The sequence below is a fragment of the Macrotis lagotis genome, chromosome 1, assembly GCF_037893015.1.
Source record: "Macrotis lagotis isolate mMagLag1 chromosome 1, bilby.v1.9.chrom.fasta, whole genome shotgun sequence".
Lineage (NCBI taxonomy): Eukaryota > Metazoa > Chordata > Mammalia > Peramelemorphia > Peramelidae > Macrotis > Macrotis lagotis.
Genome location: NC_133658.1, coordinates 464,616,979 through 464,689,067, shown reverse-complemented (window position 1 = coordinate 464,689,067; position 72,089 = coordinate 464,616,979). Strand labels below are relative to the sequence as shown.

The following is a 72,089-nucleotide window of genomic DNA, read 5'->3' as shown; positions in this document are numbered from 1 at the left end:
TTACCAAAACAATGAACATGAACATATGCAAAAAAAATGGCAGATGGTGGTGGAAGCAGAGGGCTATGGGATCTTGCTTTACTGATTGATTGAGGTTGTGGTACAGATACCTAAATAGGGCAATAGGCTCTACCCAAGAGGCAAGTTAAGGAAGCAAGAGAAATAATGATGAGACTCAATTGTACTTGGGGACATGACTGATGCCATAAGACTGGGCTTTGTAAGAGTATGCTCTGATCAATTCTATTACTTCTCCATGATGGGTGTCCTTACCATTCCACTTCTTTCAGATTGTTTTCCTCCTACTTGCCTAAAGCATTACTAAGTCACAGGTGCTTCAAAAATATTGGATAAATTTAATTGAATTAAGCTTAATGAGAGCTAAGCCTTATTAAAATTATGTAATTATGGCCCACACAAATTTCTACTACAGGAAAGTAGTACAATGGAGAGAGCCCTGGGCAGAATGATCTGAATTTATTTCTAGCCTCAGATACTTACCATTTGTATTATCCTGAACAAGTCATTGAGCCTCTGTTTAGCATAAATTCCAAAGGTTGTATCAAATGGCATATTTGTAATATTTTTAATATAATGTCTAGCATATAGTAGGTACTAAAGAAATGTTTTCTTCCCTTCTTGACAAAATGCTGCTGCTATTCACCATATCCATGGCTCATTTTATCTAGTCTTTCTTTTACTTTATCACATGTAAAGTAGTTTTTGCTGTTATTTTAATTTTAAGCAGATTTTTTATTCTATAATTTGTAAATTGTACATAGGGCATAAAAATTAGGGTGCTACCAAAAAATCTGACTCATATTTCTTAAGCCTCCACATTCTTGAGGGGTTCTTAACCTAGTGGCCATGAATTTACATTTGAAAAATATTTTGTTAACTATATTTCGACCGAACGGGTTTCTTAAAATGCATTCTATTTTATGCATTTAAAATATTATTCTGAGAAGTGGTCTTTAGGCTTCATCAGGCTTGCAAAAGAGTTCATGATCCTGGAAAGGTTAAGAACCCTGGCCCTAGTCTAGCTAGTTTCTACAAGATCCTCTCAATTAGTTAGCCTGTCTTCATGGAATCAACTGTTTTCTCCCAGTCCTTTGAAGGCTATTTATCTGCTCTCACAGAATGTTTTGTTTTGTTTTGTTTTCCTTTCTAGCATATGTGTTGGCTTTGGTTCTGCCCTAATTTTAAATTATTGATTTTAGCCTAATATTTTGTTTAGACAAATAAAGCATGGGTACTGCAGTGAAATGGAAAGGAGACTGAATTTAGGGACAAAAAACCTGAGTTTGAATATTCATTCTGCTATCTACTGCTCAAGTGACTTTAGGCAAACCACTGGTATTCAGTTTTGTCATTCTCAAAGTTTTCTAGATCCTGAGATCATCAATTAGACATACAGATATGTCACACACAAACTTTTAATCCCAGACTTTGTTATTATGTCAACATTCTCTTCAGTATAAAGGGACATGATAGAACAAATAGAAATCAAGATGATAAAAATGGTAAATTGTTGAAACTTTCTTAAAATATTAAAATAAATTTGAGTGGCAGCTAGGTGGTGCAGTGGATAGAGCACCGGCCCTGGAGTCAGGAATACCTGAGTTCAAATTTGGCCTCAGACATTTAATATTACTTAGCTCTGTGGCATTGGGCAAGTCACTTAACCCCATTTGCCTTGCAAGAACCTAAAAAAAAAGTAAAAATAAGGTATAGTTCTCACAATTCTACTTAGTTAATAAGCATTTATTAGGTCCTTATTATGTACCAAGCACTATGCAAAGACTTAAACATATATAGAAAAGCAGAATAACAACAAAACAAAACCAATACCAATACCAAAAATCAGAACAAAAGATGAAAAAAAGTAGCACTCTAATGAGTACACATTTTTTTTAATAGGGGAGACAACATGTGAATAACTAAATGCATAATATATAAATAGGTGTGTGTGAATAGCATGTGTATATGTGTACATATACATGTGTATCTATATATAGACATAGTCACACATATATATCTACATATATATTTATAGATAGAAATTCTGAGTCAAAATATCTTGTGCTTTGCTGGTCATCTTTATATAGTGTTTCACTTCCTGACATAGAGGGAGAAGAAATGTTTCCATTTCAGTGTCAAATTTTATATTCTTGGGTTTGAAGATCATTGAAGATGGTGATTGCAGCAATGAAATTAAAAACCACTTGCTCCTTGGAAGGAAAACTGTGACAAATCTGGAGATCATACTAAAAAGCAAAGCTATCCCCTTATCAGCAGAGCCCCATATAGTGAAAGTTATGGTTTTCCCCAGTAGAAATCTATATAAAAGTTGGACTATAAGGGAAGCTGAAAGTTGTAGGATTGATGCTTTTGAATTGTGATGCTGGAAAAGACTTTTGGGAGTCCCTTGGACAGTAAGGAGATTGAATCAGTCAATACTTAAAAGAAATTAATTCAGGCTATACACTGGTGTTCAAATACTAAAACCTTAGAAGATGGATTCATTGAAAAACACCCTGATTTTGGGAAAGATTAAAGACAAAAGAAAAGGGGATGGCACAGGATGAGTTGTGATGGATAGTATCATGAAAAGAATGAACATGAACTTGGAAATACTTCAAGAATAGGAGGGCCTAGTTTATAATGGTCCATGGGGTCACCAGAGAGTCAGATACAACTGAATGACAATACCAAAAATATATAATAAGCCAATTAATAGTTGACTTATTTACTCATTTCACAGGAGTAGTTATAATGTTATTCAATTAATTTCTTTTATTTCCACTTAATTTCCTAGGAAGTTTTGGGGTAGTAGAAATTTTAGTAAAATCACTAATAAAAATTAAAATAAAAATTATTTTATAAAAAAGGAAAGATAAAGATGTAGAAATTCTGTAGATTCAGTTTCTTGACTACTAAAGTCATACTATGATACTATACATACTATACATACTATGATATGTGTTGTCTAAGTAGATAAATAGTTCATTTATTAAGTACTTACCAAATGTGAGACACTGTGATAAGTATTGGACATAAAGATTCAAGATAGTAAAGCCAGTGCTTATATTCACATAAATTTCAATCTAGTTGGAAATAAACCACCACATACAGGGATCTAAAAAGCTAAAGGAAGCGAGGTGAATGGAAAGCAAAGGTACCCATGAAGATATGATGGGTTAAGTCTAGAAAGTAAGAGGCAAGGCAGGAGAAGAGTGAAAGTGTAAACATGGACATTTCCTCAAATGGAAGAAAAGTCACCCCTCTTTAGACAGGCTCATATTTGTTGATGTAGCTCTGAAAATTAAGTGTGTAAAAAGGAATTCCACATGTGGTGTCATCACTACAAAGTACTATTAGGAAAAGGGAGACTGTCATATGGATATGAGGATAAGAAACAAAATAGCTCAGATTGGAGAATATCTAGGTAATTTCCATTGTGAAGTAGTTGAAAAAACTGTCACATGGAAACTGAATTAAATCTTTAGGATGTGGTCTGATTGCATTGTTTGTAAGTTTCAGAAAGTCAGATTTTTTTTAATATAAAGGGGGGAAAACACTTTACAACTAGATTTGTCCAAAAGTGAAATGAGTTCTTCAGAACAGCAGGAGGTCTCCCTTACCAGAGATCTTCAAGTGGAAGTCAGAAAATAATATGTTGTAGAGGATATTACTGTTCAGACATGGGATTGTGATGACTTCTGAGGACTGTTCCAAACCAAAGATTCTGTGATACTATGAAATTGGACTTCTTGCTTACCTTCCTTGATTCTCATATTATATAACTCTATAATTTCAAACTAAAATTGCACTAATAGAGTCCAAGTCATGTTTTTAGTTCATATCTAATTTGAGGTCAGTAAGCCTCAAAGATATTTTTTCATATGAATTAATGGAAAAACCAGTTCTCCCCATTCTGTATTTATCTAATTTATTATTCTACCAAAGTGTAAACTTTAAATACTGAATGTCATTTTCTTGACTTTGTCACACCATTTCCACATATTAAGTTCTTTGAAAATCCAGAATCTGTCTTTGAGCACATTAGTTGTTCTTCCTGGCTTAATGTCACTTGAAAATTCAATAAACATAACTTCTATGTCTTCATTTGAGACACTGATGATTACATTGAATAGAAGAGGGCCAACATCAGTCCTTTGGTATGGCATTAGAAATCTCTTTCCATTTTGACAGCAATCCATTAATCAAAACTCTTTTGGTATAGTTGTTGAACAAGCTATGACTAAATGCACTATCATTCCCACTGCATTTTTTAATCTTGTCTACCAAGATGTCATAAGGGACTTTGTCAAATACTTTTCTGAAACCAAGAGATAATGTATTCAAGGCAAGACTCTTATGTATCAATCAAGCAGAAGTGTTTTACTTATATCTTTGTGCACCTAACACTTCATGCAGGGCCTTGCACAGGTGCATAAAAATTAAAACAAAATAGAAAGGAGAAAAGAAATGAATGCAAAATAAAAAGAAATGTTTATTTCCTTAATTAGAATCTAGACAATTTAGAGTGTAATATTCTTTCATTCTTTGCATTTGTATCACCAGGGTTCTGGCAAAGGCACAAAGTAGATCTTAACAAATGCCTGTTAATTGATTACATAAAGCAACTGTAGGAAATAATTATCTTTTCTGCCCCATTATTTCAGAATACTAATATTTTTACAAATGTTGATGCCGATCATTTAATGTTGTAAAAGGTGCAAGAAATGAGTCCCTAACCAAGAAACCCAGCAGATATCTATAAGAGAGTTTAATAAAAGTATTGGTCAAGATTATATAACTATGTCTTTAGTAAGAACAGATTCACAATGGAAGGAAATAAGCATGAGAGTGAAATGGAAAAGGGAAGTGTTAAATATGTACTGTAATTAAGTATTTTATACATTATATTGGTTTTTTTGAATATAGAGTACTCATTAAAATTCAGTATTATTATTTTCTAGCACTCCCCCCCAACAATATTCTATTGATATTCATGGATTATTCAGGAAGAGAAAGATAATGGCTATCTATTTTGGAGTACTTGTCTTCATTCTAAACATTCCATCTGTCTAACTATATTTACGCTGTGTAAGACACCTGTTTTTATTTCCATGGGACCAATCCAGCTCAAAAGTCACAGCTGGTGGCAGTCTGAATGGATACTGGATACTAGTTCTTTAGCAAGGACAGATGGCCTTCTAAAACACCTTCCTAGTTTTCTTTAGCATTTCCTTCAAAGAGTTTGGATGGGCATATATTACTGACATTTAGATACAAAAGCAACTTGTTATATGAATTAAGATAGACTTTTGAGAGTTGGTGTTTGAGATGAATGGGTTAAAAATATAAACTCAGAGGTAGGTCTGGTGGTAGTTATAGCTGTAATGCAATGAGATTTGGACTTGAATACCTAATCTCAAATTTGTTTGGATATTTACTAGCTGTGTTAAGTGAAAAGTCACTTTCATGTCTAAATAAAAATTCCTATTATCCTGAGACATTATATCTGAAGGGCTTGCAGCAAGTTTTCATTCAATTCAATTCAACAAAGAGTAAGTGCTTATTATGAGCAAAATGTACAAAGCATTCTTCTTCTTAGAAATATTGTCTTTCCCCAGAATATAAGCTCCTTGAAAGCAAGGTCTTTACACAATAATGTCTGGGTTAAAGTAGATGTTTAACAAAGATTGAGTGATTGATTCATACCTCTATTCCTAATGAGTATCTTCTTTTTTTAATGCTCTTCACTCCATTGACCCTATACTATATTCCCCTATGCCATCAACCCTTTTCCAATCTCAATTATATCTCTACCCAGATTGGACTCAACAGTTAATTATTTTACTGATACTGTCAATCTCCCATAATATCACTTCAAAGAAATGTTTTTTTTCTTTTAAATATATGTACTTGTTATGTATTCTCTACTTCTTGGCAGATATGGAAGTTTTCTATAGATTTTGAAATCTAAAGAATCTATAAAAAAGATTATTTAAAAAATTTTATCCAATAGGTATTTTAATATTCATTGTATGTAAAAGTGGGATACTGGCAAGCCAATTAATTCTACATATTCATTCTCTCTCTCCTCTCTCTCTCTCTCTCTCTCTCTCTCTCTCTCTCTCTCTCTCTCTCTTTCAAATAACTTTGGGAGGAGGAAAAATATAGGATAATTTAACAAGGTCCTGAAGCAGTAGGGAAAATAATTTAACTATTAACACTCTATACCTTTTGCAACCATTTAAAAATAGCCTTGTATCAGGTTTTTTTCCTGAGAAATTGGGGAGCTGATGGAAGTGATCTTGCTTACCTACCTCTATTTCCTGTTCCCCTTACTTCAAGTCTTTCAGGATATGAGCTTTTACAAACCAAACCAAATGCTTCTGAGTTCTGAGGTTCAATTGTTTGTTGTTATTACCCCCAAATAGCTTTACAACTATACTACTTAGACCTTCAAAACAAATGTGCCCAAAACTGAAATCAACATCTTTGCCCGATTAAAACCCAATGTTCTGATTCTGCTCACTTCTTTTCATACCAGTTCATGTAAGTCTTTCCAGGTTTTTCTGAAATCATCCTAATCATTTTTATAATAGTTTTATCATCATAATTGTATGCTATTACTTGTTCAAATATTCAATCATATGACACTTTAACTTAATGGATGGACATTTCTTTGCCATTACAAAAAAGAGCTGCTATAAATATTTTTGCAATTATAGGTCCTTTTCCTTTTCTTTCTTTGGTGTACAAATCTAATGATTCCTAAAGAGTATGTACAGCTTTATATTTCTTTAAGGAAAGTTCCAGATTTTGAAGGACATAATATTAGAATCAGAAGCTATCTATGATTATGTGAAGAAACTGTAAATTAGAGGCTATCAGATGTTATTGAAGATTTCTGAGATCTATCAGAATAACAAATCGGGGAATTAAAATTATATTATCTAATGTTCATAAGATCTGGTCACTTTGACTAGGTAATAAAACATCACATACTGACTCAAATTCTCCATAATTTTGCAACTTCATCAAACTTTTTTGTTTCTTTTGATGGCATTATCTTTCCAGTTACCTGGGCTAGAAATCACTCCCTTTAAATTTTTCCTAGTTGTTAATTCCTGGCAATTCTCTTTCCAATTTGTCTCTTAAACATTTTCCTTTCCATTTATGGCCACCTCCCTAGTTCAGACCCTCCTTACTTCCCTCTTTGGTGATTAACAACCTTTGAACTGGTCTCTCTACCTCTATTTTCTTCTATTGCTAAGCCATTCTTCAAATAGCTGCCAAAATAAATTTTCTAATGCATAGATCTAACCATGTAATTCTCCTATTAAAATGCTCCATGAGTTTCCTACTGCCAAGGATAAAAAATGCAAACTCCTTATTCTAACATTTAAAGTTCACCTGCAATCTACCTTTTCTGTCTTATTCCACATGCTTTCCCTTTATATACTATATATTCCTGCCAAACTGGACTACTAGCTGTTCCCCAATCTCATGCTGCCCTCTCCTGCCTCCATGCATTTACACAGGCTGGTTTCCATGCTTTAGAATCCTTTCTTTTTACAACTGTGCCATTTGCAATCCTTCTCTTCTTTCAAGGTCAAGTAACCACTGCCTCCTCAAAGCCTTCCCTGATGAACTCATTTTCTAATAATTCTGTATTTGTATTTTTCCTTTGCCCTTATCATACTGCACTTTATAAAATTTGTCTATTTCTTATTAGGCTATAATTTTTCTTCAGGAAGGGAGAATGTCACTTTTCATCTTTGCCTCTTCAACACCAAGCATAGTTACCTTGCAGACTTCAATATTTTCAAATAAGTTATGACACTTCACTGATGGGTTTATTCCCCTGATCACCACGGATGACAATCTCTGAGTGATTTTGTAACCTGTTCAAATCTTGTCCATGTTTCCCCAACAGATTGTCCATAGAAAATCCATTTTAAAGGTTAAAGGTATTTTTTTGAGGTACCAGAGTAAAAATTTAGGCCATTGCCATTTGGTTTCTTAAATATAAACTCATTGGTTTAAAGAATTAGTACCCTAAGTATGAACATCTGATGGACCCATAAATAAGTATTCTCTTAGACTTTTAAGTACCGAAATCAGACTCTTTACTTCACTGATTTAAACCATTAATGTTGATGATGATTACTAAATGTATAATTTCACTGGATCCTTCTCAGGTAAATTAGAATAAATGAACTCTGAAGTTTATTTTGAGTTTAGCATTCTACATTATGAGTATAATAATGACATAACTGGTAAACATTTTTGGGGATTATTTGATTTAAAAAAATATTTGTGAGGACTTATTAGCCTGGAGTAGTAAACCTGTTAAAGCAGCTTCTGACCAAAAAGAGGGGAAGGAATTTGCTTTTATTTCATCTTAGGGTTGCCTTCAGCCTATCTCCAGAGTAGAAGTGACAAACTTGGTGCAGGGCAAAAAACTCCGCAGTCCAGTTCAACTTTAGTAAAATATAATGGGAAATGATTACCAAAATAAATATATGTTAGTCTGTAGTTTTCTAGGTATCAATACTGATGCAGAGCTGTTTCTGTTGAGTGTGATATCACTGATAGGGTACTATGTATTTATAGATCTTTTAAATATATATCTACAAATTATATTTAGGATCTCATCCTACATTGGATTTATAAAATGCGCTTTTTGGAAATCTTTTTCAGTACTTCAGAATTGTTCCCTTGTTTTGTACAATTTAACTATGCATTTTAGTCATGTTATATTTATAAAACTAATCAATAATATTCTATTTAATAGATTTTTTTTGGAAGGATGAGACTTTGAACAGTCATTTCATTCACTCTTAGGTCTTAACTAGCTTATTGCTATTCATAGGGGAAAAGAAACCAAAATAACTCTTGCTGCAGGACCTTCAAAGCCTAACCTAGATGGAGAGAAAGTCTAATATACTTCTCTCTTTTTTTTCAAATTTATATGTATATAATAAAAAAAAGAAATTCATTAAAATTCTTCCCCTTATCAACTGCAAATCGAACTGCTGTGGAAGATTCCTATACTATAAAATTCAAAGCAGTTGGTTCTTTATTCAGAAACAAAAAGAAAATACACAGGGGCCTACATGAAATTGCTATGCAAATAAGACTCATTGCTTTCAAAGACAGTGGGTCAGAAGGAGTCTTACTTGCCTATGTAAACCCTTTATCATGTTTTCTTATTGTTTGTTTTCAAGAAGAGTTCTGAATAAACTAGCAAGATTTCGAGGAAACTTCTATTTGTAGGATTATCACAACAGATAACCCATGCTTCAGTCTATACTATAAATTTGCAAAAATCTATTTTATGTATATAGAGCATGCATTATTTCTCAGAGGAATGGGACAATAGAAAAAAATAATTCAGTTAAATTAATTCTGAGAACAGAATGGAAATTATATTCACAAAACTACTACAGGTTATAAATTTGAGCATTCATTATTCCATGATCTACCAGATGCAAAGATTAATACAAAAGGACTTTGATGATCCAAACTCACATCATCCTGGTATATTGTGCAGCATGGAAGAGATCATCTAGAATATGGTGTGCTAAAAAATCATTATAAGCAGATGGTTATAACATCTCATTAAGATAATCACATTTTATTCATAACAATGATTTAAAATGAAAGTTCCAGATTCCAGATACAATACTTGTAAACCATGTTCTTCATTTTAGGTTCTACATATTTAAGAACTGACAGGTCTTGAAGAGCAATTTTCCTGGTCTTCATCCAGTTTGTAAGTCTAAAAGAGACAACTAAGATAGATACTACCATAGTACTTATTCCCTTGAGATCCCTTAACAGTACAGTCAAGGATGGAATTCTTGCTTATGAATAGCAGCAAAACAAAACCAAACAAAACAACAAAAATAAATCAATTTGAAGTGAGTAACTTTAATGAGGCACTAAACTTTTAATTTAAGAATAAGGGGCTACATATTGATCTTCTATAACTAAGGTTATAGAATTAATTCTTACTATGTGCAAGGTCCCAGATATAGAAAGTCAAGAACAAAGATACTTCTTCAATGAACTTATGAAGTGTTGAGATCCAGAAGGTAAGCTTAGAGGGGAAATGCACTGTTTTTCCTCTCTTTTTTTAAAATTTTTTTCAAGGCAATGGGGTTAAGTGGCTTCCCCAAGGCCACATGGCTAGGTAATTATTAAGTGTCTGAGGTTGGATTTGAACTCAGGTACTCCTGACTCCCAGGCTGGTGCTCTATTCACTGCACCACCTAGCCACCCATGTTTCTCTCTTTAATCACCAAAGCTCAGAATGATGTTTCAAATAATAGGCTTTTAATATTTATTGAATTGAGTTGAAACTTGTTTACAAGCAAAGAAACAATTTAAGAAATCACTGTAACTATGAAAAGGCATTAAATTTGAAGCTAGAGGATTTGGGTTCAAATCTCAGCTGTGTCGCTTAATACCTACAGGACTCTGAAGTGCATACTACTTCATTTTCAAATATTATTTGTCACATCTAGTTTTAAAGCACAGCATGTATTTTTAAGTGTGAAAAAATGTGTAAAGTTTATATAGAGTAAATATTTCCATTCATTAGACATGTTTAAATGAGACTGAATGCATAAATATTTAAATAAGGATTTTGTTACATTATGGGAAGTTCTATCATTCTGAATTATATATAATAAATAATAAAATATATAAATGCAATTTTTATATATGTATTTTATTTCTTTTATATTTTAATATTTATTTATTCTTTTTGTACATATATTTTAAATAAAACTTTTAATATGAAATGGTTTTAAGTTTACAAATGGTAATTGAAATATTTGAATATAAAGGCAAAAGTGGTTGTTAGAAAATTTTGAAAGCTGTAAATAATTGATAGTATGAAGAATCATGACATCACTTCTATAGAGTGGAAAAATATTTCTGAAAAGTAAATAATTTGTTAAGAAAAAACTTCTCTCCCATAGAAATTTTTCTACATTTCATTTTATTGCCATAGTCAAAGATTTTCAGGCTAGTTTCTCATTTCAAACAATGGAAAATTCCCCCCTGCCATTATTATTCCAGCTTCAGGTAAGAATTTGCCATTTCCTCTTTTGTAACTTTAAATCATGATCTGTGCATGTGTATCTTTCCAGATGCAATCTCTTCAGCATTTGAAATTCCCTTGGCTTAATTGTGCTAATCTCCATTTTCCTACTATCCTGGCAATAGCCCAAAATTAAACATTCTATGGATTATTCAATTTTACACCATTCAGATTAAAATATTTTAAGTTCAAAAATACCTCATCCATAATACTAGGTTCATTTCTCCAGGCAAGATCTTTGTCACAGACATAAATATTTTCCATAGACACAGAATTCAGGAAATGTCAGATGGAAGAGGAATCATACCATTATTATCTTTATCTGTAGAGTCAGTAATTTTGGTGCAAATTTAAATTACTCATGAAATGAATATTTTTTAATCCATTAGAAAGTAAAGAGGTTTGGAATCGACTGATGAATTGTATATCAATAAAAATAAAATAAAGGGTGGTGACCCAGTTTTTATGATCCCATATCTAATTTACAAATCCTTAACCAATACATGAAATGGGCAGCCAGATTTTATTTTAGAAAACAATGATGCTGTTGATAGTCATGACTTCTGCTATTCTTTATAGAAAAATGGAGATAACAATGCATTGATTTATTATTGGTACTTGCTTAACATTAGAGTCTATAAAGATTTCTCATGCCTGAGGTGCACTCACTGGTCATATCAGTGTTCAGAGACCAGTCAGACACATTTGAATTAATAATTTAGTTTGAATACCACCATTTGACTCCTTACTTTTGCCTTGGAAATTTTGCAGAGTTTTTGGGTCTCCCTAAATCCCCAGGTGTGTTGGGAGGATGCTGTAAAATGTTTTAAAAAGGCACTCTGAAGAAGCCCTGAGATGTTATGCCAGAGGTTTATCCTGCCTTCCTTCTGCCTCTCATCTATGAATTTTATTGGGGAATAGTTTTGAATGAATTAAGAAATGTAAAGGTTAAATAATCATTACACAATTCTTTGATCATATACCCCCCCCCATTTAAACACCAAACAAACAAAAAAAAAGAAAACAGTCCCTGAATTCAACTTTGGGAACTTTTGTCTCATTTTGTAGCATGGTGATTGCATCCTATGGCTGCTTTTGTAAAAAAAAAAAATAAAGTATGCATTACATAAAATAATGAAGTATGCAATTTCATACTTTTCCTATGAAAATACAAAAAAAAAAAGATTTTAGTTAACTTCACTAGGTCTCTTCTTGATAAATTGAAGTATTTGGTTTAGATAACAAAGATCCCTTTCAGCCCCATATCTTTGATCCTATGAACTAGGATCAGAGAGAGGCTCATGGGAGTAATGGCGCCAGGGCCAATTCATGAAAGAAAATAAAGATTCAAAAAAGTATAGGTAAGAAAGGAGTACTTTTTGAATATATATAAGACTGACTATATAAACACCATGAGGCTGAAAATGGAATACTGAATGTAAGGGTCAGTCAGTAAACCATTTTGACAAATATATGAAAGATGTAATATGAATAAATATGTGAAGGAAGATTGTGGCCAGATTGTAGAAGGTCTTAAAAAGTCAGGGTTTTTGTTTAACCAAAGCAAAAGATAAAAATTTTTATGTAACTTGGAAGCTTTTTGATCAGAGGAGGGGCATTATTGTAAACAAGTTCAAAGTATTTCTCAGGTCTGTTTAAAATTTCCACCAGTAACAGAGAGATGATAATGAATGTTCAGTATAGTGGTAAAAGTCTTTTTTTTTTTTTAGGTTTTTTTTCTTTCTTTGTTTTTTGCAAGGCAAATGGGGTTAAGTGGCTTGCCCAAGGCCACACAGCTAGGTAATTATTAAGTGTCTGAGACCTGATTTGAACCCAGGTACTCCTGACTCCAGGGCCAGTGCTTTATCCACTACGCCACCTAGCTGCCCTAGTGGTAAAAGTCTTACAAATGTTTTATTAAAAATATCAGTAACCCAAAATATTCACCTTAGACCTGGCCTATTTTTTAATAGGTGCAGAAATTGCTTACTATAATGAAGAAAAATAGTTTTTTTTAATTTTCTAATTTTTTTATTCTCATTTCATACAAATGTTTTTTTACATTAATAAAATATACTTGTTTACAAGTAAACAAAATACCCCTCCCCCATGAATATAGATAGACTTGCTTAGGAGAAAAAGTAAAGGGGAGAGAAAAAAATTAAAATTAAAAAAAATAACAGTAATAATTGTAGGTATGGCCAGGTGGCACAATGAACGAAGCACCAGCCCCTGGAGCCACGAGCACCCAAGTCCACATCCAGCCTCGTAAACCCAATAATCACCCAGCCATGTGACATGCAAGCCACCCGATCCCCACTGCCCTGCAAAAACCAAAAAGAAAGAAAGAAAAAAAAGACCCAAAATAAAATAAAATAGTAATAATAGTAAGGGTGGCTGGGTGGCAGACAGAGCATTGGCCCTTGAGCCAGGTGCACCTGGGTCCGAATCTGGCCTCAGACACTCAAAGATCATTCTGCTATGAGGCTCCAGGCAGGCCACCCAGTCCCACTTGCCCTGCAGCCCTCCCCCAAATAATAATAACAAAAAAAATGTGCTTCAGTCTTTGTTCCAACACCATCAACTCTGTCATGAGTGGATCACATTCTTTATGATAAGTCCATCACAAAAGTTAATTCCATATTTTTCCAACGTTGCCATTGCTGATCGCAACTCCCTCCTTTCTTATTTCTCCACTACCACGTACTATATTTTTTCTCTCTCCTTTCACTCTGAATCTGCTATAGGGTCGCTGAGTGGCGCAGCAGACAGATCCCTGGTCCTGGGGCCAAGAAGCCCTGAGCCCCCATACCACCCCTTAGGCCCAGAACCCACCTGGCCCTATGGTCCTGGGCAGGCCATCCAATCCCAGCCCCTTGCAAGAAGTAAAAAAGGAAATGTGTTATATCTGAACACTGTCCCCCCATGGCCCATCCTCTCCTCCTTTATTCACATTCCCACCCCTTGCCCCTGCTCCCTCCTCCTTCTTACTCCATATGTCTATACCCCATTGAGTATATTTGCTGTTTCCTCTCCTAGCCATCTCCGATGAGAGCAAAGGTTCCCTCATTCCCCCTTGCCTCCCTCCTTCCATATCATTGCAATAGCTCATTGTAATAAAAAAAATCTTATTATGTGAAATATCTTGGACTATTCCCCCTCTCCTTTTTCTTTCTCCTTTTCTATTTCCCTTTTTTTCCTATTGAATCCATTTTTACACCATATTTTATCTTTGAATTCAGCTTTCTCCTGTGCTTCAACTATAAAAGCTCCCTCTACCTGCTCTATTAACTGAGATGGTTCATATGAATATTATCAGTATCATTTTTCTATACATGCAGTTCATCCTCATTAAGTCCCTCATATTTCCCCCCTCTCCTCCAATCTCTATGCTTCACCTGAGTCCTGTATCTGAAGATCAAACCTTCTGTTCAGCTCTGGCCATTCCAAAAGGAGCTTTTGAAATTCCCCTGGTTCATTGAAAGTCCATCTTTTTCCCTGGAAGAGGACATTCAGCCTTGCTGGGTAGTTCATTCTTGTCTGCATTCTAAGCTCTTTTGCCTTCCGGTATATTGTATTCCAAGCCCTACGAGCTTCCAATGTAGATGCTGCTAAGTCCTGAGTGATCCTGACTGCAGTTCCATGATATTTGAACTGTGTCCTTCTGGCTGCTTGTAATATTTTCTCTTTGACTTGGGAGTTCTGGAACTTGGCTATAATATTCCTAGGGGTTGGTTTTTGGGGATCTCTTTCGGGGGGCGGGGGATCGATGGATTCTCTCCATTTCTATTTTGCCTTATACTTCTAGAATATCAGGGCAATTTTCCTGTAGTAATTCTTTGAAAATGATGTCAAGGCTCTTTTCCTGATCATGACTTTCACGTATTCCAATAATTTTCAAATTATCTTTCCTAAGTCTGTTTTCCATATCAGTTGTTTTTTCAATGAGATATTTCACATTTTCTTCTAATTTTTTCATTTTTTTGGTTTTGAAGTATTGATTTCTGATTTCTGGTAAATTCATCAATCTCCCTGAATTCTATTCTTTGAAGGATTTATTCTCCTCAGAGAGTTTTCTTATCTGTTTTTCCATCTGGCCAATTTTGCTTTTTAAAGCATTCTTCTCCTCAATAACTTTTTGAACTGTTTTATCCATTTGACCTAAGCTGTTTTTTAGCATGCTATTTTCTTCAGCATATTTTTGGATTTCCTTGACTAAGCTGCTGACTTCATTTTCATGTTTTTTCCTGCATCTCTCTCCTTTCTTTTCCCAGTTTTTCTTCCAACTCCCTCATTTGATTTTCAAAGTCTTTTTTGAGCTCTATCATAGCCTGAGCCCAATTTCTGTTTTTCTTGGAGTCTTTAGATGCAGGAGCTTGTGCTTCCTCATCTTCAGACTGAGTATTTTGATCCTTCTTGGGCTCATTTGCAAAATATTTCTCAATGGTCTTCCTCTTATTTCTTTGCTTGTTCATTTTCCCAGCCTAAGCCTGTTTTTTTGGGGTGCTTCCTGAGCTTTTGGGACACTCCCACAAGGGTCTCAGTGTGTGAGGTTCTGTCCTCCCTCCTGGTCTGTGAATGACCATAAGCACCTCCCTCTGCCACAGGGCTGAGGTGTGGGGGGGCCCTGTTGTTCTATGGGGGGGGCCTAGACTATGATCAGGATCGTGGTTAGAGCCCCAGAGTCCTGTTCCAGAGGCAGAGGACAGAGCTGGGCAGTCTCTCTCTCTCTCTTCACTCCCCTCCCTCAGCTCAATGGGCTCATGCCCTGGGGGCTCCTGCTTACTGGCTCCATCTGCTTCTGTTTCCTGGATTGGGGCTGCAGAAAGACCAAGCTGCTTGCTGTGTGCTCTGAGGGCTGGGCTCCACGTGCTCGCTCTGGCAGAGGTCCCCCGCTGTTCCCCCACTTTGTGCCGGTGCTCCCCGGGGTGCAGCTCAGGAGACTACCCCGCTGCTATGAGCCACAGCTCCCAGCACCCTGGGGCTGCCTCTGGGAGGCTGAAGTTCTTTGGCTCTGGCACCGCTGCCCCTCCAGCCCCGGGAAGTAGAGCCTTTCTGCTCTTTTCCAGGTTACCTTGAGTAGGAGAACTGCCTCACTGGGTACCTCTGTGGGTTCTGTCTCTTGAAAGTTTAGTTATAGTCCTTAGTTTATGAGTTTTTATCAGAGAGCTCCTAAGACTGGATCCCTTCATGTCACCATCTTCGAAGCAAAATAGTTTTTGACTGAATTTAGAATCAAAAGATTTGGGAACAAAATTCCAAATCTGCTCATTGCCTGTTTGACAGAACAACAATTAAATCTTTATTGGCTTTAGTATTCTTATCTAAAACTGAACTAGATAATCTCCAAGGTCCCTTCAAGGTGTAAATCTTGTGATGATGCTTTTCTCAACAGGAACACAAAAGATTTGCTGTTTATTTCAAAAATGTAAAAATTTCTCCCCTGCTTAATTCCTCCAAAATCTATTCTGTATTCATCATAATTTTTAGTCACTCTACCGCTCCCTGCTTTTGCCACTGTTCTTATCTCCCTTTTTCATAGCTCTGGACCCCTTTCAACATCTTGAATTTATATTTAATCAGTTCAGTTTTATCCTCTCCCTTCTAATATCTTGCCATTTACCACTTTCCCTTTCCAAATCCCTGCTATTTTCTCCCATTCCCTCTTGCCCCCACATCATTGCTAATAAAGACCACACTGACTTGGTTCTACAAATTTCTATTTCAACCAACCCTTCATTCTTCCCCAAATGGCTACTTTATCAAATTGCTCACAACTCTTCTCTCAAGTAACCATCCTCCTATTCCTTTGAGCAATGGATTCTGTATCATATTTGGTCAAGAAAATTGAAGATGTGATTCCTATTTTCCCCAATTCTGCATCTCATTTTACTTAACATCTTCCCCTAGGTTTTCCTCGTGTTTGTCTTGAAGATAAAAAGCTAAATCCTCTATGCCCTTGATTGAATCCCCTTCCATTTCAGAGTTGTCTAGGCTTTTTTCTTTTCCTAGTAAATTTCCAGGTTGGTCCCCATCCTTAAAGCCACTTGATACTATCCTCTTCTAAAACTGTCATATCTTTCACTTTTTTTTGTGCAATCAAATTCCTAGAAAAAGTCACACTAAACATAGTGTTCAATTTAACTAAATTGAAATGCATAATGAAAAAACTGCATAATAATGTGATTGAAAATGCACTAACTAAGATTTTTTAAAACCTTGGAGAGAAGAGTTGCAGTTCAGGTTAGAAACCCCCCAAATGGCAAATAGTTAAAAAGTGATAAAAGGATGAGGAATTAGAAGTAAGCAGTATAGTTTTTTTTTTTTTTCTTTCCCCCTCTGGTTATTTTTTAGTTTTTCAATTATGTCTAAATTTTCCTGACACCATTTGGAATTTTCTTGGCAAATATACTGTAGTAGTTTGTCATTTCCTTCTCCAGCTCACTTTACAGATGAGAAACTGAGGCAAACAGGAGGATTAAGTGACTTGCCCAGGGTCACTGAGCTAGTTAATTGTCAGGCCACATTTGAGCTCAGGAAGATGAGTCTTTGATTACAGGCCTGACCTTAGTTCACTGTGCCACGTAACTGCCCTGTGGATGATATGCCCAAGGTCAACTAGACATTAAATTCAGAACTTCTTGGAAAGACTTCAAGTAAAACAGAGTGATGGTTATGTCTGTTATTCAAGACAAATCTAGATAAACTTTGGGAGACTAATCTCTGGAATGCTAGTCACTAGGTGATGGATTCTAAGCCAAAGCAACTCATAAAGATTGCCATGAAGGGGCTATGTTCTGCACTGGTGAAAGAAGTGACTCAATCAATAAAGTCATATATCTTTTAAGTATTTAGCCATAAAATGAAAGCTAATAAGGCAAAAGACCTGATAGTCAGTCTTAGAGTTAAGACTTCTTTTCTGAGAAGATATCTCAGCTCTGACACCTAATGCAATATGGTTTTTCACTAAGTCACTATCTTAGTACTTCCATGCAATTCTCTCAGACTATAAATTGCAGAAAAGTTGCTGATTTTAATTGGTATAGGGGAGTTTCTTCATTTGGAATTATTAATCAGGTCCAGATAAAAATTACTAGAAATCACAAATATTATTCAAATATACTTTATATTAATATGAAGTATGTAACAAATTTATTTAGAACATTAATGGTTTTTATTTGTTCAGTTATTGAAAATGATTTTAAAAACTGAAAAGAGCGAAATGTTGGAAAAGTGAATTTCAAAGATATTATGGTACATTGAAAGGTCTAATTGTAAGGGCAGTTTATATAGAGAGATTAAGACTACAAAACATCTTATAATGGTAAAGCAATACTGTGATTTGGTAGAAGGACTTTCTTGACAGAAAGATCCCTAGAACCTTAATTTCACAGGTCAGGATTAACAAACAAAACAACATTATCTAAGAGTTTACTTTTTTCCTCCCTCAAGAATTACAATTGGATTAGGAGTCATGAGGTCTAAGAGTAAGTTTTAGCTCTGCTATATGACTTCATTTCAGTTATATGTAAAATAAAGTAGACTACTGTCAATTCTAGTTTGATTTCAAAAGATTCTTATGATTTTTGAAGATTCTTATAATTACCTTTAGAAATCTACATGTATTTAAATTCTGGAATGTATTTCTTCTTCCTTTTGAGGAATACTTTAAGCCCATTTCAATTTTCTCTATGAAAATGGCAAATTACCATGGTTACAGAGTGAAGAATATTACTGAAAATCAATATTAAAAATAAACTAATTGCATTTTAAATGACAGATTGGAAGATAATAGGAAATTGTCCCAAGCAGGGAATGAGGAACTTACCAATCTTTCAAATACAATAAATCACAATATTATATTATAGTAAATCATAATCCTAGTGTCTAGGTCAGAAGTAAATAATATCTGTTTAGAATTGCCTCACTTATCCTAAGAAGGTTTATGTTTCAAATTTAGCTAATTAAAGCAAGATTCTAATAATAGGAACTTACCTGGCTACATATATCTGAGAGTACTCACATATGCACCCAGAAATTAAAAAATGACTATGTCATACCTCATGTGAGAATTTGGTGTGGTACCTCAGAACATTGTCTATATATGTCGTTGCAATGTTTTATGGTATATTCCCCCTTCACAAAAAAACCCAAAATAAAACTTAGATATAAACTGATAAGTCTCTTCATACTAAAGTGCCTATTAATGAAAAGTGCATAGTCAAGCTTTTTTTCAACAAAAAGGTGATTAAAGATTAAGCTCTCTCTCCAACAGTTAAGAATAATTCTAAATAGATACATATTTCATTTACAATCAAAACAGGAAAAAATTCACAAAATATAGGCAAAGCTAGACCAATTTTATGCAACATGGTTAATGAAAGATAAATGTACTTCTAGCCTGAAAATGACTATTTTAGTTACTAAAAGCCATAAAAATGACTTAAAGAATTTCAGATGGCATGAAAATGAATGCAAAACAATTAAAGACAAACAATTCAACTTTTTCCCCTATTGTCTCCTTGTAATTAAAAGTTCATGCCTGACAAAATATCCTAAAGTCAGATTTTAAAAATTGTACAAGTGGGTTTATATAAACCAAAGCAAAAGTTATTGCTACCAAATTCTTTAGCATTGTCAAATGATTCGATATTAGAAAAATATGATTTTATTGGTAGAAATGACTTTAAAGAAGCATTTTCACCTGCTTTGCTACCACACCTCAAGAACCACAATACTTTTCCATCTGACTTGCATTTGAAACCATCTGGTTATCTCTTTTGTTAGAATGGGATGTCCTTAAGAGCAAAGACTGTATTTTCATATAGTTAGTGCTGAATAAAATGTTGTTTTTCAAAAGGGCATGAAGTGAGGAAGCACTTGGTCAGACAAAATGTGTTTTTAGAATAACATATAATGGGCACTTCAGATGTGATTCCTGATTCCTAGATTAATGAAGAACTCTCTAGTTCATTGTTTTTAGTGTACTATAACACTTAACTCCTGAGGATTGGAAACATCTCATGTTTGTCCCATTGACTGAACACTAGAATTGTAGGCAACCACTAGAACCAGAAAGAACCCTCTACATCTAAAAGCATATGACAATGGAGTCTATGATATTCTGGGAACCTCTAGAATTGCTTTGGAACAAGAAAAGGTGAAGAGATTTGTCTTTTAAGAAATCTCCAGGAATTCTTGCCTTTGTCCTGATGCTTAGATTACATATCTATAAAATCAATAGAAATTCATGGCAATTATAACTAGATGCAAAACTTAACTCTAAAAGGTTCCTGCTTTTAAAAATCTATAAGCTTTATTTGCTTCCCTGAATTTTATTCCTACTATTTAGTCATCCCATGCTCTTTATATTTAAATATCTAAGTTCTATTGCTGTGGTTATGGAGGCCAGGGCAGTTCAATATAGATGATTTGGATATTTTCTTCATCAGCAATAGAATTTCAGTTGAGGAACAATGGAAAGGATATTAATGAATTAAAAAGAAGCTACAAGTTAGCTTTAGGGTCACTACTGTAATTTCAATTAGTTTCTTCTTCCCTTAAGGTTTCTTACCTGATCCCATACCTTAATTCAAAGTAATTCAATAATATATCAAAACCTAAACTTATCTTTAAGCATTTACCCCTTGATTTTACAGTCACTTTCTTGAGATTATCGGTCTCAGTTCTTGCATCACACTCCTGTGGTGAGTTTCTGAGATTCAATCTTGAAAGGAACATTCATTCTGAAAGAGTATTTGTTTGAGTTGAGCATCATCACACTTAAGAGGGCAGAAGGACAGGGTACATTGTACTACAGACACAGTACAGTTCACATGACAGTAATGAATACTGTGCTACTACAGTTTCCTCAGGAGGGTTAAAATATTCCTTCTTCATTTTAAACAATCCATTGATTATTCCAGAATACTGCATCATAGGATCAGTGTTTTTGAGCTAGAAGGAGTATTAAAAATTTTCAACTTTGATTTTAAAGATGAGGAAATTGAAATCCAGAGAAGATAAATGACATGCTACTAAGAATCTGAAGGATTCAAACCATGTTTCCTAAAGTGCGATAAAAATTCATTTTTTGGTGTCCTTTAAAAATGCCCATCATGTGAGTGTGTTCTTTTTAATGATATTTACAAGTTCTAATTTGAAAAATGATATTTTTCTCTTTTTACTGTTGACAAAGAAAACTTTGACAGATGATAGAATTTTTCAGGTTTAATTAAAATCTATTTCAGAAGTCCTTTAAATTCTGTTTTGCATAATAAACTTAAAGTATTCTATTCAAACCAATTTTCTTTTAGTAAAAACTTGGTAGCATCATCAAATCCATTTTTATACAATGATTCCATTTTCCTCTGACTTGGTGGGAAAAGAGCTTGATTTAGTCTTACCAGATTGGCCACAGACAACTACAATGAAAAGAAACAAATTTTAATTGAGAGATAGAAATACTGAAGGCAAATATAAATTTATCAATCTAAACTCATTATAAACTAATAACAAAAATACAGAATCCATATTAAAATAACAATTAAATCTAATATTTTTACATAGAATACACATATGGATTTTTAATTAATCTTATATATTTTACATAATTTATTATTATTATATACATTATAAATAAAAGACCTAATTCAAAATTGATTCTGAAACTGGTCTCAAAAAGATGAGGAAAAATAAACCTAATGAAAGGATAATAAGCTTTATAAGGATAATATTCAAAGTGCCTATATAAAGAGTATTCAGTATATTTCATTATCTTGTTATAAAATAAACATTTTGAAGCAACTGCCACAAATTATTTAACATATAAAAATATAAATATTTTCTAAGATGATAAATGATTATGGAGGTTTTAAATAAATTAACCATTCAAATTCTCTGAATAACTAAAAAAATACTTACCATAATATCTTGTTTTGCAATATTAATGTAAAGATCTAGCTGTCCTTTGTCTTCTGGGGAGATATCTAATCGACCACTAAAAGGTGAAACAGTCACAGTTCGCCCCATAGGCAGGATAGGAAGACCATTGGTAAGCCCTCCATCAACCCATTTCTATTAAAAAGAAAAAATTATCAATTTCAATTACAAAACACCTTCACACCACATAGAGTAAATATGCAATGTTTAAAATTTTAAAATTGCAATGAAATTTTATTTTCAACCAAATAAAATAGAATTTTAGAATATAATTTATATTTCATGTATATTTATTTATATAAGAATTAACCTACTTTGGGGTATTTTTCAGAAAGTAAAGCAAATCTCCATATAATCACTATCATAATAAAAAGAGTTAAATTTTAGGGATGGGAATAGAGAATGGACTTGTCATTTTTGGTGACAGAGGAATTCTCAATATGCAGTTAGTATGTGTCAGAGAATATGAATTCATGCCTTTTTATGATATCAGTACTTGATTCACTACGCTATTTTGACTCATTTAGGAGATATATCATAAAATTTGAAAGATTTCAGTTTGGTTATTCTCTATAACAGATGTCTAATTTTAATTTATAATATTAGACAGACCAGACTTTTTTGGGGATTTAATAATACTTTATCAAAGCTGAGAGATAGCATTATTTAATAATAGATAAAACAGCTACCATAGTAACTGTGCACACACACACACACACACACACACACACACACACTTGAAAATGTGTACAGAGACCTGAAATGAGTAATTTCTAAAACAAAATTAGAAGCCAATGGGAAAAAGTGAAAAAATGTTTCTTTGGAAATCTCTGAATATATGAAGAAATAGTTATGTTATTAAAATGACATGAAAAGGAACATATTGTTAGGACAACAATAACTCCTCAAGAGAGATTCTCAGTTTTCAACCCCACTCCAAGAAGATACAATGCGGGATGAAAACATCAGAAAACTATGTTGTAGAAGGAAATAAGAATGTCAGAAATATTGAAGGAGAAAAGGATACAATCCTTATCCTGACCTTAGTCTTAATTTTCTATAATGTTTATCCTTTTCTAGAAGTAATGGAACATGGCAGGGAAAATAAATAATTTACATTTAGAGAGTGAATCTCTAGTAATAGAAACAAAAGAAAAAGGCAATGCTTCTCAGGCATAAGCAAAATTATGATTTAGTTCTCATTCTAGGAATTGTATTAATTCGATTTCAGAGAAAGCAGATTTTCAATGATCAAAAGTTATAGGAATAATTAGAAATTTCCATGAGGTGGTCTATCACAGAAATGGTTAAAAAACTCATAATCATCTTTAATTGAAAAATTCATTGAGTATTTTATTTTTTCCTATTCAAATGTAAAAATAATTCATGTTTTAAAATGTTGAGTTCCAAATTCTTTTAAAATGTAAAAAAAATTCATGTTTTAAAATGTTGGGTTCCATAGGCAATGTGATATAGGTTATACATGTTAATAAATTTCATCAATACATTTCTGGTTAAATGTCTGATTGTTCAGTATGCTAGTAGAAGACAAAGTACAGGTAAATTTAAAAAAATGTAAAAACAAAAACCCCATTGACTAGGAGTTAATTCATCTGGATCCTCTTATGGTTTTCAAAGTTCTCCTAAAGCAGGAAGAAAGTATAATACAGAACTATTTTGCAAAGTCCTATAAGAAAGCTTCATTTTACTTAATTATCAAGAATAGTAAATAAGACCTCTAATTGTCATAACTACTACATTTAGACTACCTTCAGAGTTCATGCAGAATATTATATTGGGGGATTTATTTTTCCAGAGTTTTTCCATGGGCAAAGTTCCAATTTTTATTGTACCTAAGCCCAGTTAAAGTATGACTATATACATAAATACCCATTCATATAAATGTAAAGGGAATGTTTGACTTTTGTCTTTGCAAATGCTTTGATGAATAATGGAAAACCAATTCATTCAATAAATGATCAGTTCATATTGATGAATGCTCAAATGCCTTAAAGTCATACTCTTAATATTTGAAATGATCTGGGCTTAGTGTATAGACTAAAAAAATATGTTAAAAATATTACAAAAGCAAGCCCCATAAGATCTGATGCAAACTTGTTACTATCTTTTTAATTTGTTTAGTATGCTGCATTATTAATAGCATGACACATACCAAGAAAAAGACTGAAATTATCATATTTAATATTCAGAGTAGAACTTGAGAATATTGATGGAAAAAGAAAGGAGTCATGTCATACCTTTATCAGAAGTTAAGAAATGATGAGCAGAATGGTTTCAGAAAAATCTGTAAAGACTTAAATGAATGGATGCAAAATGGAGTGGGCAAAATCAGGAGAAATTGTAGAAGCAATACTGTAAAGATGATTACATGTGAAGGACTTAGCTACTCTGATCAAGGCAATGATGCAAGACAATTTTAAAGGCTCTATCATCAAAGATTGTAACCTACCTTCAGAACTGATAAATTCTGAGTGCAAGCTGAAGCATGTTTTTTTAACTTTTTTCTTTTTTTGTTGTTGCAATATGCCTAATATGGAAGAAAACTCAAAAGGTAGGAAGGGGTCTAGGTTATAAAAGGCTTAAGGCCAAATGGAGCATTTTGCATTTGACCCTGAATGACACAGGAAGCATTTGCTTTGAGCTGGGTAGTAACATACTCAGACCAGCACTTTAGGAAAATCAACTTGGTAGCTGAATGAAGAATGGACTGGAGTGGAATGATATGAAGCAGGCAGACCCACAAGCAGATTATTGCAGTTGTCCATGCATGAGGTGATGAGGGTTTGTACTAGAATACAGATAGTGTCAGAGGAGAAAATATGTCTCAGCAACACCTTGGATATGGGAAGAGGGAAAAGGGAGGTGAGAAATGGTTAGGAATTGAGGATGACTTCTAGATGTGAGCCAGGGTGGATACAAGGGAAACAAAGTGAGGTTCTCAAGCTCCAACCCAAGTCTCTCTGCAAGTTCAAATTCTTGAGTGGTGTTGGAGGTGCTGGTCCACCGGTGACACAAATTTGAGATTTTTTTTTTTATTTATTACTTTAATGGTCCAAAGATTAAATGGAAGATTACTGGAAAATATAGGTTATATTTAAATGAAAATCTTCAAAGTATCCAGAATGTATTAAAAATAATGTGTTAAGAGGTCAAGATATATGAAGAAGGGTTTGTATTTCTACTTTCTTCAATATTTCTTCATACAAGTGCCTCTTTGGAACCTTGCAGAGTGGTCCTATATCCACACATTTTATTTCACTTAAACTCCAACAACCCCGGGAATTAGTTTATAAGTTAATATTTTTTTTGGTGGGTAGTGGTACTTTTTCCTGAAAATAACTACTATATTTCCCTGTGTATAAGATGCAGCATTTTTTGAAAAATTTGGGGTCTAAAAATTGGGAGTATCTTATACAGCAGTTGTAGGTTTTTTTCTACTTGCATTTCCCACTTTTGCGCTCATTGTTTCACATTTGTTATCAGTATTTGGTTATGGTTTGCCATGTTCTGCCCTGAAATGGCTCAGAAAAGATTTTTGTACAATGCTGAATTCAAGTTAAAAGTGATCTAGTTTGCAAAAGTGAATGGAAATTGTGCTGTTGAATATCAGTTTGGTTCTCCTCCAACTAAGAAAACAATCTGAGATGGGCTATGGGAAGAAGAAATCCAACTGAAAACGCTAGACCAAAAGAAGGCCATGAGAGGCAAGTCAGCAAAATGGCCTGGCCCAAGTTAGAGAGGGAATTGAAGAAGATTGAAGAGAAAAAGGGAAACTGGAATTCCTTTGTCCAGAGATGGTTCAGCATGAGGCAAGAAGAATTGTTGATGAAAAAGAAGTGACTGGTTTCAAAGGAGGACACAATTGATGCTTCAGGTTCATGAAACGGAACGAACTAGCCATGCCTCCACATACCAGATTTGCCCAGGGAGTGCTTGTGGTCAACCACAGATCAGAGCACAGGAAGGAGAGTATTCAGAGCTTCTTCTAAGACAGTGATTCATCATCAGACACAGATGAAGATGAGCTAATAGATTTGAGTTTTGACAGTAATGAGTTGTATGAATTTTATGGTGAATAAAATGAGTTCATTAATTTTATGTAATACATCTTTTTCAAATTCCAGGCTCCAAAATTAAAATGTATCTTATATATGTGTCTTATATATGGGAAATATGGTATCTAAAAACAATGGTGAGGGGAAGCTAGGTGGCACAGTGTATAGAGCACCAGCCCCAAAGTTCTCTCAGATACTTAATAATTACCTAGCTGTGCGACCCTACTTTAACCCCATTGCCTTGTAAAAACTTAACAAAAAAGGTGAATACATTGAGTGCATCCCTCAATTATTTTCAATTATACTATAAATATTTTTAAAATAAACACACATGTAAAATTATTCTTAAGGAAATATCATCCCCCCCAGAAATGAAAAATAATATTAGAAAATAATTTGAACAAAAAAAATTGCACTAAACTGGATGGTAACCAGACTTCTACAGAATCAGAAATTACCAAGAAAATAACAGCAGTTAAAAATTTTGGTTGGTGACATAAATTACACAAAGATCTCCAAGGTATATGATTAATCAGAAGTATGTATGTATTCTCCTTATTTCAGACTTCAATAAATAACCAAGGAAAGCCAGATTCTTTAAGAAATACAATTGAAATGATATAGTGTGTGCATTTTTTGGGGAGGATTTCTATATAGTGATAGGTATTATAGACTAACTGGCTCTCTATTTCTATATCTCCTGTGTTCTCAAAATTTTTTAGATTCCAGATCTCAAGCAGAGGCTAAATAAAAGTTTGTTTATCTCTGAAAATCTATATACAGTAAGATAGATTACAAAAAAAACAAACAAGAAAAATAGAAGAATTTAATTTTCTTAGGTTTGGGGGGGAGGGGAGGGGAAGGGAAGATAATTCAGGATTTGCTCTATCTTTTCAAATTTGGAGTAAACATCAATATAATGTGAATACCTCGCTCTTGGCTGCAAAGTCCCTTCAATTGTCTGATTAAAAAAAGAGAACACTACATTTTTCAAATCCAGCAACTAGAGAAAATAAACTATACTTTACACTTAGACTACTATGTTGAGTTATTCTTTATACTTAATTCTACTACTTTATGAATTGGAAAAGTGGGTTTTTAGAAAGATACATTGATTATAATCTGACATTATTATGATAGTACATCTTGTGAGGAATCTCAATCAGAAGAAATGTTTATATAGGGCTATTTAAAATCAGGGAATTTCATTTAAGCAGTTTAAATCAAATTCTTCATTTACTCTTTGTAGTCTGGGAGTTTAAGATCTTTTGTTTAAGATCATATTTCCATTAAATGCTTTGAGTCTGAGTAAGGGAATAAAACATGTTTTAAATAATCTAATTTGTAGAACTACTAATTATCTGAGATTTTTTTCTTCAGATGAAAACTTTGGGCCCTCAAAATTCAAAAGACTAGAAAGAAGATTCAATGAATTTTTTCTCAAAATTTCTCAAATATTAAATAAACAGTATTTTTAAGTTTCCATGCTCCTTTATCCCCATCCTTGCCTAAGCCTCCAGTCCAACATTATTTTCACAGAGAAGCAATAGTAGATGAATATCTAGAATGGGGATTCTTAGCATTTCTTGCCATGGATTCTACTGTCAGTATGGTAAAGCCTGTAGTGGTTTGTTTACATTTAAGCTTGAAGAAAATGATAAAATTACAGTTAGAGAAGGTGGTCTTAATCATTTTTGAGTCATGAACTCTTTTGGTCCTTTAGTAAAACTTATAGATTCCTTTGTAGAATAAATGCATGAAATAAAATATATGGGATTGCAAAGGAAATTTCAATTATATTGTAATAAAGTTAATGAAAAGTTATTAATAAGAACAAGTTCAGAACTCTCAAACTAAAAACACCTTGAGTTAGGAGATCAGTGAAAATAAAGATGTAATTTTTTTTCCCATCCAAGTTCAGAGATTCCCGAAAATCCATTCCCATGATTAGGGATTCTTAATCTCATATTCATATTGGAACTTTCTTGGCTTCCTCCCACTTCCTCCCACTACAATCCACTTTTACTATCATTCAAAAGCTACTGAAAGGATTTGGAGAAAATCATGTTGATAGAGCCCATTACAAATTTGTTTTTCAAAAACTCAGCTGGGTCTCTTCTATAATAATGTAATCCTTTCAAACCTCCCAAATCAATTTGCTATCCCATTCACCATATTGTCTATTTCAAACATTTCTCTCTCCATTTTCCCATGGTATCTCCTCCTCACACTCTCTCAGCTGAGGAGTTCACTTTACATTTTCATGGGAAAAAAAAATGAAACCATTCATCAAGAAGTCCTTCAACTCAACTGCTCTTCATCACATATAAATTATATAACATAAATTGATTTCCCTTCTATCTAATCCTTTATCCTTTTCTCACAGGAATAAGCAGCTACTTCATCTTGGCAAGGCAAATTCTTTTAGATGTACCCTTGATTTCATTGAGTGCTATCTTCTCCAGAAGGTTATCCCCACTACAATTTGCATTCACTCTCTAATATTCTTCTTTGTAAAACTCCTTTAGAAAGTTGTCAACACAAGGTACCTCCAGTTCCTTTTCTCTCCTTAAATGTAGTTTAGCTTCCTTCATCATTCAATTGAAATCACTCCCTTTAAACCATAATCTTTAAATGACTTTTTCTCAACCTAATGGTTTTTTATCCTTCTTATCCAAAATAGAACTTATCTTTCCCCTCAATCCATCCTTCCCTCTTTGTAACTTCCTTATTAGGATCAAAGAACAAACCATCTATCTAGCCATCCAGACTCACAACCTACATGTCATTTTCAATTCCTCATTTGTATTCATCATACAAAACCAATCTGTTGTCAAAAAAACCCAGGAACTATATTAATATCTAATAAAACATTTTTATACAAGTAAAATTAAATTTAAATAACTGGAAAAACAAGTATCAATTGTTAACAGGTGGGTGAGCCAATATAATAAAAATGCTACTAAAAATGAAATTATCACATACACAATATTTATATATAATATAAATTCATATGGGTAGGCAGGTGGTGCAGTGGATAGCACACTCAGGAGGAGCTGAGATCAAATTTGGCCTCAGATACTTGACACTTACTAGCTGAGTGACCTTGGGCAAGTCACTTAACCCAGACTGCCTCACATCCAAGGTCATCTCTAATCATGCTGATTCTTATCTAGTCACTGGACTCAGATGGCTCTGGAGGAGAAAGTGAGGCTGATGACTTAGCACAGCACCCACCTCCTCACTCAAATCCAATTCACTTGCTTGTCATCACCATCCTCCTCATCAGCATTATCATTCTGAGTACAGTGCCTGGCAGACATAGTTAAGTACTTAATATATCCTTAAATGCTAACAAGTTAAAATATTTATTATGTGCTAGGCACAGGGGTTAAGTGCTAGGCATACAAATGCAAGCAAAAAAATAGTAAAACACTAAAATGAAGATTACTTCTGCTTCAACAAACAGCAAGTCTTGTAGGCAGTGTAGTTGTTGTGGTGTGGCTTGGTGCAGTGGAACTTTTCCCTCACAGATGGTGTGGGGGTTCAGTGCCTTGATCAGGGGAAGCTTGGGAGGGGGCTCCATTGGGACTTAATGTCTCAGATTGTAACTTTGGATGAGGACTAGTAAGCAGGGGTCCTGATGGTTGTGGTCACTGGCAGGAGAGCAGAATCCCTGACTTTGGTTCCAGGACAGAGGGTAAACTGCAGACTGATGGCACTTCCTGGATTATTAGGTTGGGGATGAGATTATTTGTTGTGGTAGCTGTGCTGAGAGCCTTGCTTGTGAGTCAGCATTTAGAGAGGACTACCCGAAGTCACTCAAAGACCAAGGTATAAACCAGAGGAACAGTGATGACCACACCTGACCTTGGATCATAGCACAACAGAAGAACCGAAAGTCAAAGACCTCTAACTAGATTAGACATTAACCCCTATAGCCTGGGAGCAGAGTCTGACAACATAAATAACATAAAATAGCCAAGAAACAGATCATAAAAATGAGGGGGGAAACTAGCAAACAACAGAGAAAGAACCTGGTAGCTATAAATAGCTACTATTGTGATGGAGAATATTAGGATTCAAAATCAAAAGAAGACAATAAAGTCAAAAGAGCTATTCATAAAGGCAAATGTAAAATGGTCATAAGTCCAAAAGAATTCTTTGAAGAGTTTAAAAGGGAGTTTAAAAATCAAATAAGAGAAGTAGAGAAAAATTTGGAAAAAACAGTAATGAAAGAAAATCAAGAAAGTTATGAAAAGAAAGTCAAACAACTGGAAAGAAACAAAAATGTATTGAAGAAATTTACTCATTAAAAATTAGAACTGGCCAGGAGGAAAGTAATGATTTTATAAGACATTAAGCAATAATAAAAATAAAATTAAAAGAATGAAAAAATAGAAGAGCACATGAAATATCTCACTGGAAAAAACAATTGACCTGAACAACTGAACAATCATAAGATGAATGTTATCATTACTAGGCTAGTTAGAAAAAAAAAAAAAAAATATATATATATATATATATATATAGATTGAAGGCTTAGGGTTGAATTAACTGTGGTAGGATAATCTTAAAAAATAAAATTGGGTAGGACAAAGTAAAATGGGATGAATTATATCATAAAAAGAAAGATGAATGGGAGATTTGTAAAGGTGAGAGGAGAAAGAGACATAGAATAGGCTATATGAGAACCTTTTTTTCTCATTAGAATTGGGTTAAAAGGGGAATAACATAAATTTATTTGGATATAAAAGTCTTCTTAACTTCCAGAGAAATAAGAGAATAGGAGAAATAGGATAAAGGAGGAATTCTTAGAAGGGCATGCAGATTAAGAAATAGAAGGTCAATAGGATAAATAATAGGGGAGGAAAAGAATGGTAGGAAATACACAACTAGTAAATTATAACTTTGAATGATAGTGTGATAAACTAACCTATAAAACAAAAATGAAAAGCATAATGATTCAAAAATCAGAATAATATGCTGCTTATAAGAAACATTTAAAAACACAACTACAGCAAAAATAAAGGGCTGGGTAGAATTTATTTTGTCTCAGATGATACAAAAAAAGCAGGAATTGTAGTCATGATCTCAGACAAAGTTAAATCTAAAAGATTTAATTAAAGGAGATAAGCAGAGAAACTACATTATGTGAAAAGGCATAAATAAAATGTAGTAATATCAATACTAAATATATACAAAAAATGCTATAGCATCAAATTTATAAAATAAAAAGTAATAGATCATAGGTAGCAATAGATAGTAAGGTTCTGTGACCTTCCCCTCTCAGAATTAGATAAATTTAATCAAAAGATAAATACAAAAGAAGTCAAGGAGAGAAATAGAATTTTAGATAAACTTGATATGATAGAACTGAATGGGAATAGAAAGGGATATAACCTCTTTCTCCATAGTACATAGCACCTTTACAAAAACTGACTATATATTAGGGTATAAAACTGTATAGTCCAATTACTTAAAAGTAGAAATATTTAATGTATTCTTTCTTACTCATAATTCAATAAAATTACATTTAATAAAGGACCATAGAAATACAGATTAACATTCTACTAGAGGGTGAATAACTTAATCTTAAGAATGATTTGATGAAAGAAAAAATCATAGAACAATTTTATTAAAGAAAATGATGATACAACATCCCAAAACTTAGCAAAACCAGTAATCAAAAGGAAAATTTATTTCTCTATATGCTTACATCAATAAAATAGGAGAAAAAATGATCAATGAATTGGGTATTCAATTAAAAAACAGAAAAAAAACTTCCAATTAAAAACAGCAAATTGAAAGTCCTGAAAATTAAAGGTGAGCTTTATAAAAGTGAATGTAAGAAAAGCATTGAAATAATCAATAAAACTACTTGGTCTTATATATATATATATATATATATATATATATATATATATATATATATGTACATATATATATTATATATTTATAAATATACACACACAAAGTATTAGTTAATATGATTTTTTAAAAGAGAAAACCAAATCACTAGTATCAAATATTAAGTGAAATTACAGCAATCATTAGGAGTTATTTTGTCCAATTATATGTTAATAAATTTAATAATTTAATTGGAAATGGAAGAATCCTTACAAAAATATAAACTTCACAGATTAACAAAGGAGGAAGTAGAATATTTAAATAAACCTATTTTAGAAAAAAGAAATTGAACAGGACATAAAATGAGCTTCCTAAGGAAAAAAAATCAGGATCATCTATATTTGCAAGTGAATTCTACAAAACATTTAAAGATCAATTAAATTATTTGGAATTAATAGGCAAAGAAATAGTTCTATCCAAACTCCTTTTATGAAAAAGTAAATGGTGCTGATACCTAAACCGGGAGAGCAAAAAATAGAAAAAAAGAAAAGTATAGACTAATTTCAAGAATAAATATTGATGAAAAAATCCTAAATAAAATACTAGCGAGTAGACTACAGCAACATCACAATAATTGTGATAAAATGTGATTCATACCAGAAATGTAGGGCTGATTCAATACAGGAAAAAATTATTAACATAGTCATTATATCATTAACAAAAGCAACAGAAATTATATATCCAAGATGCAGAAAAAAACTTTTGAAAAAACACAACAAATACAACATTTATTCCTATTTAAAAAGCTCCCAATACATGTGTATAAATTGATTTTCCTTAAAATCATCAGTAAGCATTATCTGTAACAGAGACAAATAAGAAGCCTTCTAAATAAAATCAGGAATGAAACCAGGATTCTCACTATGATCAATATTATTCAATATAGTACTGACTACATATGAGGGCAAAGAAATAGAAGGAATCAGAATGGGCAATGAGGAAAAAACTATCTCTTTTTTGTAGACTATATGATTGTATACATAGAAAATTATAGAGATTCAACCAAAAATTTTAGCAAAGTGGCAGGATATAACATAAATGCATATAAATTGTTCATTATTTCTATATATATAACCAACAAGGTCCATTAAGAGATAGTAAGAGATATTTCATTTAAAATAATTATAGACTATAAAATACTTGAGCATATACCTGTCTAGGCAAACTCATCTAAAAAACTCATGTATAAAATGTATAAAACACTTTGTATCCAAATAAAGTCAAATTTGAGTAACTGGAGAAATATTAATTGTTAAAATGTGGGCAAGTCAATATAATAAAAATGAAAATTTTATCTAATTATTTAGATCTCAGTTAAAACTACCAAAATTATTTTGTTGTACTAGAAAAATAATAACCAAAATCATTTGGAAGAACAAAAGATCAGAAATATAAAAAAAAGAAAAAATGAAAAGGAGGTTTAGCAATACCAAATCTTAAACTGTAATAGAAGGTGGCATTTTTCAAATTATCTGGAAGTGACTAAGAAAAAGAATGGTGGATTAGTGGGATAGAGTAGGTATACAATATTCAGTAGTAAGTAATTATAGCTATCTTGTATTTGATAAATGCAAATAAGCTTTTGTGATTACTTACTCTTTGACAAAAATTGCTTGGGAACTAAAAAGCAATCTGGAAGAAACTAGGTATAAACTAATATCATGTACTATTTGCCAAGATAAGGTCAAAATGGATACATGACCTAGACTAAAGAGAATAAGAGAAGAGTATGGATCATACTATCAGATCTATGGATAGGAGAATTTATGAATAAAGATAGAGTATTATATGATATAAAATGGATAATTTTGATTACATTAAATTAAAAATTCTTTGCACAAGTAAAAATAATGTAGCCAAGATTAGAAGGAAAACAAAAAATTGGGGAAAAGTTTTCTGGGAAAATTGGGGACAGCAGCTTCTTGGTTCAAGATTATATATACATATATATATATATATATATATATATATATATATATATATATATATATATAGAGAGAGAGAGAGAGAGAGAGAGAGAGAGAGAGAGGAGAACTGAGTCAAATTTATAAGAATATGAGTCATTCCCCAATTAATAAATGGTCAAAGGACAGGAACAGGTAGATTTTAGAAGATGCTATTAAAGTTATAATGTAGACATGTGAAAAAATTCTCTAAATCATTATTAATTAGAGAAAAGCAAATTAAATACCTTTGAGGTGCCATCTCAAACCTATAATGATAAAAGAGGAAAATGATAAATAATAGAAGGGATGTGGAAAAATTGGAACACTAATGAACTGGTGGTAAAACTTTGTACTGATCTAACAATTTTGGAGAACAATTTAAAATTATGCCCAAGTTACACAATTGTATATACCCTTTGACTCTGCAATACCATCATTAGGTTTGTTTTCCAAGGTGATCATATCCTAAAACAGTTAAAGCAGTTCTTTTTGTGGTCACAAAGAACTGGAAATTGAGATGTCCAACAATTGGAGAATGGCTTAAACAAGTTGTGGTTTATGATTATGATGGAATGTTACTGTGCTATAAGAAATGATAAGCAAATTAATTTTAGAAATACATGGAAAGACTTGAATGAAATAATGCTGAGTGAAAAGCATGGAACCACAAGAATGCTGTATATAATAACAGTAATATTATTCAAAGAGTAACTGTGAATGATTAAGCTATTTTTGTGTAATATATTCAAATAATCTAGAAAGGATTTATGAGGGAAAATGCTATCTCCATCCAGAGAAAGAACTGATATATGGCATGAATTATATGGTTCCACATATATATCTATATCAAATGTTGGCCTTTTCTCATGTGAGGTTGGGAAGGGAGAAATAACTTGGAACTCAAATATGTAACTAATTTTAAACACACACATATATGTATGTCTATATATGCACATATATATATATATATATATATATATATATATATATATATATACGTATGTATTTATTCTTACATATAGTGGCTTGCTATCACCTCCAAGATCAAATACAAAAACCTCAGGTATTCAAAGTCCTTCATAAACTTATCTTCCACTTTCTAGTTTTCTTACACTTTACTACCTACCATGTACCCTGATCCAGTGATATGATTCAATGATACTTATTATTTCAAGCAAAGATGCACTGATTACTTCTCTACTAGGCACATATGCTAATAAGTTTATCCCTGATCATGATACTTCATGTATGTGTCTCCAGAGACTCTCCAAACATTGAAAAAAATATAGATTACTATAATGTGCTTTATTCATTTCATGATGGTTTTTTGAATGAAGCATTCTATTAATTGTAGAGCACATATAAATATGAGGTGGTATAACATTTCATTTTTTCCCCTGTAATTTGTTTAAGTAGTATCCTTATGATTCGTGGCTAGCTAGATGGTATAGTGAATGTAGTACTGGAGTCAGGAAGATTCCTTTTTAGTTCAAATTCAACTTCAGACACTTACTAGCTGTGTGACCCTGGACAAATCACTTTAACTGATTGCCTCAGTTTCCTCATCTGTAAAACAAGCTGGAAAAGGAAATGGTGAATGTCTTCAGTATATTTGCTAAGAAACCCTCATGATATGAAGAGTCAGACATGACTGAAAAATACTAAGCAACAAAACAAAGATCCTCACAATTCATTATAAATTCTTGTCGCAAAATTAAAGAATTGACAATTTATACTTATTATAAAATCATACCTACAATTGTCAATGCTGTAAGGTTAATGTGCTGCTGGTTTTCATCGCAGCCTTTTGAAATCATTCTAGTAACACCTCTTTGAAAATCTGGCTTTGAAATGCTATCAAGGAACAGGTGGATAGCAAGTATGATGATCTGCTTTTCTTGTTCATGTATGGCTTCTGGCCTTTTCTAATCCAGTGCTTTTTGAGATAAAAATCTTACAGATATTATCAAAAGATTTCTCTTTTATACTCATATTGCAAGAACATGTGTCATGAAATAATAGATAGTTAACAGAGTTAGCAGTCAAAGGCAGTACAAAGAAAGCCCCATATGAACTTTAAGTAACTGGCTTGAGAGGGAAATTAACCTGACAAAGTAATCATACTGATAGGATAATAATTTCCAGAGTAAGATAAGTTGTGCAGACCCATGACCACTATTAGGGTTTTGTGTATCTAGTGTGTTGTGATGCGGAATTAACATTGACTTTTTGAAGATCATGACAGTAATGTCAGAGTTTAACAAGAAATCCAAGGAGAAGCATAGATAAGTCTAGATAGGTTCATCACCAGAAAGCCAACAACCACTTTTAGATTTTTTGGTCATACCAACTCATAAAACTATCAAAGATAAAAAAGGAATTACAGGTTGCAGCAGAAGAGAACACATACATTTAAAATAAACCACAATATTAAGGATATTGTAAGATGAAATGACAGAGTAGAAAGTCTTTGAGTCAAGAAATAACTAGGTTCAAATTCTCCTTTTGACAAGTGTGTGACATGTGGCTATGAATAAATATTTAACCTGTTTCAATCTGCCTCTTCGTCTGTAAATGAAAATAATAACAACTACAGTATTTACTTTATATAACTACTCATAAAAATTATATAAGATAATATAATGTAAAGCACTTTGTAAACCTTAGAATAGCAATATAATGGTATGATGATGATCACAAAAATACTATTAATGGCAACATATTTTAAAATTTCTTTTATTAATTACATTAATATTAATATTTTAATAATTTAATATTTAGATGTTAACTAGGTATCATAATTGATTTCATTCACATAATTTGAGAATACCCATATCTGGAAGATTTACCAAGGCATAATAAATAACCAGAACACTGAACTGTATACTATCATCTTTTCTTACGTACCTGGACCTATGGTGATATTGTCAATTGTGCATTCCCTATGTCTTAGCCTGAGATCATTCTCACCATCCACCATCTTCACTCCTACATACCTACATCCTGATTACTTCAACTACCTAGTTATATTATACAACCTTAACTACATCTTCAAAGCTTCTAGGCAATCATTCCACAAATACCTCATCGCTATCCCATTTGCCACAGCAGTTCTTCCAATCTTTTCATCCCTCCTCAAACTTCCTATGGCTTTCTCTTTCCCCCACACTCTCAACTGAGTTTTGTCTTACATTTTATATAGAAAAAGTTGAGATCATTATCCAAGGGCTTTTTCTTCTCCCCCCCCTCTTTTTTTAATATATCTAATATAACTTAGATTCCTTCTGCAACTATTTCTTCCCAGTCTCACATGAAGAGGCAGTCCTATTTCTTATCAAGGTTACCAGCAAGTAATCTTGATCTTTGCTTTCTCCTTCAATAGACTGCCCTCTCTTGTCATCACCTCTCACTTATCTTTAATTCTCCTTTTCTACTGGTTTCTACTGTTCTACAAGCATACCCATATCTCTCAACCTCCTTTCTTCCGCTCCCATCTTCAATTAATCCTTTCAATCCTGTTAACTATTATATCTTATATGATATTTCAAGTCTTAAAAAATTTTGAAAATAATATCTACAATTCTCAAGAAGTCATCAAAGGTGGTGGGAGGAGTTCATGAGTAAAAAAAAAATTAAAAATCACTAGTTTAGGGGAAAGATAATGAGTTTCATTCTGCATGTTAAAAGTGTTGAAGGGATACCCAGGCAAACATGATAGGTATCAAATAGATATGTAGGTCTGGAGCTCAGGGAACAACAGATTAAGGGTTGGACCTTTCAATATGGAAGTTATTTATAGACATATTTGAGTCCATAACAACTACTAAGATCACCAATAGAAAATATAAAAAGAGAAGAGATGAGGGTTAGGACAGAATCCCGTGAGATACTCAGGCATGGGGATGAATGCAAATGGATTATCCAATAAATGAAACTAAAAAAAAAAGTCAGCTAGATAGGAAAGAATCACAGTAGAATAGTATCGGCAAAATCCAGGGAAGGAGGAAAACATAAGAGGCTGGACTAGCCAATAATGTCAAATCCTGAAAAGAAGCCAAAACAGATGAAGACCAAAAAAGGGCCAAAGTATTACAATTAAAAACAAACACCAACAACAAAAAAATGGTGATGACCTCATAATGAGCAATTTCGGTTACTCAGAAATCATACTGGACAGCAAAGGATATAGATAAGTTTTTTCCCCAGGCAAGTAAAATTAAAGCTTGAAAGGTAGTGTCAAGGAAATTTTGTTTTTTTTTTTCTTTAAAGGATGAAAGAAATTTCAGAATATTTATAGGATGCAGGGAAGGAGTCAATAGACACCTATATTCATTTTGTAATTACTTTTAGACAAAACATCTATTTCAGGCAATCATTAATTTCAAATAAAATTTTTTAAGTTAACATTCTTTAAATTTTTATACAAAAAATTACAATGTCTTAGGAACTGAATTTTCTTCTCTTTAAGGATGAAGAAAAGTAATTTACAAATTAATTCATAGCATTTTTTTTTACCTGAAGGCCAATTCTAAAATTGCATGTTTCAGGAAAACTTGTTAATATGAGAAATATCTTTGAATATGTAAGAACATTACCTCTCCTTTATATTCTACTGCTTTCATGCCTGCATATACTGGTACAAAACTGCTAGCCAAGAGAACCTATATGTATGATAAAGAAAAACACTGTTAATAAAGACAAGTATTTACCTTACTTTCTGATAAAGTTTATATTATTTTGAAGGAGTATGTTGTAAAATACTATATTTTGAGAAATATGTATAATTAAAATAAATGTGATGCCTTTTACAAATACTCAAGAGGTACATACAAATGATTTTTCTTTAAATGAGCCAACTCTAAGTAAAGACAGTGTAAAAATAATATTTCCAAATGTAAAGTTAAATTTTGTGTTGAGATATTTGACATGTTACTATGCATTTGTTTTAAAAGGAACAAATACCTATTGTAATAGAAAATATCCACATTAAATCTGATTTCTATGATGGATTCTAACCTACAGTCTGAGATACTCTAATCTATGACATCAGAATGTTGCTAGGGAAACAGGTTCTTGGAACTTGGCCAGGTTATATAATAAAAAGGTTTCTACTACATATACATGACGAGTTTTTATTTTCATCTAGACAGTTGAAAACGGTTATACTTTAGTAGGTAAAATGTAGATAAAATATTTTTCTAGCAATTTATATGTTTGATGTATTATGTATTTTCAAAAGAGAAGTGTCTTTATTGTTTGGTTCTTAGTATATCCCATCAGAATTTATTTAACCCAAAATATATGTAAATTTTAAATCTAAAATTTATAACATTGTTTCTATGTGGAAGAATGTTCCATGTTCCCACTCTTAGGTTATGGTTCTAGTATCCTTCTGAAACTGAATTCAACTCTTCCTGACCATGTCTACCTACTGTATCATATCAACTAACTAGAGTATTATTAGTTTCCTCCCTGTGTGAAAGTATTCTCTTTTCCTTTAAGCAGAACAAGTATCCCTGTCCCTATAGTCTGAAAACAGAAGCAAGATTCTCTTGATTTCCACAGACATCTTCCTTCCTAAGAGCACACTGAAGAGTTGCCAATTTATGAGTGGAAAGAATGAAAAGATTACTGCAGGGGTTCCTCTATGGGGCATTGCAGGGTCAAAAGGAGAACAAGGGCTGCAGGAATAAAAGCAGCTCTCATGGGGGACTCCTGCTCTAGTGGAAAGTGAGGGCTTCAAAAGGTTAAAATTCCACCACTAGGTAGCTACTCCATTAATATTTTTAATTACCAGGAGTATGGGGGACAGCCAACCTTATAAGGCAGACATTGATAAGGTAGAAACTACTGTGAGAATTTTAGACAATTTGGGTACTAACCTACATTATATGTTCTCTGTGATAATGAAAACACTTTAATTTGAAGCAACATTTCCAGGGTGACAGCATTCACATTATTTTTGCAGCGCTGCAAGTATAGTGCCAGATGCTAAAGCAATCTAATGTAGAATTGGTAAATCTTACATAAAATGAAGCAATTAAAGAAAAAGCTTTACAAAATTTTGCATTTAAAAGTTTCAACATTAATTCTGAAATATAATGACACAGTATAACACTACATTAGCTGTACTAAATTAAAAAATAAAGCATATAATACATGTCAAGTCATTTTTCTAAAAATTACAAAACAATCCAATAGTAGGTAAGGACCAAATATAAGTGTGTATGCATGCATGTATATATATACATATATATATATATGTTATATAACTATACCTATATTAGTTAAGGCAATTATTTATATCTATGTATATATATATATATTTATAACTATATCTATATTAGTTAAGACAATAATAATAAAGGTTCCCTATTTGCTATTTAATTGAATTTTCCTCATTATGAATTGGCTAAAAAAATGACATCAAGCATACTTTTATGGCCAGTAAGAGATAATTTGCTATATTCTGTTTCAAAATTGGTTGAAGAAATATGAAAAGATATTAGAGTGAAATTATATCACTTAGAGATTTAAAAACTAAATATAATATGCAAGTGAAAATAAATTTATATTTTTGAAAAAGTGAACCCTCACTCCCTAAAAACTGAATTACATTTGTCCACATCCTATTATATTGTGAAGTTCATGAGTTAGTTAATACTTGAAAACTGAAGTGTTCAGATGATAAATGCTATCTTATTCCTTTTTAAGTAGATATTAAGATTATGAAATCACATAAATGATACAAAGAATTTAATAAACTTTAAAATAATTGCTACTTCTCCACATGCCATCTGATTTTTGTCATAGCTTACTATCTTTTTTTATAAATACTAATAGTTCATATCAAAGTATGCTTAATAGGAAAATTAGCTTTAAAAGGGAATTCAGGAACTAAGCTACTTTATTCAACCATAATCGGAATATCATGATAAGAATTTATCTATGAAGATGCTTCAGAACAAAAATAATGCTCTTATGAAATTCCAAGGTCATAATGAATTGAATCTATCTATCTATCTATCTATCTATCTATCTATCTATCTATCTATCTATCTATATATCTATATTTTAAATAGCTTAAATACTCCTTTCTACTTAGAAATCAAAGGTTCTTGATGGCAAAGAGGTATTTAGACTTAGTATCATAGATTTAGAGGAGATAAAAGGAATCTAAAAGATTAAACATCTTTTAGAGACAGAAAAAAATTGATATTCAGAAAGGATAATTTTGACAAATAACACTGGTACTAAGAGACATACCCAAGTATGAATCCATGGAACACAAGGACTTAGCAAAGTGCTTTGTGTGTATTAGCTCAGTAATTTGGATCTGAATAACAAAAGTCAATTTTGACTATAATTATCCCTTACTACTCCCTTAATAAATATTTAAAAACAAGTATTCCCTTTTGTTCTCTTGACTTTTAGAGTTAATAAAAAGAAAAGGTATCTATAAAATGTTGTCTTAAGGCTTCATTCACATTTGAAGTTACTGTGGAGCTTAATGAGACTGGCTGCTTATACAAAACTTAATGATGCAGTTGCAATTCAAATTTATCTTCAGTTCTTCCCAAAATACTAATCAATACTATACATAGTCTTATTTCACCAACAAAAGACTTAGCATTGGAAGATCTTGCTTCAACAGCAATATGAGCAATGGAACTCAGTAGATCATCCAAATGGCCTCACGTGCTGTTATTAGATGTTGGCTAACTATTTTTCAGGCACATAATCTGAAAATAGCAAGTATAAGAACAAACCAGTGGGAATTTATCTACACTCTAGAGTGTAGGTAAGACTTGTTAACCAGGTTTTTACATCCCTGCCTGTACATAAGAAAAAACTTGTCAGCAAGGCTAAATACAAAAGTTTTATGTGAACTGTACACTTGAATTAAACAGGACCCCATATAAATGTTAGAGGAGACCACTACCTCTCATTCTATCACTTAAAAGAATAATACTATAGTATCAGCATCAAACAACATATACAGTTTTCATTGACTATTGGTATACCTCTAGGTGTACTGACAGTTTAGCTAAAATGTTAAGGCAGATGAAGGGAAGGTGGATAATGTACTTCTTTCCCTTCCATTTACCTAAATCAAAAAAAAAATTCAGATTTGAGTCAGAGAGAGAAATCAAGAAAAATCAAGAGAAAAGAGACAAAGACAGAAAGAGAAAAGAAAAACAGAGACAACCAAGAAATGGAGAGAGAGGTTGTATGATAGCTTGGTCAAGGGAAAATGTTTAGAGATGACTCGGTATGTTATTAGGTTGAAGAGTAAGGAAATATTAAGAGGGGGGAAAAATTAAAGATCATTTTAATGTAAGAATGAGTGTTTGAGCAAGATTATAGTGATATGAAAGAAAGAAACAGAGCACAAGTACAGGGATAAGTTTTGTTAAAGCAGAGGCCTATCTCTTCTTCTGAGACTGGAAGGCAGGAGATGATGGGAAAAGTCATTGAAAGATTTGGAGTAATAAAATTGAGCAAATTCACATCAAATGGCCTCAACTGCAGCACACTGGAAAGAGGTCATTTGCTAGTAGTAAAGGTGGGTTTCTGAAGTTAGAAACCGTAAGAGAAAAGGGAAGATTTTGAAAAGTGGTTGTAGAGATTCTGAGTCACAGAAATTCAGAGCTAGAAGGAATCTCAGTGGCCATGTAGAACAAATGAAGCCTAAAAAAGAATCCCCTCTACAACACTCCTGAAAAGTGGCTCCCCAGCATATATATATAAGGAGCACCAGTAAAAAAGAAAGTAGTTGCCTTCTAAGGCAGTATATTCCACTTTTAGCCAGTTCTAAATGTTAGTAAGCTTTTTTTCTCATAATAAGTCTAAATTTGTCTTTTTTGTAACGTGTGCCTCTTCTGGTCTGTCCCCTGGTGCCAGAAAAAGCAATTCTTATCTCTGTGCCCTCTGACAGCTGTAGAATGTTCAGAATGGAGAGCCAGTCAATAGATTAGAAAAAAAAGACTACGATGCAGCAGTGAAGGCTCAGATAAACGAATTTACAGTGAGCCAAGTAAGAATAATTTCATGACTTCCTAAAGTAACACATGATCCCTCAAGAGTAAAGGAGAGAAGTAAATAATAGATGCTACATGAAGTGAAAAGTCAGTTATGGAAGGATTTAAGGGTAGAGGTTCAAAGATGGAAGAGAAGGAATAATTAAAATAACTGATTATAGGGTCAAAATTAGGAAGGGAGAAAAATTAGGATCAGAGCAGTTGATAGATTGGAAGAACAGAGAAGGCTATGAAATGATAAGTACAGCAAGGAAGTGAGTTAGGATTGTAATCAGGAACAAAAATTTCAGATTTAGGAACCTGTAAGTAAAGCAGTTTTGACTGATCTTAAGGTCTAAGATATAACTGCTTTAGTGGGTGATTAAAGCAGAATAGAGACCACAGAATTTAAGGAGTTCAGTGAACCATAAGCAATTTTGTTGAAATCTCTGAAGATGTGGGATGACAGGAGAGCAGACAGTGTGGCACAGTGGAAAGATAACTAGCTTCACAACACACAACCCCCATCTCCAACATCTCCCTTTTCTAACGATTGTTCAGCTCCCTTTGCCTCCATCAATCTAACTTTTCCTCATCTTTAAATTAAAAATATTATAATCTCTATCTATGAGGTCTTTACAATTACTTTCGGTAATCAAGTCATACACCTGAATGACACAAATTTTAAGGAGAAAAAAACAATTGCTATTGATGGGAGTTCAGCAGGGACACTGCACAGTGAGTTGAGAGGGCTAACTTCACCTTCAAGTCCTGTGGACTACACAGCAGGGGGGTAAATGTGGAGCACTCAGAAGAAATGCAAGTATAAGTTAATATGACTACGTAGGACTTGACCTCTAAAAGGAAGTGATCCAGAACAAAGTGGACTTTATTAGTAATGGAATGAAAATTCCAAAAAGTCAGGAAAAGAAGAAACCAAGGAAACTTAATGACTTAATGATTGGGAGGGTAAGCATGCAGGCAGCAGAATAGGCTTGATGAGGCAGCAGGAATATTAAGAAAATGACAGTTTTACAGAGACAATATGGTATAAGAGTAAATGTGCTGAATTTGGAGTCAGAAGAAACTTGGATTTAAATCCTGCCTTTGATACCCAACATATTTCAACTTTAGATTCCATATCAATGAAATGGGTATGATGCTAAATTGTACTACTCTCGCAGGATTGCTGTGATGGGAGCGAATAAAATTAAATGATGCATGTACAAAAGCTTTTGAAAAATCTCCATATAAACGTCAGTTATGGTGATGGAAATGAATATAATAATGACAGAATATTAAAACAACTGCCCAACTAAGACTAAAATACATGTAAACAGATAATTTTGTAATATTAATATAGCAAAAAAGAATTGTGAATCAGGAGACCAGGATTTTGTCCCAACTTTGTAAATAGGTAGCTGTATAATCTGGGGTCAATTACAAATTTAAAAATCTTAAGATATTAAGACTTCCTAAGATCTCTAAATATCATTTCACAGATAAAATTAACTGAGTCTAGTTAGACTAAATGTCCTTAGGGTTCTTTTCAGTTCTATGATTTAGCTATAATTTATAGTAAATGACAAATATGGCATAGTTTTTACAGGTTATAAAGCTAGAATTATACATGTATTTATATGTATATTGCTCATTAATTGAATGGCAAACTGTTACCCTATTTGGATTCCATATTCAAAAGCTGTTTATACTCTGGATCTGGGATGAGCTTAAACATATCTTTGTACTCTGAAGGAAACAATTTGCTATAGAGATTATTGATATAAATAAGATTACAAGTATTAGTTTTCAAGCACTATAAAAGTAATAATATTCATAAAAAATATTACCATGCTAATAATATCCAGAGGAATTTCATTCAGTAATGCTTTACTAGTCTGGTACAAAATCACTATCAGATCTAAAACTCCTTTTTTTTTTTACATGAGAGGAATCACAAATCACCATCACCATCATAATGATCATCATCACTTTTCAATTCTAAAAGTTGAGGTCACAGAACTTAAGTGACTTGCCATAATGCCATAACTTATGTGACATACCGTAAATGAATAACAGAATTTATACTACAAATTTGGACTACTTCATTCCAGTCATCTTTCTATAAATCCCCTTTGCTTCCCTTCCATATTTCAAAGAAAGAAAGGAAAAAGAAATAAAGAAAGTAAAAAGAAACAAAGGAAGGAAAAAAAGGAAGAAAAAAAAGTCATTTCATAAAGGCAAATAATTCCTTTAGGGTAGATTAAAAAAATATGCCTCCCCCTCATTTTGTAGAATTGTTGTCCATGATTTTCCAGATTGTTCATTGTTGATGGTTTTTCTTCTAATTTTTCTTTAAACATTTCAAAGGGTTCAGTGGAGCTGATCACCAGATAATGAAATGACTTTTCCTCATTGATACCTCTTTGCCTCTTTCACATTTGCTATTATTGAAATTCTGTGATTTTGAAAATAACCTGTATGTTTCTCTCTAATAATAATAGGTATTACATACCAGGTACTGTGTTAGACACTTTATAAATATATCATTTACTTTTCACAACAACCCAGGAAGGTAGGTGTTAATATTATTTCTATTTTTACAGACAAGGAAACTAAGGTAAACAGAGGTTAAATGATTTTCTCAAGGTCACATAGCTTGTACATGTCTGAGGTTGAATTTGAACTCAGGTCCTCCCTAGTTGTCTCTTGTAACTAACTCACTTTTTCATTGTTGTTTTGCTTAGCATAACATTGATTTCTTTTTCTTTTCTTTTCTTTTTTTTAGTTTTTGTAAGGCAATGGGGTTAAATGACTTGCCAAAGGTCACACAGCTAGGTAATTGTTAAGTGTCTGAGGTCGCATTTAAACTCAGTTCCTCCTGAGTCCGAAGCCAGTGCTCTATCCACTGTGTCATCTAGCTGCCCCTACTTAGGGATTTTCTTATCCAAGATTTGTAAACACAGAGCAGCCAAGGAAAAAAAGAAATGGTCAAAATATATACTAGGATATGAATGTTACGGAGTACTATATTGTTCTATAAGGAATCATGAGTGGTTGGATTTTAGAGAAGCATGGAAAGAATTATATGATGCTGACAGGAAGGAATAGAATCAAGCTAACATTGTACACAACAACACTGTGAGGTAATCAACTCTGAGAGATGCAGCTCCTCTCAGCAGCTTAGAAATCAAAGATAACCCCAAGAGACTTTCTGTGGACAATGCCATTAACCAGAGTGGGGGGGGGGGGGACTATGGAGCTTAAATACATACTATGTTCACTTTTTAAAAACTTCTTTAGTTTTTCCTTCCTTTTTCATGGGTTTTTCTTTCCCCTAAGTTCTAATTTCTTTTTCATAACATAACTAATAAGTAAATATGTTAGAAACAAATGTACACATACAACTTTTACCAGACTGTTCATGGCCATGGGGGGGGGGGTAGAAAAATGCAGAACTCATAAATTTGTAAATGTATGAATATTGAAAAATTACCATTGCATATAATTGGAAAAATAATATTTCAAGTAAAAAGAAAATATATACCAGGGACCAGCTTAAGACAGTTAAAAACACTGAACTGTTTTCTAAATTATTAAATTCATATCCTACAACTTGTTTAGATATTCCTCAATTAAAGATCATCTGGTTTGTTTCTAGTTCTTGCTATTACAAAAAGTGTTGCTATATATATATATATATATATATATATATATATATATATATATATTTATATATATATATATACACATATACATATGTATATATATATATATATATATGGAGCTCTTTTTATGCCTAAACTTCTTGAGGTATATGCATAGCAATGAAATCTCTGGATTAAAAGTATGGACATCTTAGGAATTTTCTTCTCAAATCCCAAATTGTTTGATCAATTTATAGCTCCACCAAAAGAGCATGTGTTCATCTTTACACAAATTCTCTAACACTGACCATTGCCATCTTGTGTAATCTTTGACAATTTATTGACTTGCTGGTTCAAACAAATAGCTAAGTGGCTAAACGAATTGAGTATTAGGCCTGGAGTCAGGAAGTTCTGAATTCAAATTCGGACTCAGATATTTACCAGCTATGTGACCCTGAGCAAGTCATTTAATCTTTGTTTGCCTAAACCCACTAGACAAGGAAATGGCAAAGCAGTCCAGCATCTTTGCCAAGAAAACATCATGGTTCATAGGGTCACAAAGAGTTAGACATGACTGAACAATAAGAAGGTCAAACCTCAGGACTTCTTGGTATTAGCAGTGATTTGCAGCATGCTTTCTAATGTTCTTTAGAGGTTTGCCATTTTGCTGAGAACTGTTTCTTTCACCACTTATCTAATTTTGAATTTTTTCATATATTTTTGCTGCATATAAATATATATACATATATACATATATACATATATATATATATATATATATATATATGTTTTTAGTAATAATTAATCTCATGGGGGAGGCTCAGTAACATTCTGGGAATTGATGAAATTACAATATAATCAACAAACAGGAACACCATTCATTCACAAAGAATCTCTTTTCCATTTGGCCCCAGTGAAAGATACTCTCTGTGACAATGACAAACTACTTTAGGAAAGCATACATTTTTTGTTTTGTCTTGCTTGACCTCAATAAAAGAAGGTTATAGAACAAAGCTTTCTAGGTGAAGAATTATCAATGAATCTTTTCTAAGGTTAGCATATAATTGAGAGATTCATTGCTAGAAGAGTCTCTTTAAGGTTGAATTTTTCTTTAGTAAACCAGAGGCTTTTTTATTTTTTAACTGTAATAAACAGCAGGTTATTGTATTCTAAGCACATTTTAGTCAAATGTGTGATTATAGTTAGTTACAGAGAATCATTTGTTAAAGCCTGCATATTCCCTTATCATTTATTTATCAAAGATACCTTTTAATATGCATGTAGATAAAAAATAAAAAAGTGGATTGAGATGGCAGTTATTTATTCTCATGATCATGATGGGGTGGGGAAAACTGGTATCAGTATTTTTTTTCATTTTTTTGTTACCTTTTCCTTATGTGTTTATTTATATAGACATATTCATACATATCTTTTAAAGTAATCGATATTTTCAGGATTGTGTCTCTTGCAGCATGAATTTTCTTAGTGGATATTGGCTTGATCCAGCCACCCCTTCCTATTTCATCATTCTGGTGGCATTCTATTTCTTTGAATAATACACTGGGAACTAGGATCTAGGAGACCCAAATACAATGGCTCCTCTGTTGCTAATGATGAAAATAGATTATGGAAAAAATGTCATTTAAAAAGATATTACATTCTATTTGTTTTAGTCCTGTTGTATCAATATTTGGGGGATGATAAAGTTCATTTGGGTTATATACCAAGTTTTTGTAGTCTATTCTGCTGCTTTAACTACTTGTAATATCTCACATTTTTCTCAATAGTTTTACAAATTATTTTGTATTTTAAATCTGTGTTGCCCTTGGCTACCAACTCCATCCACTTGGTAAGATCAAATGTCTTCTGGCTACCATATACTCTGGGCTCTTTTGGACTTCTTTTAGTGTTTGTTTTAAATTTGTTAAACTTTAGAAAATGTCTTTTTTTTAAAAATTCACTATTTTTAACCTTAGCAGCTTATTTATGTGGATCATGTTGAAGGTGTTACAGTTCTTGGTGTAACTTTTTACTCTCTTACTTTGAGATTAATTTTGGCCTTTATCCCCTTTATCTGTCCACAGTTTATTCTGTTACAAGAGGAACAAGCTATTTACCTCTGTTAGAATATGCTCAAATTTATATTTCATGGTGATAAAATATATTAATGTATTTAACACCTTCCAATTCTTTTCTATATGTATGTTTTTATATACAAAAAACACATAGCATTCATCATATAAAAATAATATTCATACTTAAATAAAGATATAAATTCCTGGGCAGCTAGGTGGTACAGTAGATAGAACACCAGGCCTGTAATCAGGAGGACCTAAGTTTAAATCCAGCCACAGACACTTCATATTACCTAGCTGTGTGACCTTAGACAAGTCACTTAACCCCATTGCCTTGCAAAAAACCAAAAAAAAAATAAAGCATTCATTATATGTAGGTGATGCTCCTCAGTATCTAACAGGGTTTTTTTTTTTTTGTCTTTTTAACATTTTTCCCACTCCTCTGCATACATCATGTTAAATTTATATAGTTTAAAGAACCTTATCAAGTCCTTCCTCTACCTCATCATCCTCCACTATAGATGTTGGTAAATAAGTTATGATTATTTTCATATTTGTCTTTTTACAATTAAGAATTTTGCTGCCTTTGGGAGAAGGAAACCAATTCTGCCAATTTTTTTTTTTTTACTTTAAAGAAAGTCTATGAGCCATAATTTTTGGGGGGCTATAATTTTCTTCTCTCTTCTGATAGCTGGTTCCTTTTACACAGGAGTTACTTCCTCAGCTGATGGTTGTGAGAGCTAGAAGCCAGTTCCAGGGCTCTTCTATCTGTCTACTGATGACAAAAGGTCAGAAATTCTTGCTGGTGGTGATGTGACCTTTTTTACTGTGACTTCTCCTGCACCTGATCTACCTATAATTGTAGTTTGTGTTTTCCTTGGTTGGCCATAGAGTGATTTTGACTCATGGAGAGACTCAGGCCTTGCCACTTTTGAAGACAATGGACAACCTTCCTAATTCCTTTTACACAAGAAAGAGTATAGGATATGGAATCAAAGGAAATAGGTTTATACCACTACTGTTTTATAAATATGTCTGCTACTTGCTCCTTCTCCTAAACTACTACAGCCTCTTTAATCCTTCAGTGTCATTGTGGAAGTAGAAGAGGAGTAAAAGCTAAACAAATTTTATTTTCCATGGGCTTCCTTCCATGGCCAAGGAATTCATCAACTAATAGTCAATCAATTAGTTCTTAATGATAAAATTACCACTGAAGAATAATTCTGGAATTAGACTTTTCACCAAATCAGAATATTACCCCCTTCACTTAGCCCAATAATTGAAGTTATACATCATAGACTATATAGCTGCTTCCTACAATTGCAAAAAATACTCAGGTTACCCAAGATACTAGAAGATGGAGTTTGCCTGTTTTCCATTTACAATCATCATTTTCCTTAATTCATTATCTTAAGAAGCATATTGTTAATTGTAAATTGGCTGGTTAGAGAATTTTCCATGCATATTTAATTCTCATGCTACTAATTTTCAAGCTCGCTCAACAGAATCAATGAACAATGTCACAGAATAAACATGAAGCTGAAAATTATCAGAAATAAATAAGGAAATTACATGGGTTTGGGAGACCATTTCTTCCAGGGGAAATCTATACAAGTATAAGAATTATAAAGCATCATCTAGAATTTTTTTAAAATCTTTATCTTTAAAATCTATAAAAAGTGAACAAAAGAAAAAAAAATCACTATTCCGGCTCTTTTCTTACAGGCTGATATGTAACTTCCTTACCTTAATGAGGTCTTCCCTAGAGGAAAAATGTGAAACTAAGTAATTTTCTCTGGTTTTTGTGTTAGTGATAGATACATAAAGTCGATTCTCTGCTAACTCATGAGCATTAGAAGGAAGAATGGTCTCCATGCCTCCTCTAAAGAAGAGAAAACGATAAGCATTATTCACCTTTAATTATTGAACACATTGTAAATATTTAAAAAGAGAGAGTGCTGAGTATGCCACAGTTTGTACAGAAAGTATTCAGTACTTTGTCTTCATATACTCTTGGTTTTACATAAGACACAATACAAAGGAAATATAAATAAGTACCTTAGACGTGCCATAAAATCATAACCTGGTGTTATGGCACCCAAGTACTGCTTTCTAATTTCTTCAGCAAATTTGTATGTAAATTCATTACATTCCTGAAAAATAAGATATTCACTAGAATTAAACAAAATCTTAACCACAAATCATTTTGGGGAAAGTGTTTGTCAACATATCAAGGACTTAATTTACCCTCCAATTAAAAGATAACTGGTGTCAGCTGCTTCTGGTTCAATTATACATGTATAAAATATGAATTCATTAATTTTTTTACAGCAATGAAAATATTTGGGTGTGTATTGATCTGTTGGAAACTGATCTGACAAGGAATTATGGAAGCATTATATAGCTAATGAGATGAATACCAATTCTTTAAGTGGGACATTTTTATGGAATAAATATATTTCATGACCAATTGGTTAAAGATAAATAAAAAGGGAAGTTTCTAAATATGAAACAAGATGACAGAAATCATAAGAGTCAATCTAAGTTCACAGGTTCACAGATTTAGACTTGGAAGGGACATCAAAGATCCTCTAGAGTTCAAACCCTTCATTTCATAGATTAGGAAACTGTGACCTAAGAGTTAAGTAACTTATCCAAGAACTCACAGGTAGAAAGCCAGAGAGATAGAATTCTAAAGCAATTTAATAAAATAAACACCTACTATGTATGGGCCAGGCATTGGACTGAGTTCTAGAGATACAAAGTAAAAACAAAATAGCCCTTGCCTTCAAAAAGCTTATTGCCTATTAGGAGAAAAGATCCTTTACCTAGAAAATTAAATACAAAATAAACACCAAATTAAAATTATTGGGGGGGGGAGGCATGGAACAGGACTAACAAACAATAAAATAGAATTGCTTGAGTTTTGAAAAAAATCAAGGGGAATTGCTGAGGTTGAATTGAAGTGAAAGTGCATTCCAGGCAAGGGACAGTCTTGTAAAAAAGGCATGGAGATGGGAATAAGAAATGTTGTGTAAAAGGAATCCTAAGCAAACTTCCCTGCCCTGAACTTCACAAGGAAATCAATGACATTAATTAATTCAGTATTAAGAAATTGTAAAAGTTAAGTAATTGCAAAAAAAGAAAAGAAATAAGCTTAAGTGGTTGCTCTACTGAATTTTGAATGTTTGAGTTATTTGATGAAACTAATTAACTAGAGAGGTTACAAAAAGTATAGTTTTAGGCAAAACATTTCACTTTTTTTATCTAATTTTGTAAACTCCTTATGAGGTAAACAGGACACTATTACATCTTAATGATGCAGCATATAAGCAAATTTTTAAGTTTCTATGACAAATCAGATGAAAAAGGAAGGAAATACTTTCATATTCATTAATTAAAATTAACAAGGATGATGGTAGTTATAAGGTCAATTGTAGGGTAGTTGTTGAAAACAAATCATTTGACTATAACAATTAAGAGAAACTAGAAGTTCAAAAATCTACGGCTGGAAGGAATCTCAAAGGCCATCTAATCCAAAGTCCTTATTAGATAGATGATGAAGTTAAGGCCCAAGGAGGATAAAGGACATTCTGAAGATCATATAATAATGATAATGATAATAATAATAATAATAACAACAATAATAATAATATGTACATAATAAGTACTAGAGTCAGGAGTGGAACCCAAGTTCTCTGACTCTCCTAGTTAGTTAAAATGTAGAAGGAAAAGGCAGGAATTAATGACTACTTGTCTATCAGGAAGCAAGTCCTGAGTTGTCAAAATGGTACCAAAGGGAAATCAAAGAAAAGAAAGGCACAATGATAGCATCAGGTTGGAGTGACACGGTCATTGTAGAAAAGGGGCCCCCCATCTTGTTCATTGCCATCAGCAATAATGCTGCTCAATTGCCAACAATAGACAGATAGGCACAAGAATCTTGGAAATGGAAACATCCTTCAGACCACAAGTCTCCTTTCCAACCACAGTACATAATAGTCAGCAATGCCAACAATCCTCACCAACTGGCAAACAACTGCCCTCTCACAGAACAGGCAAGCCAGCCTAGCTAAAGTAGCAAGGCACTCTAAGGGACATACAGGAGGCATCAAGTGTCAGGCAAGTCAAATCACCACCATTACTTTGACTATCATTTCCCCACTCCAAGACCCTAAACCCAAGAATCTTAGGAATAGAAAGTACTGACTTTGCCATCCTGGGAAGCATTTTCTATGGAGATATAGCCTGAAAAACATTTTTGCAGATGCTACAGTCATTAGCATAGACCTAAAAAAGAAATTTACTGCCAAAGTCCTTCACACTGTCAAACAGTTCAACATCAGAAAACAATATTGTTTTATCAGGGGGAAATGACTTTAAAGAAGTTTTGTCTGTTTTTGTCACTGAACCCTAAGAAATTTTCTGTTTTGACTCACATCTGAAACCTTCATTAGAATGTGAGCTCCTTGAAAACAGGAATAGTCTTTTTTTTTTTAAAAAAAGGTTTTTGCAAGGCAAATAGGGTTAAGTGGCTTGCCCAAGGCCACACAGCTAAGTAATTATTAAGTGTCTGAGACCAGATTTGAACCCAGGTACTCCTGACTCCAGGGCCCGTGCTCTATCCACTGTGCCACCTAGCCGCCCCAGGAATAGTCTTTTTAAAAATGCTTATTCCCATTGTTTATTAGCACAGGGCTTTGCACAAAGTAAACACTTCATTCTTTCATTCATTCAGGTAGCTTGACATAGCAATTTACTGAACTGGCCTGGAAGTCATAATGATCTAGATTCAAATCTCTTCTCTGGCATAAACTGGTCAAGTGAAACCTGAATTCCCAAGTAAACATTTTAAGATTCTAAATTATGGAAATAATCACTAATCTACTTGGGAAAAAGGAGCTAGGACTTCTTTACAAATCGAAATCACAGGCTCTCTTCCCTCCTGCTTTTGACTCCCAAGGGGAAAAAAAAAGGTAGATCATGGACTCATGGACCTGGTAGATCAAGTACTCTGGTAGCTGCAATGAAGAATACAAAGGATGATAGTAGGGAGACTCATGGGTCTTTATATATTTATCTTGCTCTGTGATACAGAAGTAAAATCCAAATCCATCTAGGAAATGTTTACAAAATAGTCATAGAATCATAGATATAAACTAAAAGGGATCTCAAAGGTCAACTAGTAAAACCCCTCATTTAACTGATGAGGCCAGATTGGTTAAATCATTTCTCCAAAGTCATACAGGTAGCAAGATCTGGAATGCAAATCTCTCAGGTCTAAATTGGCACTCTTTTCATTGTATCATGCTGCTCAGAGTCAGAGTAGCAAATTTCTACAAAATTTCTACAATTATTTCTAGAAAATAGCAAAAACAAAATGGAAGGGGAAGTTACTGATATTTGAGTGTTTCTGCTTATATTACTCACATAAGCTCTTTTGCTCTGATGTTATGGGTTTCAGTCTTATCTTAACTATTTAATTCTGCATTGATCAATGTTACTGGGAGAAGATATGTTTTGCCTCAAGATAAAATGCCTTTAAAATGCTAGCTTCCAATGTTTCCTACTAAGTAATTTTTAAGAAACAGACTTGACTTTGTGATTATTTATGTAAAGCTGAAGCCTTTTACATATAGTATGTAAAACAGAGTTTATATCTTACCCAGTTTGTATCTATGGCACAGTGCTCCAGTACATGCTTATTTTTTTTTAAATGAATGGAGAACTGCATTCCTATTCAAAGCCTATTTTTAAAATACAATACCTTCTTATTACAGGTTTAGGATATTAGTTATGAGCGGATAAAAACACTAATGTTTGACTAAATGTGATAAAAAACAAATAATGCTACAAAGGAAAACAGGTGACAAAGACAATTTTTTCTTTCATGGTTGGGGGAGGGGAGAAAGGAGAGAGAAGGAGCAAAGGAAAAAAACAAGAACCAGGGAATCGTTCTATAAATCAGACAACAGAACTGAATTGAAAATATTTATGCATCAAAAGCAAGATTAGTTGACTTTATTACTGAGACCAAAATCAGGAATTTTGTCCTCATATTTGAAAGGGGAAAATTTTTTCTGAAGACAAAAGAAATAGAGAGGTTGCTCAATTTATTAAGCTTTTTTAAAAAAAACTATATATATATCTCTATATATGCTTATGAAAGAAATTCCCTTTGAGAAAAAAAAAAGCAAAACTGATATCTGAGAATAATTAAACTAGAAAAAAAATATTTCCTTCCCCTCAGCTTCTCCCCAAGGTAATCATGTTTTAAAAAATAGTAGTATATGGAGGAGGGGGAGAGGCACAGATTCCAAATGACTCAATTTTAAGATTTTAATACTAAGACTATTTTTCAAATTTAACATTTTGGTAAAGCTAAAATTAAAACCTGATATTTTATACTAATTTCTCCACAAGGCACATATTTTAGTTTCTACTTAATTACCTCTATTTTTCCTGGTGCAGTTAACAGAACAGTTGCAACCAAAGATCCAGCAGAAGCTCCAGCAAAGGCCTTCACAACTTTTAGTAACTGTTTGCCATGTTTGTGAAGTGCAGATGCTGCCCCCAAGTGGTATATTCCCAGAAATCCACAAGCTGCAAAGGACAGGTTGATGTGCTTCATTCTTGCTGAGAAATGAGACATTAAAGTCAGAAAAAAAAATCCAAGACATCGTAGTTATCCTTTACATCAGTTTTTAGTAATTTTTCTTGCTTATTGAAATTTGAAATCAAATATTTTCATCAAAATGTTTTTTAAAATATAGTCAATCCAGTGTTGCAAAACACAGGGATTTAATTTCATTTTAGCTCAGTAGCTGAATTATCTTTAATAACCGAAAAGCAATTTTAATAAAAAGATGGCTATACTTAACTCCTTATTTGTTCAGTTGATTCTCACCACCTATTTCTTTCCTTCTATTTTTTTTAACTTTTCCCACCTCAGACATATTATTTGGTCTTTTCCTGACCTTTAAAAGAATTGCTAATCTTTGTCAATTATTACTAAAAATCGAATAGTGTAAAATTAACAGGGATTATACTAGTTAACAGCCTGGGACCTAAATTTTAAATATATTACATGTTTTTCCTTATTTGTCATTAGAATTCAAATGCTAGTATAATTAACCCAATAATTTAGTAAGCTTTATGTATTTTAAAATAAAATGAGATTACACAAACCTTCATATATATATATATTATAAACATATTTAATCTTTTGTTCATATATCTAATATCAACATTTCACTGGCAAATATATTCCCTCAAGACATTTAGGCTGAAGGCATCATTTGACAGACCATTAAAGATGAAATGATCTGTCCACCTCACCTAGAAATTCTCTGCCTTTAAGAAAGTATACTTGAACAGGTCACTTTAAAAACCTCTCTAGCCTAGGAGTACAGAACTTTTGCCCTTGAGATACAGCTTGTCTTCCCTCAAAAGCTTTCTCTATTCTGCTTTTAGGCAACTGAATAGGTCTCATGAATGGGGTGGGGAACAGTACAATAGAACCAATGTTGACCCCAAGCTCTCCACTTCCTTGAGACCCAACAGAAGCTTGCTTTCATTGCCTTTGGAAAGAGGAAAATGCATTCACCAAAACGGGCTTCCGCAGGAAAAAAATTTAAAATTCGAGTTATATTCATCGCAAAGGATCTGATTTCATTATACAGCATTATACATCAATTTCTAATTCTTTTTTCCAAAAATACATTATTTGTTGCGGAAGGATGGCGGTTTCATTCCCGGGAGAAGTGCTTTTATATTTACCAAGAGCTCTTCTCCCAGAACTCAACTGGGTGAGCATGATTATATTTCGCTGAGCCCCGATTAATTTTTTTTAAAGGAGAAGTGAGAGGGGATGACCGAAGGTCAAGTTCCGCCACTGCTTCCCCCCAGCGCACTCCGCCTCCGATCCGGGGGGTCTCAGTTCCAGCCATCCGGCCATAAAGTAGGAAAACGCGGGCTGAAGGTCACGGGCAGCCCGGGCCGAGCTTCCGGGCTCGGGGTCCCGGGGCGCCCCAAGGTCGAAAGGGCGAAATGGGGTGCCTTCGTGTACTGGGGCTCCGTGTCATCGCCCTCCCTGCTCCTTCCCCCGCTTCTCCATCATACCAATTCTGGCCTGGGGTACATTCATGCTGAATTAGCCCGCCCTTGGCACACTCAGATTGGATCCCGCCGGCCACTCAACTCCCGCCCTCTCAGTCGCGTTCCCAGCGCCGCCGAGCTCGGGGACGCGCACGTGCGCGCCCCCGCCCGGGACTTTCTCTTTCCGGAACTGGAGCGGCCCAGGGCGGGGGGAGGGGCGAACCCAGAAGAGGGAAAGGACTAGAAAATCGGGGGGAAAAAATAACAGCTCCCACTCTTCCTAGGGAGCCGGTTAGCCACGCCCCCTAACATGGCGGCTTATCACGGCAACGCACCCATGGGAACGTCGCCCAAGCCCCCTGCCTAAATCAAAGCGTCTTATTCTTAAAAAGTAAAACTAAATCTTGAGAGGATGAAAATGAACCGGGGAAGGAGAAGACCCGGGTGAAGACAGGGTGAAGTGATAGAGAAGCTTTGCGCAGGCGCGGATGGCGCCATGCTAGACCTAGGAGCCCGCACAAATTGTTGCGCATGCGCGATGCATTTTACCTGTGCTTCCTGTGTTTTTTTTATTCCCCTTTGACAACATTTTTAGTATTTCTTACCCTGCAATACTCTCCGTAACAGGAGCCCTATATATCTATCACTTAACCCCCCCCCCCGAAATGAGACCTCCTTGCATTTCTGCGGGGCCGTCCGTCCCACAGGGCCCAAGGGTGGGGGAGGGGGAGCAACACGCGCAGGCGCGTTGGCGTCCCGACGCTAGGCCCGGGGCCCGCGGCGCCCCTCGCTTCGTCCCCGGCTGGGCGCGTCCTTCCTCAAGGTCGCACTCCCAGAGGCGGTTCTTGAGATCCGGCCGCGCTCTGTCCCCAACAAGGAGACTCCAGGGCCGACATTCCTCCGCGCGGGCCGACATTCCTCCGCGCGGGCCGACATTCCTCCGCGCGGGCCTTGAGAAGCTTCGTTTCCCGCATTGAGTACAAACGCGGGGGAGGGGAGGAAAGAAAAGGAGAGAAAAATAAGCCGGGCCACCGGCAGGCAGTCGGGACTGCCCTCGTTTTGTTTTGTTTTTTTTCCTTTCTTGACATCCTGTATTGTGACGCAAATGAAGATATTTTGCCACTAGGATTTCTGAAAATAATCCGAACAGGGCCGTTTCAGGCCTTGCCAGTTCCCAACTGCTCCGGGAACGGGCATTTTCACAATTATTCCCTCTTCCTTGCCGCCCTCGGTCTCCTTTTTCTTCTACCGTTTGGTGTTTTGTTCTTTTTTGTTTGTTCGGGCTGTGACCCTGCTGCTCTTGGCGGACACCTCCAGGGGTTGCTTAGGCTGAATGCTGAAGTCTGGAGGAGGCTTTGGTCAACCCAGAGTTGTTTTTCCATTCAAATGAGCCGCTGCTAGTCCTGGAGGTGCCCTTGCGCCTCTCCTGGCTCCCAGCAATTATGAGCCTGTTAGGGAACAGTAAAATCCAAGCTTGCAAGCACAGTGCTTTGTTCAAAGTTTACCGTCTACACTCAAACTAGTGTTTACTCTATAAATGCTAAGGGCAGCGTCTATCCAAATTGATGTCTAAACGGCTAAAGGAAAGAAGTAATACAGCACCATCCTTCCTCAACTGAGAAGCATTACATCTACTAAAAGTCCAACTCATAGAAAAATGGAAGGTATACATACTGCTCCTGGTTTAGTGAACCTTCAAGGCAGGATATCTAGGCTCTGGTCTTGACATATGCTCTTGCTAATCATATTGTCTTTGAAAAATTCAATTTAACCTATTAGATCCTCAAATTTCTCCTCCTAGCTGGGCTGAATTCTACCTCTAAGGGTCTTTCTTTTGCTTCTATTCTTTTACTCGGTGTTGCTGAATCTTCTGCCTCTCCTAAAAACTTCCCTTTTAACTTCCTCTGTTAACCTTAATTTAAAGCTTTTAAGTAGGATTGAAATTTTTAAGCAATTCAAATTAAAAATTGCCTTGTTGGGATCCAAGAATGGTAAAAACAGAGTCTTGGAGGGAGCAATAGCAGTAACAGCTGTTGTTGCACTCCTAGATTTTCAGCAGGTTTGCCCAGACACCAGATGGAAACCTGGATTTCTAAACTGTCTGGACAAATACCAGACATATGGCAAACTTAATTTAACCATGAAAGAAATTATCTAAAAATGATGCCTACATTTGACATTCTGACATTTTACCCATTAGATTTTGGTTCCACAAGTAAAATTTTCCAAATTTATGACATTATGTGAAGGCTTTCTTTCCAGTCTTTCCCCTCATATTGTATTTCTCTCTCATGAATTAAAATAATACAATATCTTTGAATGATCCAGATAAGTCCAGATGGATAAGATACAAGTAAGTGAATTATGAAATTATATATATATATATATATATATATATATATACATACATACATACATACATACACAAAGCTTAGTCACTTACAAACATTAAAAACAATAGCTGATTGTGTGTATAAAGTCCTTCAAGACTCATGCTATTTAGTGTGGATATAGTGAAATGATTTCTGCCACCAAGAAATTTAGATTCTACTAGAGTAAGTTTTTAAAGAAAAATGACTATTTCAATATAATTGATTTTCTTTATAATCTTATGCATTTCATTTTATGGATCTCAGAGCATTTCAATTTTCTAAGAAGGGATCCCTAGGCTTCCTCAGGATGCTGAAGGGGACTGAAAACAGGTATATTCTCAGGCAAATAAAAACACTATATGAAATAAATGGACAGTGTTGGAGGGTGAAGTGGAAGAGTAAAGAGAGAACTGAGTGAAAAATTTCTTGAATAAGATGACAATTCAAGTATAAGGCTTCGAGTTTGTAAAAGTTCCAAGAGGTATAAGTGAGGATGGAGAGAATTTTAGTTGTAGGAGACAATCTATGAAAGGTCAAATCAATGTCATGTATGGGGAAATAGCAAATAGACTAGAATGTAGCATTATATATATATATATATATATATATATATATATATATATATGTATGTATATATGAAGAGAGAGAGAAAGAACGTGGAAAAATAAATAGTAGCCCAAGTGTGAAGGGCTTGATTGGAGAATTGTTAATTAAGTATATAAAATATGAAGAGCAATGAGCTATAACAAACAGGATATTATATAGTCAACTTGAACTCAATATATCTGGAATTACATCATCTTTCCTTGGTCAAGAAATAGAATAAGAGAGGCTGCCTGTTCATGGTTCCAGTGACTTTTGAGGGTCCTGACCTTAGAGAAACAGGAATCTAGACAAGTAGGAATGAGGATATGAACTCCAATGCAAGAGGCACAAGATTCCTGGGGTAAGTGGAAGAAAAGACATAGAGTATAATAAAACCACAGAGAATAGTTACTGAGGCTTAGTACTGATATCTCTTCAAAATGATATTAACTTTTTACCCAAAACAAACTCTTCTTTCCAACTTCCCTATTTTTCTGCCAAAGGCATCACCAACCTTCTTTTAATCCAGTTTTGGCCCTAAGTGTTGTTCTGAACTACACACTTTTTATCACCCCCCCCCATGTTTAAACAATTGTTAAAGATAGTTTTAATATCTCTTTTTAAAATGGAGAGTGATATAATTATTTAGTATTGTAGTTTATGAATTGGAAATTCATAAGTCTCAATATTTTTAAGAGAACATAAAATAAGAAAAATTGAAAATAAAAATCAAATTTTGGAAGATTTAAATGTAATTCATAGTAAAGTCAGGCTGAAGTATATATCTAACCTACTGAATTATTTTAAAATAGCAGATATACTTATAGTAAGGAACCATATTTTCAAAAATGTTTATATAATGCCTTGAATTTGGTTGAGAAAATAGAGGCTTTCATGAGAAAAGTTGTGATTACAAGATGATTGAAGGAAACAATTGTAGTGGAATGTAACAGCTTGATGAGTAGAAGCAGATAGTTCTATTATATCAAGAAAAAAATGGCTCTCCAATGGGTAACTCTGAAGCTAGGTCCCCTGCACTAGACCATGAAACACCACTTTGGGGCAAGATTAAGGTCACAAAAGGCCACAGAAATGTGGTTGCAATAGAGAAATCCATTGTTTGTGAAAGTGAAGTAAGAGACCAAGAGTCCCAACAATTTATGCAGAAGTATAAAGCATTTAAAGGAGATGTGAATTCCAACCAATCAACATTAAGAAACAAAGATAAGCTCAGCTCAGAGATGGAAGTTTGTCCCAAATCCTGAAAATATTGAGAATGAATGATCATCAGGCTCAGATTATCAGAATTTTTACAAGATTATTACCTTCAAGATAAATTCAAGGAAGCTTGGCTTCTTTCTTTTTTCTATTACAAATGTCTATAAATATGTCAGCTATATCTTAGAGAAGAATTTTTTGTTTGGTTGAAGGAAGTTGATGAAAAAAAGTATTATTGTGAATCAAGCAATGGTATGAGTTCCTAGTTTCTCATTAGGTGTTAAAAACAAGATGACAAAGTCTTGGTGAAAGTTTTGCTGTTGAGGGAATATTGAAAAGCGAAATAGAAATTAAGCAGAAATTTGATAATCAGAAACAAATATTTGTATGTGAGAACTTTCAGGTGAAGAAGAAATGGAAAAGAAGGGTAGAGCAAAGGTCTTTAAGGTAAAAACTTGAAACAAAGGAACAATATTGAAATAGTAAGTTTGAGAATGCTGAAGAATAGTTTGTTTCTCAAGCAGCAAAGAAAAAAAAGATAATGCTTCAAGAAAAATTAATACTAAAGCAAAGTCAATACTAAAAATCTAAGACTGAGGTAGACCCCACTTTATATGCAATTGAGCAGTGGTGGAAATGGAAGGGGGGAGGAAGAGTATCAATCCAGAGAAAATCCATTTTTTGCCTATAATTTTGGCTGTAGAATTTCTTAGAATTAAAAAAAAAGCCATAAAATCTTGAAATATTGGGGAGTGAGCCTAAGATAATCAACTAATATATGAACATGTAAAGAACAATAAATCAATAAAATTAGAAGTATTCAATTACAATTTTGAAGACTAAATTTATCATGTGTGTAGATTTTATTGGTGAATTATACAAAATGTTTTATGCTTTTTTATTATACATGTCTATTATTAGTGTTGCTTAATTTTTAGCTACTATAAATATTGTATTATTTTCCTCCTTATTTAAAGCAGCTTATCAGCTCTTGCTTTGTATAATATTTGCTTTGCATTTAATATAATGTTAATTTGCTATATCCTAAAATAGTTTTCAGTGGACTAAGGAGAAGAAATGTAACAAGTTTTTTAAACTATTACTGTCTCTTTAAGAAGCAGGGAGCCATGAAGAGTAACAATTTTAACTTATTCTATGTGAAAGTTTTGTTGTAGTTTTTAGACGCTGAAATAATTAACTGAAATAGAAAGAATCTTGAGGGGAGAAAAGATGGAGAGATTCTTTTTGTCTTTATTTTTAAATTTATTTACACATTACTAAAATGTTCTTGTTGTAAGAGTAAACATAATACCCCCTCTCCTACAAAAATATAAAACCTCATGAGAAATAAAGTGAGAGAAAGAGGAAAAAAATGTGCTTCAGTCTTTGTTCTGATACCATGAGCTGTCTCTGGGGTGGATTGCATTCTTTATCTTAAGTCCATCAGAGAAGTTACTTCCATATTTTTCCACTGTTGCTGATTGTAATTCCCTCCATCCATTGCTCCCCACTACCATTTATTATATTTTCTCTTTTCTTTCATTCTATCTCTCTTCAAAAATGTGCTGTGGACAGGCAGCTGAGTGGCACAGTGAACAGAGTACTGGCCCTAGGGCCAGGAATCCCCGAGCCTACATCCCAACCCAGAGACCCAGCAAACACCCAGCCCTTTGGTCCTGGACAGGCCACCCAATCCCACCAATTTACAAAAAAGTAAAAAAGAAAATGTGTTGTATCTGACTGTCCTCTCCCATGATCTATGCTCTCCTCTATCCCCTATGCTCCCCCTCCCCTCCCCATCCCTTTTCTCCCATTCCCTTTATCTTTTTCTTCTAGATTTCTATACCCTATTGACTATGTATGCTGTTTCCTCTCTGAGCCATTTGCAATGAGAATGAAGGTTCCCTTATTCCCTCTCACCTTCCCTGCTTCCATACCATTGTAAAAGCTATTTCTCGACACTTTTACATGAAATATCAGCCTATTCTACTCCTTTCTTTTTCTCCCTGTACATTTCCCTTTCACCCATTGACTACATTTTTACAATATATTATACCTTCAAATTCAGCTCTCTTCTGTGCCTTGTGTACATATGCTCCTTCTAACTGCTCTAATAAATGACAAGGGTCATATGAGTATTATCAGTGTCATCTTCTCATGCAGGAATATACACAGTTTATCATCATTAAATCCCTCATAATTTCCCCTTCTTGTCCACCCTCTCTAGGTATTACCTGAGTACTGGACATTCTGAAGATCAAATTTTCTATTCAGCTCTGGTCATTTCAACAGGAATATTTGAAATTCTCCTGTTTCATTGAAAGTCTATCTTTTCCCTTGGAAAAGGATGTTCAATTTTGCTGGGTATTTGATTCTCAATTGCATTCCAAGCTCTTTTGCCTTCTAGAATACTATAGCCCTAAGGGACCTTAACATAGATGCTGCTAAGTTCTGGGCAATCCTGACTGATGTTCCACAATATTTGAATTCTGTCATTCTGGCTGTTGTCATATTTTCTCTTTGACTTAGGAGTTCTGGAACTTGGCTATAATATTCCTGGGGGTTATTATTTTTTTGGATCTCTTTTAGGAGGAGATGAATGGATTCCCTCAATTTCTATTTTTCTCTTTGCTTCTAGAATATCAGGGCAATTTTACTGTAGAAATTCTTTAAAAATGAAGTCAAGGCTCTTTTCTTGATCATGACTTTCAGGTAGCCCCAGTGATTTTTAAATTTTATCTCCTGCATCTGTTTTCCAGATCTTTTGTTTTTTTAAATATGATATTTCACATTTTCTTCTTGTTTTTCATTCTTTTGGTGTTGAATTATTGTCTTGATTCCTCCTGAAGTCACCAGCTTCCTTTAACTCCATAATACATTTGAAAGATTTGTTTTCCTCAGAGAGCTTTCTTATCTCCTTTTCCATCTGACCAATTCTGCTTTTTAAGACATTCTTCTCATTAACTTTTTTGGATTGTTTTATCCATTTGAACTAAACTGGTTTTTTAACATGTTTTCTTCAGCATTTTTTTGGATCTCCTTGATGAAACTGCTAACTTGGTTTTCATGGTTTTCCTGCATCTCCCTTATTTCTCTTCCCAATTTTTCCTCCCTTACTTGATTTTCAAAATATTTTTTGAGCTTTGTTGTTGTGGCTTGCTTCCTTGGGGCCCACAGCAGCGACCTCCCTCCAGGAGGGGAGCTGAGAATAAGGAGTCAAGCCACTACTGCTTTATGCCTCCAGCTAAATTTTATTAATCCTTAGCTATTACATATATACTGTTAGGTCTTCCGGGGTAGAACAAAGAATAGTGAGGTAATTGGGGAGAAACAAGCATTGTGTACGTGCAGTGTCTTGCATTACAGGATGGGGGGGGGTACATTAGGGAGGAGATGATAAGGCACAGCTGTGTCTAGTGCCCTTGGTTAGTGGGGCAGAATGTCCAGCTCCCAAGGACTCTGGCTCCCAAGGACTCCGGCTCACCTTATTTCTCAGGGCAGCATGCCAGCTCCTGAGACTGTCCAGGTGGAGGTTTACTTGGGAATGATTTGTGTCATGGTAGTTAGAATAGCCTGTGTACCCACACTTTGTCATAGCTGAAGCCCAACTCCTATATTTCTGGGAGTCTTTAGATTCAGGTGCTTGGACTTGGTCATCTTCTGAGTGTGTGTTTTGATCTGCCATGGGACCAAAGTAATTGTCTGTGGTCAGGTTCCTTTTTTGTTGTTGTTTTCTCATTTCCCCAGCCTGTGTCCTGGTTTTGGGGAACTTTTGCATATTATTTGGACACCCCCACAAGGGTATCAGTTCCTTCAAGGTCTTATGAGAGGCTCTCACTCCTCTCCTGCCTGTACTCTGGTCTGTGGATGACCAAAAGTATACACCTCTTCCCTGGAGCTGTAGGATGGTCCCTGCTCTATGACATTTTGTGTCATAGACACAGACAGACTGTGACCAGGGTCTGAATATGGACATAGCCCCAGACTCCTGTCCCAGGGACAGAGGAGACACCTTGTCAGCCTCTCTCAACCTTCCATGGGTTGAGCACTCAGGGAGCAGCTGCTGGGCTATTCCCAGTAGGATGGAGCTCCTTTGCTTTAGAGTGCTACCACCCCCTCCAACCACATGGAACAGAGCCTTCCCATAGTCTTCCAGGTTACCCTGGGTTGGAGAGTTGCCTCACTGGATATTTATGTGAGTTCTGTCTTTCAAAAATTTAGTTTGAGTCATAATTTTAAAGTTTTTGAAATATTTTGGAGAAAGCTCCTAGGAAAGGCTGTTCTCCTGTTGCCATCTTGGCTCTGCCTGGAGAGATTTTCTTGATGAAATTGTTTTATCTTTCTATCTTTAAGAAAATTCTTAAGAACAGTCTTTGCTAACTATTTTGAGTTAAATAAATGGTGGAACTGTTTCCATTAGTAATCTTGAGTAACAATGGTGGTTTGAGGTGACTCTGGCTTTTCTCACAGCTAAAATTTTTTTCTTTTTCTTATTTTTTCTGATTGCCTATAAAGATAGTTTTCAACATTCATATTTTTAAGATATTGAGGACCACACTTTTCTGGCTCCCTCCCTTCCTATCTCATCCCTCCTTATGACAGTAAGTAAATCTGATATAGGTTATTCATGAATAATCACATTTAACATTTCCATATTATTCATGCTCACAGCTAAAAACTTTTAAATAACAATTTATCTGTTTGTAGTTTGGACTTAAATTGTATAGCCAGTAGCTATAGTATTTACATAATCCTAAGAAATTAGGGGCTTTCATTTGTAGAGAAAGATGAGCAACTGCTTATGGGGAAAAAATTTCTGACATTAAATAATATGTAGCAAATTGTGGTTGGACCTCTGAGGTAACTTATTATTAATAAGAAAGAGATTGTCATTTTTATCTAATGAGAAAATATCCAAAAATATCCTGGGAATATCCTGGAATTTGGAATTATGATAATGAGTACTGTAATAAGGGATAACTAACAAGTGAGTAGGGTGTAGTCTAGGTTTCATTTATTTTTATACACTTTGTATGTTTTATACATACACACATATATATATATATATATATATATATACATAAATTACTCATATAATACATTTATTATTTGTTATATATTCATGTGTATGTATATATATATATATATATATATATATGTAGATAGATAAATACCATTTATATAGCACTGTGTTAAACCCTTTACAAATATCTCTGTTGATTATCACAACAATCCTGGGAAATAAGTGCTATTATCTTATCCTCTTTTTATAGATGAGTAAACTGAGGCAGAAGTTGAGTAGTTTGCTGAAGGTTACACAGCTGGGAAATATCTGAGGTCATATTTGAACTCAGGTCTTCCTAATTCCATCCCAGCACTCTTCTATTGTGTCATAGATGAAAGCTAGAAGTTACCAGAAGTTATCAAGTATGTCACCCCAATTTTTCAGATGAGGAAACTGAAGACAAGGAGGTTAAATGATTTGCCCAAGGTCATACTAGTAGCAATGATAGACCTGGGTCATAAACGAAGGTCCTTTATATCCAAATTCATCACCTTTTCTACTGTTTCAAGTTGCTTTTCCAGAAACATGTTTTCCTTCCTGAGAAGAAATAAACTCCTAGGACTCAGGACTATTTCACTTTTGTCTGTGTCCCCAATGCCTAATCTAATGCCTTGTGAATGGTATAAACACAATAAAATGCTTATTGCTGAATTAATTAATAAAAATCCCAGTCCTTTCCTGACTTACATAATGACATGACTTATGTGCTCTGGCCAAAAAAATATTTATCACCTATTCACTATTTTTAATGATGAGCCTCTCTATAATATATTAAGTTGTCTTCAAATATTAGACTTACAGACCCCTGCCAATTCTACACTCAAAACCTTTTCATTTTGGCAGAACCTGCCAGAACTTAAATGTCCATTGGCATAGTCTTTGAGAACCCAGGATTTTCATTTTACTATCTAGTAAAAAGTAATTTTGTTGTACAGTCTATTTGAAAAATTAGAATTCATACACTCAAACACTGAAGTCTTTTAATTTAGGGTCAAATAATTTCACTTTCTAGGTCAAAAGTGAGGAAGCTTTGTTGCTCTATAATCACTTCTTTGTCAACTTCCCTGACATTTTTGATTAGCAAAAGCTGGTTCAGGACAATCAAGCTGGTCAGCTCACCTGAAAAACCATTTGCTCTGAGCAAATGTAAAATCCACAATTGTAAGCAAATGCTTTAAAAATGTCTTGTTCATAAGGAAAATAGAAATTTTGTTTGGAAAAGCAAAAAATAAAATGTATTATGGCATTTTGCTTTGCTTTTTAATCTTTTCATTTGGTAAATCTGTTTATCTGTAACTGAATCTATATACCTTCCTAAGAAGAAATAAACCAAAAATCATCTTGAGAGGTCTGTGATATATTTATATGTGTGTGTGTGTGTGTGTGTGTGTGTGTGTGTGTGTGTATGTATGGTAATAGGAAGAGTATTGAATATTGAATTGTGGCTAACACAGATAAAAAAGATCCTAAGAAGCAATTATTCACATAGGATGAAAATTTCGTTTTCTAAATGTTTGCAATTTACTGATGCTCATACTTTATTTTATCATTTATAAATTTGAAAAGTTTGAAGGATATATTAATAATGAAATAATATTCTTATATTATGTCAAGACACTTTGAACTGTTAAAATGTGTTTATAAATGTCTGGATGAAAAATTAATGACCCATGAAACTTTTACTGATATTTCCCATATTTTTCCTTGTATGAAATGATACATAAGATGGCAAAAAGCATGGAGTCCTTGAGAAAAGACATTGTTGCTTTTGCATCATATTTTTTAATTCTTATTAATGTTTTATTTTTACTGATATATAATGATTTATTGGGGGGCCTAGAGAAATTTGCTGAAGCCCTTAGGTCTATGAGCCAATATAAATTTCAGTGTCTATTTTCAGATTTGTGATTTTTCTAGTCTCTTGCTAACATATTCCTGGATCTCTTTTGACAGCTTATCACGCTATTTATTTTTTTTGAAAAATAAGATAGCTAACTTTGTTTCAGGATTTTTTCCTGAAGAGGTTTCATTAGCTTATTTTTATCATAATGTTAGTAATTATTAAATATCTCAATTGAGTAAAATTGAATAATTTGAACATTTTAGTAAACCATAAACTTTCTTTTTTTTTAGTTTTTTTTGGTAAACTTTCTAAGATATTTGTCAATACATCATTTAAAAATAGTGTTGCAAATGTATGTGGTTATGTGTATATGCATGTATAAGTATAGTAGGTGACTGCAAATGCTGCCCCTGAGCAGATAAAAGATTAAGCTGCTGTTACCATATCGAAGGCAGTTTTTTTCTTTGTAATTTTTCAGGTAAGAATGAATCAATATGCTTGAAAAATTATAGAGACCTTGAGGGAAGTGATTGGGGAAGAGGAAACAGAAGAGTACCTAAGCAGAGATAACAATGAATCTGGATTGTTCATGGATTTTTCTTGGGCAAAGAATTAGATGCTAATGGTGGTGAGCATAGAGCTGGACTTGTTTCCCTCAGAAGCAGTTGCTGTAGTGACCTCAAGCTTATCTCTTCCATATTGCTACATTTTCTGAGACAGATGCAAGGAAGAATCTCCTACTGATTAAAGACCCAAGAGCTGGGCAAGACATCTGAAGTATGGAGATGAAAAAGAGTGACTTCATATAAAGAAAGTAGGTCAGGACTATCCAAGAGAGAATAGATAGATTACCTCTTCAGTTGGACACCTCCAATCCTTAGCCATTATTTTATGTTTCTGTGTATAAATGCACACCTATATGTATATATCTATACACTCATAAATATATATATATATATATATATATATGTTCATGTATTATTACTAGTATTTAAATAATTCTTTAAATTTGCCAAGCACTTTACAAATATTAACCTCATTTTGTCCTCACAACAACTCTGGGTTTTGTTTTATTATTATTATTATTATTATTATTATTATTATTATTATTATTGTTGATTTCATGAAAAATGTTGAGACATGTTCAGTTACTTGATCACAGGGTCATGTGCATATAGAAGTATAGGAGGGCAAGGTCTTCTTAATTCCTTGTCCAGCATGTCATAGAAACATGCAATATGTATTTTTTTTATTTTTGAATTTTGCAATTTTTCCCTTAATCTTGCTCCCCACCCCCCACAGAATTGTTTCCATGATATACATTGATCTAAATTGAATGTGAGAGAGAAATCATATCCTTAAGGAAACAAAATAAAATATTAGAAAAATTGCATAATAAGATAATTTTTTTAAAAAAATTAAAGGTAATAGTCTTTGGTATTTGTTCAAACTCCTCAATTCTTTTGTTTTTTGTTTTTTGTTTTTGTTTTTTGCAAGGCAGTGGGGTTAAGTGGCTTGGTGTCTGAGGTCATATTTGAACTCAGGTACTCTTGACTCCAGGTCCTGTGCTCTATCTACTGTACCACCTAGCCACCCCCCCAAGCTTCTCAATTCTTTCTCTGGATATAGATGGTATTCTCCATCACAGATATCCCCACATTATCCCTGCTTGTTGCACTGATGGCATGAGCAAGTCCATTAAAATTGATCATCAACCCCATGATGCTATTATGGTATACAGTGTTCTTCTGGTTTTGCTCATCTTGCTCAGCATCAGTTCATGCAAATCCTTCCAGGCTTCTCTGAATTCCCATCCCTCCTGGTTTCTAATAGAACTAAGTCTGCCTTGGGAGATCGACTCCCAAGTATTTTATATTGTCTGAAGTTATTTTGAATGGGATTTCTCTTTCTAGCTCTTTCTGCTGTATCTTGCTAGTCATTCCCCAATTGATGGACATTCACTCTTTTTCCAATTCTTTGCACCACAAACAGAACTGTTATGAATATTTTTAGTCAAGTGATGTTTTTACCCTTTTTCAAGATCTCTTCAGGGAACAGACCCAGTAGTGGTATTGCTGGATCAAAGGATATACACATTTTTATTGCTCTTTGGGCATAATTCCAAATTGTTCTCCAGAAAGGTTGGATGAGTTCACAGCTCCACCAACAATGTATTAACATCCCTTCCAACATTGATCATTGTCCTTTCTGGTCATATCGGCCAGTCTGAGTGGTGTGAGATGGAACCTCAGAGATGCTTTAATTTGCATTTCTCTAATCAGGAATGATTTAGAGCAATTTTTCATATAACTGTGGATGATTTCCTCATATGTTAATTGCCTCTCCATATCCTTTGATCATTTGTCAATTGGAGAATGGCTTTTTTCCTAAATAAATTTGACTCAGTTCTCTATATATTTTAGAAACCAGTCCTTTTTCAGAAATACTAGTTGTAAAAATTGTTTCTCAATTTACTATGTTTCTTTTGATCTTGTTTTGTCTGTGCAAAAGCTTTTTAATTTAATGTAATCAAAATTATCTAGTTTGTTTTTAATTATGCTCTCCATCTCTTCCTTGGTCATAAACTGCTTCCCTTTCCATAGATCTGACAGGTGAACTATTCTTTGATCTCCTAGTTTGCTTATAATATTGTCTTTTATGTCTAAATGCTGTATCCATTTTGATCTTATCTTGGTATAGGGTGTGAGGTGTTGGTTTAATCAAAGTTTCTGCCATGCTAACTTCCAATTTTCCCAAGTTATAATTTTTTAATCCTGGAAGGTGGACCCTTTGAGATTAACAAACAGCAGATTACTATAATCATTTCCTGCTATCTCTTTTGCATGTAGTCTATTCAACTGATCCACCACTCTATTTCTTAACCAGTACAAGACTGTTTTGATTATTGATGCTTTATAATATAATTTTAAATTTTAAACCTTCTTGTGACCTTTTTTTAATTAAATCTCTGAAAATTCTTGACTTTTTTTTCTCCATATGAATTTTCATACATTTTTTTCTAACTCATTAAAGTAATTTTTTAGAATTTTGATTGGTAGGGCACTAAGTAAGTAGATTAATTTAGGTAGAATTATCATTTTTATTATATTAGCTCAGCCTCTCCATGAGTATTTGATGTTTGCCCAGTTATTTAAATCTGATTTTTTTTTTGTGTGTGAGAAGTGTTTTGTGATTATTTTCATAAAGGTCTAAGTCTGCCTTGGAAGATCGACTCTCAAGTATTTTATATTGTCTGAAGTTACTCTGAATGGGATTTCTCTTTCTAGCTCTTTCTGCTGTATCTTGCTAGTCATATATAGAAATGTTGAGGATTTATGAGGGTTTATTTTATATCCTGTGACTGCTAAAGTTGCTAATTATTTCTAGTAGTTTTTTAGATGATTTTTGGGGGGATTCTTTAGGTATACCATCATGTCATCTGCAAAGAATGAGAGTTTTGTCTCTTTTCCATTCCTATTCTATTTCCTTCAATTTCATTTTCTTATTTTATTGCTGAAGCTAATAGTTCTAACACAATATTGGATAGTAGTGGTGATAATGGGCATCCTTGTTTCACCCCTGATCTTAGTGGGAATGCTTCTAGCTTATCCCCATTGCATATGTTTGTTGATGGTTTCAGATAGGTACTGCTTATTATTCTAAAGAACATTGCCTTTATTCCTATGCTTTCTAGTGTCCTTAGTAGGAATGGGTGCTGTATTTTGTCAAAAGCCTTTTTGGCATCTATTGATATAATCATATGATTTCTGGTAGGTTTATTGTTGATATAGTCAATTATACTGACATTTTTCCTAATATTGAACCAACCCTGTATTCCTGGGATAAATCCTCTTTGGTCATAGTGTATTATCCTAGTGATAACTTGCTGTGATCATTTTCTAAAATTTTATTGAAGCTTTTTGCATTTATATTCATCAGGCAGATAGGTCTATTATTTTCTTTCTCTGTTTTGACTCTTATGGTTTAGGTATCAGCACCATAATGTTGTCATAGAAAGAATTAGGCAGAGTTCCATCTTCATTTATTTTTCCAAAGATTGGCTTATATAGAATTGGAACCAATTTTTCCTTACATGTTTGATAGAATTCACTTGTGAATCCATCTGGCCCTGAAGATTTTTTCTTAAGGTGTTCATTACTTGC

At 33.7% G+C, this 72,089-nt stretch overlaps 1 protein-coding gene across 5 annotated transcripts; it reads right to left on the bottom strand.

Moving 5' to 3' along the window:
- Positions 1 to 21,346: 21,346 nt before the first annotated feature.
- Positions 21,347 to 58,010, bottom strand: LOC141506655 (patatin-like phospholipase domain-containing protein 4). 5 transcript variants are annotated; one of them, XM_074213603.1, is made up of 7 exons: positions 57,516 to 58,003; positions 55,198 to 55,382; positions 50,805 to 50,899; positions 50,493 to 50,628; positions 38,600 to 38,665; positions 22,055 to 22,207; positions 21,347 to 21,555 (listed from the first exon to the last, which is right to left on the bottom strand). In XM_074213603.1, the coding sequence occupies exons 1-7, from the start codon at positions 57,757 to 57,759 to the stop codon at positions 21,424 to 21,426; spliced, it is 1,011 nt and encodes a 336-aa protein (XP_074069704.1). In that variant the 5' UTR covers positions 57,760 to 58,003; the 3' UTR covers positions 21,347 to 21,423. The 5 variants fall into 5 exon arrangements, with proteins under 5 accessions (XP_074069704.1, XP_074069708.1, XP_074069707.1 ...); XM_074213607.1 differs by lacking the exon at positions 57,516 to 58,003 and adding an exon at positions 56,868 to 57,485; XM_074213606.1 differs by lacking the exon at positions 57,516 to 58,003 and adding an exon at positions 56,526 to 56,860.
- Between the last annotated feature and the right edge of the window lie 14,079 nt (positions 58,011 to 72,089).

What these genes read in the sequence shown, in the direction of transcription:
- LOC141506655 (XM_074213603.1), bottom strand. Translation starts at nt 57,759, where the DNA reads ATGTCGGCCCGCGCGGAGGAATGTCGGCCCTGGAGTCTCCTTGTTGGG. An exon ending in CTGCACCAGGAAAAATAGAG is followed by an intron (nt 50,900 to 55,197) that starts GTAATTAAGTAG and finishes CTTATTTTTCAG; the next exon opens with GAATGTAATGAATTTACATA. An exon ending in GATTTTATGGCACGTCTAAG is followed by an intron (nt 50,629 to 50,804) that starts GTACTTATTTAT and finishes TCTCTTCTTTAG; the next exon opens with AGGAGGCATGGAGACCATTC.